Genomic DNA, 71,370 nt, shown 5'->3' on the forward strand with positions numbered 1-71,370 from the left:
AATCTCTGTGCATTGTTTTCACTCATCGTCATCGAGGTGTGTAGTGGAAACTCCAGCAGGATTAAATAACCCTCTTTATTACAGTCGTGTGTTTGTGTATACTCGTGCCTGTGTGTGAGGGAGAGGCTCCAGGGTTTGTGCTCTGGCTCTGTGGTATGCACGCAAACAGCGGGAGAGTGCAGGAAGTTTGTCCAGGATGGCAAGTCCCATAGTTTCTCAAGTCTGTGCAATGTCAGGAATGTTGGTTTCTCTTGTACTGGGGCAGAAGATGTGTAAAACAATTTCAAAATCCAACAAAACATGAAATGTTAATGTTTCTAAATGTGCAGTGCAGCTATTAGATCACAGATTCTTTTTTATGAGCTTTAGTTAATTTTGACATTCACATCTTACTTGATACATTCACGTCTTCCTTGGCCCCTGAGAGATGGCTATGAGATGTCTAATTCAAGCATTAACAGAGAACTAAAATAGTACTAGCCCTTAGAAAATGGGAAAATGGAATACCATCAAATTAAAATCAGCAAGCTCCATACTGTGCAGTCGTGCACTTGTCAACTAGAGCTCATAAAAAAGAATCTGTGATCTAATAGCTACGCTGCACATTTAGAAACATTAACATTTCATGTTTTGTTGGATTTGAATGTAACTAGAATTACATGTTTAGAAATTAGAATAAAGAAATGATATAAAGGTTAATAAAGAAGTAGTGCCACCCCTTATTAATCTTAAGGCCCTCGCGATAACAATGGAAGGCAACTTTTCATTTCTTTATGTGTCAGAGTTCAAAACAGCAATCTAAGTATTGCCCTATTGAAGGAGACAACAGTAGAAGTTACATAAGAAAGCGACTTTGTTTACACAGCTGGGCAAATTTGATTAATGTCCACAGTTCAAATTTGAAGTCATCAATACAATTGTTTTTATTCTTTTATTTAGCTCACATAGCAGCAGTGGCTGTAATTGATATGTAGTACAAGCAGTGCGTGTTGAGTTGTACAGGCAGACGTAAGCTGCTTAGCTATCTACCAAAATGGAGATTTCATTATGGATTTCTTTTTAAAATTCTTCTGATGGTAACTAGAACTAATTTAGGGCTTTCACCTCAAAAGGAGTGAATACTTATACAATCACAACTTTTACTTTTTTATTTGTAACTAATTTTGCAAACTATATTGACTTTTTGCTCACACTTCAATACTATGGGATATTCTGTGTAGATTTATGACATAAAATGACATGATCATGGGTACTGCTGTTAGGCAAGCTCTGTCTGTGTCTCAGTATGGATAAGGAACTGGACTGTGGTGCAGAACTTGAGGATGAGCGCCGTTGGGTCGTACAGTACCTCAATAAAATGTTTCAATATGCTGGACTAGTCAAAGACTCATATAAAGGGAGGCATCTCTTTTGCCTCCCTAGAACCCAATATATTGTGAAAAAGCATTCATGCATTGATGTTAAATAATAAGGTAATTTAGCTTATTATTTAACATCAGCTGGCTATATTTAAATATGTTTTCCTGTGTTCTTTGTTAATGCCAGGTTAGACTAGATTCCAATAGCTAACATAATTGGCTAGGCAGCAAATCTATCTTATAACTAATTCTAAAGTTTTATTACTTAAAGGACCATTTTCTTCTCATTCATTCATTATCAAATTATGTAGAGTTAGTCACACGTATTGCAGATGACAAGCTCAAATGCGACTTGGATTAGTCAGCAACAAACGTACAGAGATTGAATGATGTTTTGTCAAAACAGCGTAGTTGCTTTAAAATGACAATCATCTTCCAAGAGTTTAAAAAAATGAATAAAAGTTACAAGTCACATGAAAACATGACATTTACTTAATTTCGTCAGTTAAAAACAGTTGCTTTTTATGTTTTAATACTTGATTACATTTAAAAGTAGCAATTTCTTTACTGTCACTTGACTGTATTGTTGGCTGGATACTTCCACTTTCCCACTTTGTAATGATTAATGTTTCAAATGAAACATATTCATATGTATCCTAAGGAAATAATCTTTAAGATCTATGAAATAATTCCTAGAAATACGGAAATAATCTAATCTACTTTTAAAGATTAGGGTTGTTGCGCGATGTATCCCCCACTATCACAAGTATTACATGGCCTAAGGGGACCCTACAGAGTGAAACCCTTTTCAGAAGAATGCAAATTGTCCATGGGCTGAGGGAAAAGTGTCCACGGCACCATGCAAATAAGAGAGTACAAAACAGTATAATTTCTTCTAAGGATATTTGGAAACTGTTATAATATCTTATACAATAGCTTCCTGGTTCTTTGTGTATTCCGCAATTGATGTCATTCATTCATGAAGAATGTGCAGATTTTTGTGTTAGCCATTATATCACCTTTCTTACTACCTGTAACTCAATTTCCTTGTACCAGGCATGTAATCTTAACCAATTAATTATATCATTTCCTTTTCATTCCATACCAGCCCCAGTCCTAGCATTACAAGTTTCATTTCACATATTTCAAGATTGTCTTTTTTCTCAGTTGTTTTTTAATGTTCACACAGTGGGGTAGGGGCATCAGAATGCTGAAGCCAGACACCATAATAGACAAGAATTGTATAATTTTAGAAGAGGAGTTGATATTAATATTTCTTTTGGAAAGACTGCACATCATGGTGTCAATTTTGAGTCTTTTTTTGGAGAAAAATGAATGGACAAATCCCCAAAGCCATGGGGGGCTGGGACTAAATCCATAATAACAAGCACATATGGGTGTGATTTGTCAGGTGTCCACAAACTTTTATTACTATTATTATTATTATTATTATTGTTATTGTTATTATTGTTATACGGTTATTTTTAAATATATTCACCCATTTTGTAGTTTTTATCCTATCCATGCCTGATTATTCCACATTTATTTAAATGCACTGGGACATGACTGACATCTCTGTGTTAGAACTGATATGGTTTTTCTTTGTGTATTTCGTGCTGATACAACGTCATCTGAAATGTTTCTTGCAAATTTGTGATTTTATTCCATAAGATTGTGCATAATTACCTGTTTTACCCTGTCAGCATTTTAGTATTTTAATGATTAGAAGTAACTGAAAATCAATCACTGTGTAAATTTCAACATTTGGCTTTAAACATCAAAACAATACAAAATAAAATATAGTATATTACCAGCAAAACATAAGATACAGAGGTGTTGTTCAGGTGAACATGACAGAAATTTCCAAATCAGGGAAGTCACATGGTTCAGGCCATTAAAGTTCTTTTAACAGGGTGGAATATCAAGTTTACCTCTTCTCCTGTCAAAGTTGTACATTTGTATTGCTCACTGTGGGGATTTTCTGTGCGACTTTCATAATGATTTTTTTTGTTATTTATCAAAATATATAGAAGTGGAAAAAGTACTGAGAAATACTTAATTGTATGTATAGATGTGTTAAAATCTTACTCAGTTAAAAGTGGAAGTATCCAGCCAACAATACAGTCAAGTGACAGTAAAGAAATTGCTACTTTTAAATGTAATCAAGTATTAAAACATAAAAAGCCACTTTTTTTAACTGACGAAATTAAGTAAATGTCATGTTTTCATGTGACTTGTAACTTTTATTCATTTTTTTAAACTCTTGGAAGATGATTTTCATTTTAAAGCAACTACGCTGTTTTGACAAAACATCATTCAATCTCTGTACGTTTGTTGCTGACTAATCCAAGTCGCATTTGAGCTTGTCATCTGCAATACGTGTGACTAACTCTACATAATTTGATAATGAATGAATGAGAAGAAAATGGTCCTTTAAGTAATAAAACTTTAGAATTAGTTATAAGATAGATTTGCTGCCTAGCCAATTATGTTAGCTATTGGAATCTAGTCTAACCTGGCATTAACAAAGAACACAGGAAAACATATTTAAATATAGCCAGCTGATGTTAAATAATAAGCTAAATTACTTTATTATTTAACATCAATGCATGAATGCTTTTTCACAATATATTGGGTTCTAGGGAGGCAAAAGAGATGCCTCCCTTTATATGAGTCTTTGACTAGTCCAGCATATTGAAACATTTTATTGAGGTACTGTACGACCCAACGGCGCTCATCCTCAAGTTCTGCACCACAGTCCAGTTCCTTATCCATACTGAGACACAGACAGAGCTTGCCTAACAGCAGTACCCATGATCATGTCATTTTATGTCATAAATCTACACAGAATATCCCATAGTATTGAAGTGTGAGCAAAAAGTCAATATAGTTTGCAAAATTAGTTACAAATAAAAAAGTAAAAGTTGTGATTGTATAAGTATTCACTCCTTTTGAGGTGAAAGCCCTAAATTAGTTCTAGTTACCATCAGAAGAATCCTAAAAAAATCCATAATGAAATCTCCATTTTGGTAGATAGCTAAGCAGCTTACGTCTGCCTGTACAACTCAACACGCACTGCTTGTACTACATATCAATTACAGCCACTGCTGCTATGTGAGCTAAATAAAAGAATAAAAACAATTGTATTGATGACTTCAAATTTGAACTGTGGACATTAATCAAATTTGCCCAGCTGTGTAAACAAAGTCGCTTTCTTATGTAACTTCTACTGTTGGCTCCTTCAATAGGGCAATACTTAGATTGCTGTTTTGAACTCTGACATATAAAGAAATGAAATGATGAAAAAATTTAAACCTATAGTATTTTTCCTTTTTTGCAACTACTCACAATACCTTCCATTGTTATTGCGAGGGTCTTAAGATTAATAAGGGTTTGCACTACTTCTTTATTAACCTTTATACCATTTCTTTATTCTAATTTCTAAACATGTAATTCTAGAGACATTTTAAATGTTGACCTTTTAAATGTGGTTTATGACCTCCACCTATTTAGATGTTCTTTCTGAACATTTGCTTTTTATAGTATTGTATTGTATTGTTTTGAGGAAGTATTTTGCATTTGAGGAATGGATTTATACTACTCCTAATCACATTTTAACTAAAGCTTTACCAGAGTTACTCTAGTGGAAAAAATTTTCTTCTTCTACTTCCTTAAAACTGGGTGTTATTTTCCAGAACCAAAATGAACATTATAAAAGACTTCATTGTAGGTCTTTATTGGCTTCATGTCAATATTTGGTTATCATAAGGAACAAGGATCTGATGTGTTTTTAGAAAAAAATAGTATGTGATAAAAAGGTTTCTTTTGAGAAGACTGTGTAATGGGGCTTTTCCCCATATGGTGCTCATCCTCATGTTCTGCACCACAGTCCAGTTCCTTATCCATACTGACACACAGACAGAGCTTGCCTAACAGCAGTACCCATGATCATGTCATTTTATGTCATAAATCTACACAGAATATCCCATAGTATTGAAGTGTGAGCAAAAGGTCAATATAGTTTGCAAAATTAGTTACAAATAAAAATGTAAAAGTTGTGATTGTATAAGTATTCACTCCTTTTGATGTGAAAGCCCTAAATTAGTTCTAGTTACCATCAGAAGAATCCTAAAAAAATCCATAATGAAATCTCCATTTTGGTAGATAGCTAAGTAGCTTACGTCTGCCTGTACAACTCAACACGCACTGCTTGTACTACATATCAATTACAGCCACTGCTGCTATGTGAGCTAAATAAAAGAATAAAAACAATTGTATTGATGACTTCAAATTTGAACTGTGGACATTAATCAAATTTGCCCAGCTGTGTAAACAAAGTCGCTTTCTTATGTAACTTCTACTGTTGTCTCCTTCAATAGGGCAATACTTAGATTGCTGTTTTGAACTCTGATATATAAAGAAATGAAATGATGAAAAAATTTAAACCTATAGTATTTTTCCTTTTTTGCAACTACTCACAATATCTTCCATTGTTATTGCGAGGGTCTTAAGATTAATAAGGGTTTGCACTACTTCTTTATTAACCTTTATATCATTTCTTTATTCTAATTTCTAAACATGTAATTCTAGAGACATTTTAAATGTTGACCTTTTAAATGTGGTTTATGACCTCCACCTATTTAGATGTTCTTTCTGAACATTTGCTTTTTATTGTATTGTATTGTATTGTTTTGAGGAAGTATTTTGCATTTGAGGAATGGAAAAAAATTTCTACTTCAACGTCATTAAACCTGGGTGTTATTTTCCAGAACCAAAATGAACATTATAAAAGACTTCATTATAGGTCTTTATTGACTTCATGTCAATATTTGGGTTATCATAAGGAACAAGGATCTGATGTATTTTTAGTAAAAAATGATATGTGATAAAAAGGTGTCTTCTGAGAAGATTATAATGGGGCTTTTCCACAGAACTACTCACCCAAGCATTTCCTTGTAGCAAAAGTTCAGTGAGTTCAGCATGTGAGTAAATCATTTCATTTTCCTTTAGCAAACCTATCAGCTACCTTATCTCTAGATATAAGTTAAGTCAGAAATAAGATGTTACATAACATGTACCATTCTGACCACTTAAATAATAATTTAATAAATAAATTTAAAAATTTTAATAATAGTAATAATAATAATAATAATAATAATAATAATAATAATAATAAAACGGTGTGTGGTTTTGTTGGTTTAGTGTTTTTTGCTGTGACTGATTTGAGTGCAAATGGCTTTTCTAAGTAAAGTGTAGGATCTGAAGCAAACAGGCAAGGAAAGCAAAGACTGGTTGGGGGGACTCACCCAAGGACCTTTGTTCTCCCCAGAAACACAAAGGTGTTTCAGGTGGTTCACCACCCTTCACACATTCCATAGAACCCAGCTTTAACAGACTACATAAGGCTACTTTACATCTCTTGTAAGGACAATTACTTTTAAAATGATGCACCATAGTTTGAAAACTGGTTGCCTCTTTTAATGTCATTCTGTATATGTATCATGCTTATAGCCACCAGGTCACTATGATGCTTTTGATCATTTAACAGGTATCATAGTGTTTGTGAGTGTATCAATAACAGCAAGTATGTTGTGTTTGGTATGTGTTTGATCACTATTGAATTTCCTAAGGGTTGGTATAATGTGAAGTTGAGTACAATGTATAACATGCATGTTACCAAAATTCCTGGCTAAAGTTCTAACTTAACCTTGTTCAAAGTTTGCAAAGCACATAACTAAGAGACCAGAATGTTAATTAGTGTCAGAGGTGGAGAATACAGTTTACACCCTGCCCCAAGATCCTACTGATTGGAGTAAGCACTTTGGGGTCAGCCCAACTGGAAAGGGTTAAAACCCCCTGACACAAAGGAAACTCTGAATCTCATCCAACACATCTTTGCAAGAGTCTCATCCAACACATCTTCAGGGAGTCTCTACCAACATCTTCAAGGAGTTGTATTCAACTAACAGCTCATGTGAGTCTCCATCCACATCTGAAGGAAGTCTCATCAACCAAGAGCTTTAGAAGTTCATCATGAGGAGATCACGCTTGCTCTGAGACTTGTCCTTGCAAAGCCTCCAACTCTCGCCTTCACACTGCTGTGAACCATTCATCAAAGTTTTGCAACCCGCCTACGAGACTCCGCCGGGTTCGCGCCTCACTCTGTTTATCTTCCTCATTGGTCTTTTGAGATGCTACATAAGGCCAACCAGACCACCGACCAGTTGACATTGCTGGAAACTCCTTCTGACCAACAATGCAACGATGGAATCCTAAAGCCCTTATAAACGAACCGAATGTTAAATTAAACTGATAAGTTGATGGTTCGTACAGGTCATGGTCTGAGAACTGCTAGAAACTCAGAATTTCATTCTCTCTCTTTTCAAAGCCATTTTCACCCCCGTTTACATGTGTGTGTGTGTGTGCGTGCATGTGTGTGTGTTTGTGTTAGATTAGTTTCTGTGTTTTAGAATAGTAATAAAGTCTCGTCTGATTTTTAAAGGCACGTGTCTTGTGTCTCTGTGATTCTAATTTACTGCCTTAAACTGCCGATCTTGTTACTGTGCTCTTAATATAGTGTTTCATTATTGCCGGTGGCCATGGAGGTAATATCCCATACACAATTAATAAATACGGGCACACAAAGTTCACCACCTTTCACACATTCCACAGAACCCAGCTTTAACAGACTACATAAGGCTACTTTACATCTCCTGTAAGAACAATGACTTTTAAGATGATGCGCCATAGTTTGAAAACTTGTTGCCTCTTTTAATATCATTCCATATATGTATCATGCTTATAGCCACCAGGTCACTATGATGCTTTTGATCATTTACAAGGTATCATAGTGTTTGTGAGTGTATCAATAACAGCTGGTATGTCTGGATATCTTCCTCATTGGTCTTTCGAGATGCTACATAAGGCCAACCAGACCACCGACCAATCAACATCGCCGGAAACTCCTTCCAACCAACAACGCAACGACGGAATCCTGGCAACACAAACGCAAGTATAGTACCTCCAGATTCTCGCTGAACTGGTGCATTTAATACAAGTTTAAAGCCCTTCTAAACGAACCGAATGTTAAATTAAACTGATAAGTTGGTGGTTCGTTCAGGTCATGGTCTGAGAACTGCTAGAAACTCAGAATTTCATTCACTCTTTTTTCAAAGCCAATTTCACCCCTGTTTACATGTGTGTGTGTGTGTTTGTGTTAGATTAGTTTCTGTGTTTTAGAATAGTAATAAAGTCTCGTCTGATTTTTAAAGGCAAGTGTCTTGTGTCTCTGTGCTTCTAATTTACTGCCTTAAACTGCCGATCTTGTTACTGTGCTCTTAATATAGTGTTTCATTATATTTAGGATAAATGGTCTCAAGGCCTGCGGCCATGAAGGTAATATCCCATACACAATTAATAAATACACTCATTTCAACTTATCCCTGGACGAATAGTTGATCAGCTATTAAAATATTACGTTTATAAATTTCCCCTTCTGAGCTGATCTGCTAATCTCCTACATATTTTGGTGGAGAATACATCAGCTTAACCTAAACACCTAATTTCCTTACAAAGGAATAAAACACAATGAGACATACTGTTATAGAAAAACAATATATGACAGGATGGTGTGAAGTGGTCTGGCGTGAAGCAGAAAGCTGTTATCACCACAAAGTGGATTATTTTCCCACAATATCATGTGTCAAAGTGTTTGTTTCCTCTTATACCACAGCAATTTGCCAACAATTACCATTTAATTTTTTTTAGTTAACAACTCATCATTCTTTTTACCATTTATAATTACTTTCAATGTTATGGAACATGTGTGAGACAAGTTAGTATCTGCTATCATTTATATTACAGCAGTTATAAATGATTGTTCCCTTACCAGTTTTTTTTAGTGTTGAAGTTAATAAAAAAAAATGCAACTTGTCTTGCTACTGAGAAACTGGAAACTGTCCTGACAACTCTCCAGTGGCTGAAAACTTTTACACACAGATTTCCGTAAATATTAAATAAATGTATTCGAACAGAAAACCTAATCATATCAATATCTTTTTTTTAAAATAACATTTTTTTAATCCGTTTATCATTAACCTTAGAAGAGCTGTTGTCATGATGAGATATTACTTTAGAAAAAATAATGCATTAGAACCAGTGCATTGATATAAACTGAATTAAAGCCAGCACTATTGTCTGAGCTGCGCTGTTTCAGAAAATTAATCAACACCTTCTGACCAATCAGATTTGAGAATACAACAATGCTATGGTATAAATAATTATTATGAACACCAAGGCATATGCTGTACTGAATGTGTAGTTAATTATTATGGTCTTTCAGCCTGAAAGGATTAAGAGCAACTCAAAAAAATTGTGCTAAAGTCATTTTACTATTGCGCAAAAACTAGTTTTTGTCTTTTTTCTAGCCTGATTTCAAACAGATTTACACAATAGTATTTGTGTTTTATCAGATTTTAAGAGAAGGAAGTTCCTATTCATTTTATTTTGCTTATCTGTATTACTGAATCTCACCAAGCTGGCATGTATGTATAATACTGAAGATTTTCTACAATTTAACTGGGTTTTGATAACTGTAATCACTGTTTGGCATAATCACTCTTGTGTTCTCTTCACGTCTTAGCAATACATAATGACCATCCTTAAATACATCTATGTTTTGTACATGTAGATAATAAGATAACGAGAGAATTGTTAATCGTTTATTTTTGCAAAAAGCAGTTGACGTCAAATGATATTTTACCACTTTTGTAATTGGTTTTATTCTCATGTCAAAATGACACAAACATAGCCTTTGTAACAGGCAAATGTTAGGTACATTTCAATGACAAGAAACTTTGTTTGAAAATGAATAAATCATTGTATTCAATCTGTATTCATAAATCAATCTGTATTCATACTGACTTAATATTTCACTGTGGTTTTGTTTAAAAAATAATTAGATGATAACAGTAATGTGCACTGAAAGAAACTGACTCACTAAAGGCAAAAGTATGAGGAAACATTCCGCTCGGAAAAAGGGTTAAGCTATAAGGACATGTTTGTTTTTGGCGTAAGACATAGATAGTATTGTTCTTTGTGTGAGCAAGCTTGGATGGTATGTTCTTTCCCTTGTACTGCTATGATTTTTCATTCAGATAGCATTTACTGTATATGTGGCTTATATTTGCGACAGCATTTTCCAAAAAGTCTGGGGTTTCTATTTCATTCTGTTTTGTGCCTAGTTTAGAAACCATGGTATCTGTGTACTTTGGTTTAAAAAAAATTAAGACATAAAGACCCAAAGAAATGACCCAAAAGTAAAACCAGGCCTAGACCCACTTAAAACCTGGCCTATATGCTGCATAGAGGCTTGTGGCATTACACTGGCTACTGTTAATCTGGGTCACAGACACTGGTTAATTTTATTATCACTATCTCCTTATTTCACACACAAATAGACATAGTCATCAGAATACAGAGGAAAGTCTACCAGATCCAGGTCCTTACATCCTTGCTTTAGCTTGTCTTGACCAGTTTATATTGGTCCATATCCTGACAATATCAGATTTGTTTGTTTTTTAAAAATAACTATATATACCACTTCTAAAATTTGCATCTGCAGTTTCTGATCACAAAAGTGAAAAAATATTGTTTCTCATGTGTTTAGAAATAAAATCAAATGATCATTAATTTTTTATTTGTATATTTGTTTACATACTTTTAGCCAAGTAGAATCTAAGATGTAGTCAGAGGACAAATTAATTGTTTGCTGCCATTATAGTCTCCTTATGATTAGAGGTGTGTTATGATAATAGAACTTTATTGTGTTTATTAGTTGACTAACTTGGCTGGTATAACCTGGTTTTAAATGTGTGCAGTACAGAAAAACACCAAACACACACCTTCAGCTGATGCATCCCTAGCTGCCTATGATTAGCAAGCTAGCTAAAACAAGGTGGCAGTAAAGACACAAAACAGTGAATGAAACACACAGTAAAGGCACATAGTAGCCTTGACTGCCTCACTCTCACCCAACATTATTTGTTGAAGTGCATAAAGTACAGAAAAACACATGAAAAAACAAACAAACAAACAAACAAAAAAAAAAACAGAGAATAAAAAGACACACGTCAGCAGGTAAAATTCACAAACCAAGTACAAGTAGAAGTCTCTGACAATTTGCTATCACTCAAAATCACATTTTAATTGCAACAAGTACAGGAAAACACCTTGCAGCTTAAAGCAAAAAAGCTTCCCTATAAAGTTTTTTTTTTTTTTTTATTTTTTTTTATTAAACAATCTGGGAACTTCTGACAAAGTTAACATAGATTTGATCCATTGGCTGCAGTCCGAGAAGGGACTAGTTAAAGAATGAGACTTATGAAATCTCGGTCAAAAGCTTATGCCGAAGAGTGTTCATTTGATTACAATTTGATGACAACTAGTTTGGAACTGCACATGAGGTTAAAAAAGTTTAATGTACCTTTAATATTCAACTGGAAATTGGAAATAAAATCAATATTTTAGTGATATTCTCTAACTGTATTGTGTATCATTTGCAGGAAGATTGGATCATTGCAGTTTCAATATAATCTGAAAATAATATTTAATTAGTTTGAAAAAAATAAACACATCTAACATTTTTCCACCTACCTAGACAAATGTTCAACAGAAAACCATAAGCATAAAATGTCCAAATATTATGGCTAATAATACATGCACACCACCTCTGTTGATTCAGCTGTTAAAACATTGAGAGGCTTGATGGGTAGGGAATGGTATTTGTGTGTGTGTGTGTCTGTGTGTGTGTGTGTGTGTGTGTGTGTCTGTGGGGATGTTTTTATATCTTAGTGGGGACGATATTTCCACACAAGGATAGGAATATTTGACAGTTTTGACCTTTTGAGGACATTTGGCTGGTACCAAATGAAGGAAACTGCTTTATTTATTTATTTATTTATTTATTTATTTATTTATTAACGGTAGCTTTTATTTAAAAAACTAAACTTATGCTTGGGATTGGGTTTCGGTTGTAGCACATTGTTAATTAGTTGCATTAATAATTATGTCAGTGGAACATCCTCAGAAGGAAAGTAAGACAAACGTGTGTGTGTGCGTGTGTGTGTGTGTGTGTGTGCATTTGTGTATATGTCAAGAGGGTGTCACCTCTCTTCATTTCCACAAACTCTCCCTCAGACACCACAGGACAGAACATTACGGAAGGAACGAGGAATGTTTTGATATTTGTGTTTCCTTTCCAAAACACAGCTCCTCTTCCCATGCCCTCAGTAGTGCCACATGTCTCTATTGACTTCCTGAAGCTGTTGAGGTAAATCAGTGACACAGATTGACCATCACAGAACATTTCCTTCTCTCGTCTTTGCTCACTGCTCTAACCTTGTATTCTGTGGGAAAATATATGTAGTGTCTTAAAAAACAAATATGGCTTTAGAAACCAAATCTTTAACACATAGGGTTAGTACTATGCCATATAAAATATTTATTATACTGCATAGACATCATCGTAGTCTGAGTATACCATGTTAATATATTATATAATATACAATATGTTACTATATGAATAGATTCAGATAAAATGTGGCTAAGTTAATTGCACATTATGTGATAGAATGTTTGTGTCTGTTGTTGTGATGTCATTGCGGGAGAACAGATAAGATTTTATAAGAATTTCATTGCATTATTGTACTGTGTACTTGTGCACATGACAGAAACTAGGAATTCAATTTTGTAAAATGTTATATATGTTTTTTTTCTTTCTTCAATCCATTATAAAGTTTTTACTAGGGGCTTTTATGGGGCATAAAATAATATTGTTTTTTTTAATGTTTATGTTTATATTTTTAATGATATATTCACAATAAAATATTTTACTATATATAATTTTTTTATCATATAAAACTAATTATCACATAGCTCAGTAATGGAATGTAATGAACAACAGAGATGGATTTAAATATTTTGTTTTATTTGTATGTATTGTTGTCATATTGCAAACAAATAAAATAATATGACAAGAAATGTATACAAGGGATAAAGAGAGAGAGAGCTCCCAAACAGAGTTGTATGTATTACAGTTTACAAATATAGTTATCTACAATTTATTTCCCTTCCCAGTAAATTACAGTACTGTATGTCTCAGGGGTACTGTTTTTCAGTTTCAGAGAAACAGCTGCAGTCAGCTACACTGTCATTGTCTAGTATAGTACTTTTCATAGACAACAAGTTAAAAGAGAAAACAAATAAGTTCTGCAAATAAACCTTATTTAGACAAATAAGGTACAAATTGTCATACATTTTCCTTCTAAATAAGTGTCCTTCATTAGAAAATACAGTAATTGCTTGAAGTTAACACAAATAAGCTGTTTACTGCAGCTGAGCTAGCAGTGGGTTGCAGTCAGACAGAAACTCCAACCTCTCCACAGCTTCTATGATGCCATCTACCCTCTCAGGTTGCAGCACTACACTGGCATTGTTGCGGAACTTGTTGCGCAAGCTCTCATCACTCAGTGGCTTCCTCCAGTGGCCATAGAAGGTGTCACAATGGCCTTGTAGCACAATACCACTCACCAAAGTGACCTGCACCTCACCATACATGCAGTTAAAGTTGGCTGGATTGTCCTGGGGGTGCTCTACTCGGACACGGGAGAGCAGGGCATGAAGCTCTGGCCTCAGTAGTGCTTCAGGCTGGAAGGAGTGCACTGTTACCTGGCCATCCAGCAGGGCGGTGCAAGCATTGAACTGGAAGGAATGACGTGCCTGGTGCTCTGACTCTGGAAAGGGCCGATCAATATACTTAGAGCGTGGCACCCGTAGCAGGATTTCCTGCACTGAGCTTGGGGAGATGATTCCTCCAGAAAGACTCAGCAAAGCCTTGTGGACATGGGCAGCAGCATCAGCCACCCAGTGCATGCCCAAGTGGGCTGGGAACCGCTTGAAGGCAATGTCTTGCGTCTCCAGAAGAAATGTGTGTTCTGCCTCTTGAGGGGACACCATTGGATTTGGGGTGTAGTCTTCATAAAAAGCACTGAAGCCAGCTACCCCAGGCACTGCATCCAGGACCAGGGGACTTGCCTCCAGCCCACGAGAGGCCAGCAGGGCGGCTTCAAGGCCCAGACGAGAGGCATTGCCAATGTGCAGAGGCTTGGACTGAGTGGCAGCATTAGCCATTGGGGCCCCTGCTAAAGAGGCAGCGATGGCCAAAGCATGGCTGCTCTGAGAATGGTTGAGGGAAAGGAGCCGGGCACAGGCAGCAGCACTGCCCAGTGTTCCTACGACACTAGGGGGGTGGAACCTTGGAAAGGAAGTCAAAAAGGATATCAAATTCATGCTTTTAGATGCATTTATTTTTCAAAAATATCCTGAAAAGTGGGGGACAAATACAAAATTCTAGACCACATTTATGGCTAAAAATCAAAGACCAACATTGGCTCATTTTTGCATACTCATATGAATTCACACAACTCAAAATGTATAAAATGTTACATTTAAGGGCAAGGTTAGCGTTCATTTTCTTAAAGAAATTCACCCACATCTTCCTCGTTCATTTGAATCAATACAAATTTCTTATGAGATTAGGTTGGTAAAATTTTTTTTACCAACCTAATCTCATAAGGATAATCTGTAGCCATTTTGAAAACAAAGACCGTACTTTTTTTAAATTAATTTTTATGATGCTAGCATTTTATGTAATAACAGTCTTATGAGCTATTAACCACAGGTGTCCATAAACATCATTGAAAAGGCACAAGTGTTTCTGTTTAAAGAACATTTAAGGGAAATAACAAATTATTCGTCATTTCATTCCATTCTGGGAATAAAAACATAAGTAACAGGGCAATACAGACACCATAAACAGAAGTGGTTTGTATGAACACCTGTCTGAATGAGTTCATCGTAACCTCCTCTGACTGTAAATCCAGTTGGTGCAACCTCTCCCTTCTCTGTAAAGGCTTGGAGAATACTCACGTTGTTTACCACAGTGGCAGTTCTGTTGAAGCTGCCCTCAAAATATTACTGCATTTAGTACTACTATTACTCATTTTGGGACTATATTAGAACACTGAGGTATCCTGTTATGATGGTTGCTCACCCTTGTTTTATGGTGTTTTATAGAGAACTGTGTGTGCTATAGAAGCAATGCTCACCTCTTGGGAATATTGTGAGCCTCATTGGAGAATTTCATCAGGCGACCTTGGACCTCAATGCCAATGTTGAAGGCCGTCAGGAGGTCCAGACCACTTGGCTTGCTGTTTTTGGGCAACATGTCACAAATGGCAAGGAGAGCAGGAAGCACTGCACCAGAGGGATGAGTTGCAGGGTGCCAGGTATCATCAAAGTCCATGGAATGAACCTGAGGAAGAGCAGCTAATCAACAATGGCTGGTGCATTGCTTTAATTAAATGGTGCCTAGTGGGTACATTTTGTTTTATCCTTGGCAATGCAAGCTGTGTGTTAGACAGGTCAAGATGTAGCTCTTAGCTGTCTACCCTAGTCTAACAATAACACATCAGTGGATTAACACTTGACCACAGGAAAATATGAGTAAGGCTTAATAACAATTCCATGGCCTATCTGGCTTTGAAATGGCAAATGCAAAACCCAGATGGGTGCCTCTAATATCCTGATGTAATCTAGTAGTGATGTTATTGAGTAGAGAGTCTTCACTTTTATTCTTTACTGTCTGAGTGTGGTAATAGTGAAAATGAAAGCGACATAAAACACTGTGATTCATTGTTTCTCATATTCTGGAGTTCATCATCACAAATCATTTATTTCTGATAAAAGGAAACTACTCCATTGGAAATGACAGTCATTGTTTGTAAGATGTAATTTATGACACACAGTATGAATAGGAATACTTACTGCTACTCCATTGGCTAAGGCAGCCAGAGTTGGAGAAAGTTTGGTCCCACTGCGCCCGTAGACAAAGCTGATGTCATCGGGAGCATACATGTGCTTTGGGAGAAAAGGGAAAAGACGGATCACTTGACTGCTTGCTGCTACACACATTGGACTGGGCCAAAATAGTCTGTGGACAGACTTTGTGTAAGCATTGAATACAGCACTGCTTCTGTACAAATGGTGGCTTGGGGCTAAGCAAAAGCTTAAGAGTCTAGACAAAGCACATACATATTAAAGCCAAATGGGGTGGAGGGAGTAAAATAGAGTATAAAGTTCAGGCCATCGTTAAAGGGTCAGCATTTGGTGATAACTCTGTGCTGATTGGTGATGGTTAAAATTGTTCTGTTCGAAAATGTTCTACATTCTCCTTATACTGAGAAGTGTACCAGACCATTTCTTTAAACCTACTTTTGCGATAGTGCATACTAGTGCGATAGTGTGATGTTTCGCTGTTTCAATCTAGCATATGCTATGCCAGACAAATAAAGTATATATTTATACTAATTTTTACTCATTTATACATTTATACTCAACATGCTGCTGTTTTTTGTGCCATTACCTGGCAATGCTGGAGTACCAGTTCAAACACTTCAGTGGTGCTACCCAGCAGCCCTACACCAATGCTGTCCAGCACCATGCGTTTGCTTCTCTGGAGTACAACTGGTGACAGATGCCTTGGTTGCACACTCTGGATGAATCGGCCAAAGCTACTGGTTACAGACTCCTCAGGGGCAGGCCGTTCCATGACTGAAAACACAGGTGGAAGAATGGAATGGATGAGACAAGTCTGCTCTCATTGCTGTTTTACCAACCAAGTGATCTGATAAATATGTTTTGGTACAACCAGTTACTTTAAATCGTAGTGCAACCTGACCAATATAAAAATGTATGCAATGACTAGTAGAGCTGGCTCACCATTTAGTGCAGATTTATGGAGTCTTCTGACTGCAGACAGGGTGGACACTGGTCTGATCGATCTCTAGATAATGCAAGAAATCAGTGACATAGAACATAGGTGTATTAACATTAACACAAGGCATGTGCCATGTTCTTTTCTCCATTAAGCATAACTGGTTCAGTAAAGCTGACTCACCTCAAAGTCATTTGCTCATTCTAAATAGTCCAGCTAATGAAGTTTTATTAGATTATTTTTAATCTAATTCGATTACTAGATAGTCAAAAAATCATCTAATAATGCATACCTTTTATTCTCCAATAAAATATATATATTTGTTTGGCAAGAGATGATGAAAGTGTTATTATATAAATCATGAGTAAATGATGTTGTTGACTATACAAGTTGTCACATAAAAATGAAAGCAAAAAAAAGCAGAAATTAGTGTACTACAGAATATTTTTGGCAATGAGACCAATTGATATACATGTGTATATATCTATATATACATACATATATATATATATATATATATATATATATATATATATATATATATATATATATATATATATAAAACAGGCACTTTTGCACCGCAACTTTGTTATCCATTAACACTGACATCCTGAAAAAGCACAAAGTCAAATTACCTGTATTTTGAGAAGCATATTGTGTCTCTGTGTGGTTGAAATTATTTCTGGGGACGTCTGAAGTAGATCTTCCTCTGTCTCTGCGCAGGACGTAAGGTAGTCTTGGTAGGTGATGCCCAGGTGAGTCTTCCTGTTCTCTTTATATAGCATGATACTCTCAAGGAAAACATGAGCGGAACTTCCAAAACCTTTTTTTGGCAACATGGGTGGGATTTCTCATGATCTGAGCAGGAACCTTATTGTCTTGGCATTTGACCAATGATGTAATCCTTCAAGATGAGGCAAGAGATTGGTTCAGAGCCTTGAAACTCCTCCTACTCCACACAAAGATGTTTCTTATAAACAAAAAGCATCCTTCCACTGCCATCTAATAGTGCCGATACTACAGGCCTTCAGCAGGTAAGTGAAGTTTTGGTCTGCTTTGTATGATTTCATAATGTATCTCATTAGACATCAGTGTAGTAGAGCATGTCTTGATCAATTATCTTCAATATTATCTCTTAACTTTTAAGAAAATTAAAAGAAAAACTTTTAAGTCTTACCAAGAGGCCCACTTGGGTCTGCATTGATCTCCATCATGCACTGGTACTGAGCCAACCTGGGTGAATTTGTGGAGCTTGAGCTCTTCATCAGACCTGTAAGAGTGTCAGTCTGTAGAGAAGAAATCAAAGTTAGAAAAGAAGCAGTGTTATCCTCTGCCTCTATGTGGAGCTCCAGGGTCAGTATCAGTATCACTATCTCTGCTCTGCCTGAGAGCTGCCACTGGTTTCTCGCGACTGGCTCCTGAACAGAGCACCAGAGTAAGCTTAGAGCAGAGGCGGGATATGAAATGAAATAGATCTGTAGATAGCCTATGACTGACTGTCTGTTTTACATGCTCCGGGTGGAGCACGGGTGCGGAGAGTTAGAGACAGAAAGGGTTAGGGTTATGCATTTTGGAGGAAAGAAAACCTATCCTGGCCAAATGGTTTAGTTATATTTCACTAACCTTATGGACTCACATTGTTAATTACAATATGTGTATGTGATCAATAATAAATCTACCACATATAGGCATATGGCATATAGCCACAGACATATAGTCACATATAAAAGTATATGATATGTGATTTAACCATTTGATTATGTGCAGAACCTGTATATTACATTTGCTTACTATACATTGATGTATAGAATACTTCAATAATTTAATAATAGATTTGATAAATAAATAACCAGTTGATATAAATGTTAAATTACCTAATATTACCTGAATCAAAATAAATGAGTATTGATAGGGATATGCAATGTCTTACTGAAATACTTGAAATCTGACCCTATCCTTATCATCTAAAGTTAACAGATCTAATGGCATCAGCGAGCGGGTTTCCTGCCAGCTTCTACAGTGAGCCTGGTGTTCTTGGCTTTTTGGCCAATGGCATAAGCGCATTCTTAGTACTTCTGCAGAACTTCCATGGGGCCAGAACTGGCATTCCTGCATTTGGAGTGGAGAACATCCTTGCAGGTCTTGTTGTTTTCAATTCCAGCCATTCAGTAGTTTTATGACTTAAACACTGTCATCCTAACATAATAGTTTAATGATTTGAAATGGCTTACTAAATGAAATGATTACTAAATGAAATTGTAAACGTCTAAACGTCATGTAAAAAATATGTAAATAAAATACACATTAATTATGCTAATTATGGTATCATTCAAATTTATCTATTGTGCTATGAGAAATATAAATAGTAGGTGTCACATGTCTACAACAACTTCATAATAAAAAATGATCACAAAAACCTTTCCATACACCTAAAATAGCTGATATCCCTCTGTTTTCATTTTGCACATCTGTTTAGGTGTTCATCTGATTCTAATTGGTGGAGTGTGCCAAATGATTGCTGGTTTGTTGTCCTTCCGTAAATATGATCATCTTAGTGGCACTTCTTTCATTGGCTATGCAGCACTTTGGGGAAGTTATGGTGCAACAAGAATATTTCTAGGAGCAAATCAGCACAATATAAACAGCACCATGATAAACAGTACACTGGGGAACCTGTACTTAAATGCTTCTTCTCTCAATGAGACCTTAATTCCTACATACCTCAGTGAGTCGGCCATAGCTGGGCTGGTGCCCTACTGCTTGCTCTCCTTACTGTTGGCATTCTGCTCAGCCACAGTTAACTACATTATGCCCTTTGTGTTTGGGTCCATCACTCTCACACTGGTTTTTGAAGCTGTGGGACTAGTGGCAGGCTGGGCTCTTGTGGTATCAGGAGTGCTAGAGCTTCTCATCTTGCTCTTCGCAATATATGGCTCAGCAGCACTGCTCATCAAAGGAGTGGCCCAACGCTATGTACTGAAGGGTTTTGGTAACCCTCTCTTTAATGTGCTGCTTCTTGGGACAACCAGTGCCAGCAACTCCAAGAGTTTAGGCCAGGAGAAAAAGAAGAACACCAAATATGCTGAACCCATGGCCTTAGGCTTCTTCTCTGATACAGTATCACCATTCATATTTGCCTTCTATGCCTTTGGGTACTTCCCATCAATCACATTATCTGCAATCTGGATATCCATCAACTCTGCTGCCCAGCTCCTCTCCAGTTATTATGCTTATTTGCGCCAAGATTGCTACCATGCCACCAAATTTGGTCTGCACTGCACCTTCTGGCTTGTGAAGACCTGGGAAGAGTATGTGATATCTGTGTTGACTGGAAGGAGTGAAGCAGCTACTGCAAGGCAAGCTATGGTGGGTAACTGGTTTTTCCTAGCAGCAGCTCTGGTCCTCTGTGTCACCAGTCTGAACATGGACATGCTGGAGTTGGTCCACAATGGTGTCTTCTTCCTGCTGACTATCTCAACAATCTCCCAGATTCCTCTTGATGGGTACTACATCTTTTATGGAGTGGCTTGCTCCATCTTCACGGCTGTCTCATTATATGGCACCTTTGCACGTCTCATTAACACCATTGCTGAGAAGTCACTAATTCCAGTTGGACCCCAGCCTGTCTCAACTGACAGACTGCAGAGTGGCCTTGGTTGTCTAAGGAAGTCTCAAAAGGAGCAGCATCAAGGAAAGGGTACCCAACTGCCTGATGCTCTGTTTTACCTCACCAATGGAGTGGCAGCTCTCTCAGCCATTCAGAATGGCCAGCCCCGTCTGAGTTTTCTGGACATGACAGTACCCTGGGTGCTCATCCCAGGGGCCATCATCCAGGGTTATGTCAGCAGATTACAAGTTCAAGGAGGACAAAGGTTTGGATCTGTTATCCCATCCTTCTATTTGGCTATTTGGGCCACCTGGACCTGGTTCAGACTTGCAGGTATGTTAATGTTATATTGTAAATGTTGAACTCTTTTTAGAATCAGAATACAGAAAAAAAGGATCACATTTGTGATAACATTTGATAAGATTTACATATAATGTTAAATAAAATTGAATAGTCTAATAATCGTAATGATATAATATTGGATTGTTTCCCTACAGGACATCAGCTGCAGTTTTCAACAGCATCAGCAAATGGATTTGCAGCAGGAGCAATAGCATTCTTGGTGATTAATGCTTTCCTTATACTAGTTGGTGAGTATTAGTACTGATTTTAATTTGGGGCATTCTTAATGAGTAATTTGGCCATTCCTAATGGGTATTTACACAAGCTACTTTTGATTTCATCCCATTTTTTTGTCATTTGCAGCTGCTTATGGCAATCTTGTTTTGCTGGCATTAACTATTATCATGGAGGTCATTGTGGTGTGCCTTCTTCTGTCCACTCTTGATAGTCTGCCATACCAATTGGAAGGTAAAGTTTCTTTCAAATCATACAAACTATCTCTGAGATCCATCAACTTTCAAATATGACTAAATATCCCATTATTATTTTTAAATATTCTTTTTCAGTTGCTATGCTTTCAATATTTGCCATAATTTGCTTATATGGGACTCTGGCATCACTTGTTAACTGCATATTCTCCAAGACCCTAATACCAGTTGGACCTGCACTCATAAAGGTATTTTTAACTTTCAACAGTATAGAACATAGAAGTTATTACAAGTATTTAAATGGATTATTTAATCTTGTTCTTTCTTCCTAGAATAATAATAAGAAGAAAAAAGATGCTGCTAAAGCTCCATGTCCAATTCCATCCTCTCGTGGTACCAGTGGGCTCCTACAGATTGCCAAATTGCTGGAAAACAATGGAGTATGTGGTATTCCGACAGATACCGTCTATGCTCTGGCTGCTTCTTGCAAGAATCCAAGTGCAATAGAAAAAATCTACAATATCAAAGTGAGTACTGATGGATTCTTAATTTATATGATGTGCTGAAATATTTGAGAAAAATGAATATTGCACTTCATTGCCTTAAACTACATTCCACAGGATCGTCCTGCAGAGAAGCCCATCTGTATCTGCATCTCTAGTTTGGAGCAGCTTGTTGCAACCAAACCACCATTTAGTCCTTTGCTCTGGGAGTTCATGAGAAATGTCTATCCAGGAGGCATCAGCTGTATTGTACCAAAAGGAGACTGGCTCCTCAAACTTGGTAAGAGAGCAGCATTGGAATATGTTATCAAATTTTTTTGTTTTTATCTTGGGTAATTTGTGGGAAATTATTGTTCCTCAAGGTGTGGGGGCTGCGTATGATCGTGTGGGGACCAAGGAAAACATAATGATCCGTGTCCCTGACCACACAGTCACTGCACACCTGTGTGACATCACTGGGCCTTTGGCTATCACATCCGCAAACCCTAGTGGTGAACCCGACAGCACACATCATGACATGGTTATTAAGTAAGATGCATTTTCATGACTGTTTTTTTAAGCAATAAAATTGCAATATACACAAAGGTTTGTTTAAATATCAATCATCAAATTCACATTAACCCTGTTTGTACCCAAATCTGATACCTCTTGCTTGTTGATTCATTCATTTAATACATAGTGTGGAGCCTCTAATAGATGGTTTCCTTGCTAACTTTGTTATTATTTGGAAATTGGAGTTCACTTATATAACACAGTGACACTGAAGTGACCCTTACTGTTTCCTGTAAAAAGGAAACCATTGTGAAAGCAAATGTTTTTGGCAGTAACTGATGGAATTGATATCAAGGCATAACACAGCACTTTTAATTGTCTGACAGCCGCCTTGGACACAAGATCCAAGGAGTACTTTGTGATGGGCATTCCAATGAGCTTGTAGGGTCAACAGTGGTCAGCTGCATGAAAATTGATGAAGGTAATCTGAAGCTGAATTTACCATTTGCCAAAGATATTTGTGTTTTCCTTTTCAGTGTGCTTACTAGTACAATTTGGTTTTCAGGTACCATAACTTTTCTGCGTGAAGGTTGTGTCCCTGCAGCAAAGGTGCAACAGATTTTTGAGAAGGTGAAGAACAGCATGTTATAAGAAATGAAGCTACAGCATCAAAACATACAAAAAAATTAATTAAACGACATTGTAAAAAAATTGGAAAAAGGCAAAAAATAAAGCCTTTTTTGTTTTTTACATTGTGAGATAAACATGCCCAAGAATTCTGGTTGAACTGTATATGTATCTATATATCTATTACTGATTGCTTTATTTTATTTAAAAAATTTTTTTTTTAATGTGAAAATGTAAATATGTTATAACAGTATTGTTTTTCTGCTATATATAGCATCATTGTATATAAATATAAATGAAGGACCATTGATATCATTTATAAACATTGACAATAAATTATATGCTGGCATGTATTTAAATATATCTTCATTGTGTTTTTGTGACCTGGAGTGTGAGAAATATAAATAAAGAATTATTATTATAATTATTATTATTATTGTTATTATTATTATTAGTAGTAGTAGCAGTAGTAGTATTAGTAGTAGTAGTACTGTATTTTATTAAAACCATGGAATACAAAAGAGCATTTAAGGTATAATTCATACACAAAGCAAAAAAAAAAAAAAAAAAAAAAAAAAAAGCAAAAAAAAAAAAAGGAAAAATGAAAAATAATTAAAAACAAATAATAATTAACAAAAAAGCTTACATACACTGTCTTATCAAGCAATAACAACACCTAGCTTTCTAATATTCCTGACTAATTGCCAGTCACACTGCCACTAGCCAAAGTACACTATATGGCCAAATGTATGTGGATACCTAACCATCACACCCATATGTGCTTGCTGAACTTCCATTTCAAAACCATGAACAGTAATATAGAGTTTGGGGAAGGAACACATATGGGTGTGATGCTCAGGTGTCCACAACCTTTTGGCCATATAGTGTATATTAAAAAAAGCAAATGTGCATACTAAGTGTGATTTAATTCATAAACCACTGAACAGGTTGGTGTTTTTGTTATTTAGTTTACCCTCTGTGGCTCTCTTGTAAAAGGTAGAGTCAGTCTGTAGGTGAAAATACTGAGATATTCAATAATCATGTGCAGTGACAGCTGGTTGTGGTATTAGATGGGAGTAGATTGACAATTAAAATATTTGCGTGGATCATTATATCACAAGGTCTTGATGGCATAAAAAGAATGATGTGGGACAAACTATTACACACCCACACCCACCCACCCACCCACACACACAGGTAGGTCAAGGTAATTAAGATAATGAACATAATTGAAAAAATTAAGTATGAACTATTAGTTCCCCAGAAACATAAATCAGCTATACAATCACAATAGAGTGTTAATAGAGCCATTTTGTAAATTATCGGAAAGTATGATGAAGAAAATATGCTTCTGTTACCTTTCGGTTAGTAAGAAGGCCATTCTTAGTCTTATCTTGTATATTTGTATATTCCACTCTCACGATACTTAAGCTATTGAAAATATTATTTCCAGTGTTACCCCTAAAAGATTGCAGACTGTATCTATTATTATACAACAGCTTGGAGTTTCCAGCTGCGTGAAACTCATTGCATAGACACACCCTGCAAAGTGCACTGTAGTCTCTGAAAAGCAAAGACCTGAATTCCACAAAAATATGACTGAAAACACGCTGTAGATCCTATTACCTAAAAAGGAAATTTAATTCTCCATGTGGGCAAGTCTTTTGCAATTATTTCAAAGGCAGCAGCTAATCATAACAATCACACTGTGGAATACTGGTTTCACAATGCTGTCTTTCCAACAATATCTAGTGAATAGCATCTTTACAGGAAGTCTGTGACACTGTAGCACACACAGCCACTGAGACCCGAATGTGAACAAGGAAGTATTGGCAGCTATGAGAGACATCAGCACACAGTCTGAGAATTCAAATGACTGGCTAAAGCTGGATGGGCAGAGGAATGAGCTTTCTTCTTTCCATCAACTGCACTGTGGCTAGGTGACAAGGGTGGATATGCAATTCTGAGAAGCTGCATTTCCTTTTCCTTTAATCTCAATTGGCTATCTAGGTACTATAAAAAGTACTATGCGGTCTGTGACTCAGTGTTTAAAACTTGACTGCGCTTCCTTTTCACCCATGAGTTGGTGTTAATGTCCAATCCCTCTGGATAAGGAAACAAAACACTAATGTAACTAAGGAAACGAAACAAAAAATAATTGTTAAACTTGACTCACCATTACTTTTTATAGACAATGAGTTCATTTAAGTGTCTATTGCAGTACCTAAGGAAACATTCTTAGCTAATTAATAACTACAAATAGATGATGTTAAATCACCCATAACATTATAAAATGCCAATAGTAGTACCTTATCACTGTGGGCTCTCAGGGGACATTCCTGAAACTGAAAACTGTTACTTATTATTATATAATCATTAAGTCTATTGACATTGGTCACTGGTCTTGAAAATGACATGGGGGAAAAAGGAAATAAAATGGCAAATGGTATGGCTCAGTGTTACAATACAAATCACAATAGAAAACAATACTAAACTTCATTTAAGACAATCATTTGTAACCTGCAAAACGTATTCAAGTATGTGTCAGCCATTAAGATTTATGTAATAGGTCTGTGATTTCATTTGCATACAATAATCTTTTGTTACGTTAGTTACCTTAGGGGAATGGAGCTAGATTATCTGGTTTACTGCAGGTTGATGGTAAATGTAGATAGGTGAGACAGATAGACAGTTACTGGTAGAAAGATAGATGACAAATTGAGTGATACAAGTACAAAGTCAGATGGAGTGAGAGAGTGACATAAGTAAATATATAGAGAGCAAGTGTTATTAGTAGAAAGACAGAAGGAGGGTGAGAGTGATATAGGTAGATCGATAGAAAGAATTATGGAGAGAGAATGTGTTTGTGCTACTGGTAGAGTGATAGAGAGATAGATGAAGTGAGAGTCTCTGTTACAGGTACATTGACAAAATGAGAGGGAGAGAAGGGGGCTTCAGGCCCTGCACACACAGGTGTGTGTGAGTTTTGACAGAAGGAGTTTGAAATCTTGAACATTCTGAGCCAGGCTCTGAACATTCCGTCAATGTAAGTGTATGGGAGTTTTTGGGATTTTTGACTGACCACTACGGGAAAACTGTAAGTCCATGTAGCTTCAAAGGTTTAGGAGTTATAACAGTCCAAATTTTTCAGTGGAAGTCATTGGGAATTTTGGCCAATTTGAGCTTCCGTAATGGGAAAACCATAATTCCGATCAATTAGAAAAGTCATAGACACTATGACTCCGCCAGGATAAGGCCAGATTTGTGACGAGTTTGATGCATGTTGCTTGAACGGTCTGGGAGGAGTAGAATTTAGAATAATCAGAATAATAATAAGCTTAAAGAGCAGAAGAGAATGCTGGCTTTGTCAATCCAGCATAATTATGACGAGTGACTCTACAAGTGTCTCAAGTCTTGTGTCACCTTGGTATTTTTCATTTGGGGCAATTTCTGGGGAACGTGAGGTTCATAGGCGTAGGCCTATGACTGACAGTGGAGGAAGTGATACTAAAATTTAAGACAATACCTACTCTAGGTATGTATCTTAGAAATGTGAGCCAGAAGCCAAAGTGCTGCATTAAAATCTGTACCTCAGTAAATGTCAAAAGAAAATGTGAAAACAACAGAAACTTAGAATAAACAACGATCTTTGTTCACTATGTATCTTAATATGTTCCAAACATATTACACACATAATACATAAATCATTTAATAAAATTTAATTAGTCTTTACATTGTCAGAGAATATTGAAAGAACAGTTTTCACTTGCCAATGCAGTTCTACATACCTAATAAGCTAAAAAATCACTATAATAATAAACTCCCTGTGAGTGTTGGTTGGAGCTGGGTTAATAATCCACTTTTAATTGTGCAGGTAAAACTTGACGACCATGCTTTAATTAATTTATTATAATTAAATAAAAATAATTTTAAAGAATAAATAAATAATAATTCCCTTAATTACATAATTGTCTTATTATTCATAGATTTAATTGATTTTTTTGTTGTCATTTGAGAACTACTGATGTTTCTACAACTTTTATTCGTAATTGTAGCTGATTCACACTCTGTTTTAACTGAGTAGCTTGGATGAATATAAGACTTAATTAAGAAATCCAATAAATAGGATTTGGCTATCAAGATGAATTATTCAAAGAGCCTTGCTTAGATATGGCATAAAATTATATTTGATGGCTGCTTTAGTAAACATATCTAACATATGGACAGAAATGAGAATTTTGGGGAATTTTATGTTATAATTAGAGATGAGAGTTCATAGTGTCATCCCACACTACCACACCTTGGCTTTTAATCAACTGATGTCACTAGTTTCGTATGTTTCATGTTTACTGATAGCAAGGAGAGGTGATTACGCAGAAGGAAAGTCCAGCATTATGAATGTCACTCATACTCACTTGTAATATATTTCCAGCATGGGTTCCAGCATCAGTGAGAGGAGTGTTCTTTCATGGAACATGTGACCTTTCATGGAGAATTATTATTATTATTATTATTATTATTATTATTATTATTATTATTATTATTATTTTACCATTAATTAAACATCAGTTATTCATGTACACATAGCTGATATAAAGCAGTTTGTCAGTGTTATCAATGTAATGTTAATTCGATTTAATTTTATTATATAGTGCTTTAACAATAGCTATTGTCACAAATCCACTTTACAGAAATCCAGATGTAGATTTTGATCCCTAATGACCACCCCATAGGTTACAGTGGCAAGGAAAAACTCCCTGAGATGACATGAGGAAGAAAAGGAATGAGCAAAGAGAAACCCAAATCAAAAGGGAATCCTGGTTTACACTGAATAATGGAATTATAAATCATTCCAGAATACAGAAGTAAAGGCAAAAGGTCCATGTTCAAAGGATGTCCAGTATGAGCTTATTGTGAACAAGCATGCTGGGATAAGCGCAGGACACTCTTTATGATTACAGCAGCAGTTTTTAGGTGGTATAGTATCCAGGGGAGATTATCCACTAAAGCAGGGTCTAACTTGTGTAGAAACAGCTTTTCTGAAGTGCAGATCTTTAGAGTATCCATGTAGGACCATCCACAGCAGCAAAAAGTGAGTCACAAGTACAGAAAGCCTCAAGCAGTTTTACAGCATCATGATGAACTACATGATAGTGTTTTGGGAGACTCCATATTTTACCTTTACCAAATATCTTTTTCAAGATCTTTTGTTATGGATATGTCCATGTGAACTATACACACCTTCACATACTGTAAAAATAATATTGTGTCCTTAGTATTACAGTATATGGTTCCGTCTGGTATAATATTACCGACCTGAGCTAGCTACATGCAATGCGCTTAATAAACTGAAGTTTCCCGTGTAACTGGGACTGAAGATCAGCTAGCAGACTTGTTTGTGCGGTTTCACAGAAACATGTATTGTATGTCCTAATATATTTTAATATTGTTAAATGTGTGACAATGAAATTTCTAGGTACACTATAAAGCCTGATGAGTTAACTTTACTCAAATCAGTTAAGGAAACTGATTGTCTTAAACCATTTAAGTTTAAAAATTGATTGCTTTGAGTACAGCTAATTTACAAACATTTGAATTTACTTAACCTATTCTTACATACAAAACTTATGAAACTTATTTTTACTTAAACAATGTGGCCAAAAGTATGTGGACACCTGCCCATCATACACATATGTAGGCCTTCCCCAAACTGTTGCCACAAAGTTGTAAGCATAAAATTATCCTCCGAGTTGTCTTTATGTCTTTATGGATGCTTTGTGTACAAACACCTTTGAGATGAATTGAAACACCAACTGTGCACCAGGCCTTTGCACCCAACATCAGTGCCTGACTTCACTAATGTTCTTATAACAGCAAAGGGGGAACCAACTCCTTATTAATGCCCATGGTTTTGGAATGGGTGCATATGGGTGTGATGGTCATGTGTCATACTTTGGGCCATATAATGTACTTAAACTTACTAAAATGCACTAAGTTAAGTTTAAAGAACTAATTAAATACATTTTTAAATGTTCTTTTGTTTATAAAGCTATGTTAAAAATAATACAGCTCACTCACTCACAGTAATTGCTTTATCTTTATCAGGGATGTGGTAGATCCAGAGTCTCTCCAGGGAACAGTGGTTGTGATATAGGAATACATGCTGAATGAGATGCCAGTCCATTACAGGGCACCATGTATACATTCCTTTATACACTAATTCATACCTAGGGGCAATTTAGCCAGTCCACCTGGGATGAAACCGGAGAACCCAGAGGAAACCCACATACACATGGGAAGAACATGCAAAAATCCACACAGACACTAGAATCAAACCTCGGATCCTGGTAAGTGGCAACACTACCCACCACCAAATCAGAAATCTGTTGTAAAATCATTTCATTTAGTGATTTTCAATGTTTAAAGTGTAGAATATCTTTTAGGAAGAACTTTATATTTCACACATGGAAATATCTTTTATTGTAAATTAGAAAATACAGTGAGATAAAATAAAATAAAGCATTTATGATCATAATTTGGCCTTAATAGGCTCGAAATGTCTTACTCTACTGAGTTTTTACCATTTATTAGTAATTTTATGAGATTAAGAGATTGCTTAATAAGAAACAGTCAGAAATTTATAAAACCAAACAGTAACTGAGCTTACAGAATAATAATAAACATTCTATTTGCTTTGGCTAATATGCAAAAATCCACTTTCTAAAAGTCTTAATATTTGCATAATGTTAAGTTATCTTAAAGTGTAAACTTTTTTGACCCGTAAATATAAATTTCAGGATTTATATAGTTTATTGTTATAGTTTTGCTAGCTGGAATGTCAAAACTTTCCCATCCCAAAAAAAAAATGTCCCATACCTCAAAACAGCACTTTACCCAGAATCTTCACCCAGATAGAACCTTATAATACCGTAATATATAGGAATAAAGTACTAATGTAATAGCACTAATGTAATAGTAGTAATGTTACACACAATGAAACAGTGACATTATCTATCTACATAGATAATACATTTACTACAAATGCATTTGCATTTTATCAGTAGCATACATAAATAAAAAATATCTCATTTATATTTTATAAGTACAATCTGCAATACAGATAAATTAAAAAACAGATAAATCATACTGAAGCCAGGAATAAATTAAATATTGAAAATATAGTCCTTCATGAATATATGGCTACTTTGTCTTATAAAATCACTCAAGGTTGTGCATAAAACTACAGAATCATTCAGAGTTGTGATTGTTGTTTGGGAGTTGTGTTTGGTGACTAATGTGCAATGTCTATATGCAAAAAGACGTTTTGTACTGTTGCATGACCCATTTACATTTCTGTGACGTAATCTTCTATATAACCATACAACATATTAGCCTATATTACTGTTAATATTGTATCATTTCAGTGGGTGGTTTTTTTTATTGTCATTTTGTTACCTTTTGCTATAATTGTACAATATGGAATGTGATATTTACAGGTTTATTGTTTACATATTGAAAGCTGTCAATACACAGAGTCCAGCTCTATGATTCATCTTCATCATCCATGTTGCCGTGTTGGCTGAGGTCTAGTGAACTCAACGAGTCTGCGGGGGTTGGCTGACTTAAACCCGAATCTATTTCAGAACCTGTTTGAGTTGTTGGTTCTGTGCTGTCACTTTGAGTATCAGTGATGTCAGCCTCAAAGCCAACATTCAAGTGGCCATTCTGATGTCTTTTCTGAATTTCCTCGAATAGCTGCAGGACCTAGAAAAGATCACAGAATTTTAATTTGTCTTACCACTGAAAGTAGTATATATTAAAATATCTGTCCAGGAATGAATAAAATGTTACCTTAGACTTAGGAATAAGGCCGACTCTGAAAAAGCCAATTTGACCACTGTCGATCTTGGTGCAGTCCACGACAGTGGAGGCAATATTCTCTGGTGAAGGCCCATCACATAACACACCATCAACCTATCCACAGAAACAGTATTCCTCATTTGTATACTGTATATATGACATTCAGTGTATTAAAATGTATGAACACTCATTCATATCTATAAGACTAGAGTACCTTGTCACCCAGCTTAGCGTACACCTGGTTATGATGGGTTGTGTCTGCTTCACCTGTCGGATTTGCTGAAGTAACAGCAATAGGGCCCACCTACAGGAGAAATGGGAAACGATTATTATATTTATTTAAGACATCAAGTAAACTAGTCTCATTATTAAACTAATCTCCTTATTGAATATTTAAAATAGTCAAGCACAAATGATTGCATTGTTCAGGCACTGAATTTCCATAGTATAAGAGAGGTTATATACAGCATAGAGGCAAATGTAGTTAATTATAACAAAATAGCTAAAAGAACATAAAATAATGACAAAATAAAATAACCTACCAAGCTAATTAGGTGGTTTACAACAGTGCAATCTGGGTTTCTGATGGCTATGCTTTGCGGTGTGCCAATATATTTTGATGAATCATGTAAACCAAAGTATTCCATCCAAGGGGCTAAGGAAGAGGGAAACATTGCATGTTGTGTTAGAGTGTGTTGACAACTGTATGTATAGCATGGATGGATATAAAGGAACCAACCTCTAGGAATGACCAGGCTAATTGATGATGGCCAAGCCACCTCCATGAAGTCCCAGAGAAGTGGATTGATCTGTTGTTTGACTGGTTCTAACTGTTTCAAGGAAGAGAGCCATAATGACATTGGACGCTCTTGTGCCTGTTTCTTCACCCTACATATACAAATGAATAAGCGTAAATGTTAGAGAAATTTTCATAAAGCTGTTTCTTCCCTTATTTGTTCAATCATTATTACAGATTAATATAATTCATATTAACATTATTTGTATAATGTAAATAAGGAATAAAACACTATGCAGTGTTTTGTTGTAGGAAAATCATTACAAATGGTTTGGTGTGATGTGGCCTGTAGTGTACTGGCATTATTGTTACCACCCTGAAACAGCAAGTCCTGATGTGTTTTATTCCTCTTATATCACAGCAAATTGACAATGATTACAATTTTAAATTTATTAATGAAAGTGCTTTTTGTGCTTATATATATATATATATATATATATATATATTTTTTTTTTTCAAGATTCAAAGAACTTTATTAATCCCTATGGTTAAAAAGCACATATATATAAATATATAATAATTATTATTTGCTAGATAAGTTCCTCTGAATGAGCTGTTAAATGATAACAGATTAGAACAAACTCATTAATATGAACATTTCACTGAATTACAGCTGGAGGATAACTGAACTGTTATAGAAAATTAATCAATACCTTCTTACCAATCAGATTAGGGAATTCAATAATGCTCTGGTATAAGCATTGCAATTATATATTAGGACCTTACTTATAAGCTTTCTCAACTGCATCCGGTCGATTGCAAGCTGCCACAAGCACATAGACCGTGTCGGTGGGCACTCCGCATATTCCTCCATTCTTCATAATGTCTAAAAATATATACAAAATGTCTTTACAGTGAACCATGTACCCTGATTTAATCTGAAGTCCTGGTTCAAAGATGAGCATCTCACCTGCAATCTGCTTCACTGATGAGACCTTCCTGGCAGGAAGGTGTGGACAGCTGTCCCTGCCTCCACCAAATCCTTTCCACTTGATCAGAGGACCACCAAAGGGAAGCTGCAGACTCTCAAAGGTGCAGTTCAGTATATTGGCCAAGAAAAAGTAGAAGCTAACCAGACCAAAGATAATGGTCACACCAATGTCATAACCATAGGGCAGCACTCCCAATGCATCTAACAGGAAACTAATGAGAATGAGCTCAAAGGTAACTGCATAGACAAACCATGCTATATTCAGGAACAGGGTTCCAACAGCCACAAGTATATTAAAAACCATGAAGCTGATAATTCCCACTGCTATGTTGAACCCACGGACATCACCATAGAGACCACCAAAACGTGTCAGGCCCCACACTGTCCACATGATGCCATAGAATATGAAGGTGGTGCTTTCTAGGGTCTTACCTCGAGCAAAAGCAACTGAGCCACAAAGCAACTGCAGGACACCACCTGAGACAACAGCCCATGGCAAAATCAGAACTGCCAAGGGGTCCTGATTAGCCACACTAGCAGTGATGGCAAAAGCTGCCAGCACACTACAACCATGGCCCAACACCTCAGCATCTGCATATTTGGAGTAACCTAAATAGGGATCATGCAGGTTTTTGTCCTGTGTCCGTAGTGTAAATTTATTGCTGCGAGCCAGAAGATTCTTGAGGACACTTTCACCTGTGGGAATCTTCTTTTGAGAAACTTGGTTATACAGAGTTACCAGAAGCATGAGGGCAGATGCGACAAATATAGCTGCTTGCACACCTTGTGTGCCCCCCTGGAAAAAGCCTCTGGGTTGTGCAGCGATTGCTATAGAGTAAGCCACGAAGAAGAGCAGGTACAGGCCGTCAACTAAACTTCTGGTGCAGCTAAACAAAGCCAGGACAAAAAAGAGCACTGCAAAAACAGTGGGGAAAGGTACTGGGGAATATGGCACTTGGTTTGTTAAGTCCATCACTAGCGCACTATACCCTTCAGAAAACTTTAATATAGCTGTGAAGCCATAGAAGGTTGCTGCCAAGGTGTCCATGGTTCTGTAGGAGAGGACAGTCACACCTAGCTGGAAGACACCAGCTGTCCAAAGCCATGGGACATGGCCAGAGAAAAGCTCAGGGACCACACCAAGCAGTGGACAAGCTAGCACACTAGCTGACAACAAGTTCATTACCAAACCCACAGCAATTACATTGTTTTGTTCTTGAGCCTGTGCTGACTGCTGACTGTTTTTATTCAGCAGACCTGTCCCTGGTAGATTAATCTTACCCTGTGAGATGTAGAAAAACAGACGCCCGCTGCCAAAGTAGGCACAGACAAAACAGACCAAGAGGTAACAGGCAGCAGTGGCTGACTGGCCAAAGTTTACTTTCACCAGACCAGCGATTTCATGTGCACATGCCAAACATATGGAGAGGGAAATAAAGCACAGGAAGAAGCTTTTATGTAGAACAGACACTAAACTAATGATAAGCAATGCCAAAGTAAAAGCAGCAAGCCCTGGTACCATGGCATTTCTCAGCCCATTTCCTTCACTGATTATACCTTCCCCTGCGAGTATATGAACAAGCCCTGAGCCACACCACAGAGCTGACACGGTCAGACAAAGTGTGGTATAGAGAACGTTGTGGGACAAACTCCGACACAATCCTAAAACACAAGACCGGAGAGAAGTGCTGTTTAGAACTCAGAAAGGCAGATAAGGTATAAAAGTGTATCTTTTACATGTTTATCATGATTATAGTTTATTAAGGCAAGACACTACAGGTGGAAACGACAATATTCAATATAGTCATGTCTATCATTTGTTGGAATTTTGGATGAACTATATGATAGATGCAGCATTAAATGTAGCAATAAAAACATCACAAACTCAACATAAAAACATTCATTTCACTGTTCAATTTCCTTTATATACCCCACTAACTACAGTGCAGACACATGAAATCACATTGCATTTTTTAAACTGTTTTCCCTGAAAATATAGATTTTTTCTATATTCGGAACCAAGAATCTGTTTCATGATAACCTGCTTTCATGAAATGTTTCCATATTCATTCATATCCCTAATTAGAAGGATATTACAGAGGAATTTCCCAAAATGTTTATTATTGTTGGAATTAGGTTAAAATTTATTTTGAAAAATTGCATAATTTTGATTATTGCATAATTATCTTCACAGATAATTGCATAATTATCTTCATTAAACAATAAAGAAATAAAACTTCTCTGTAAAAGTCTTTCTCTGAAAGGGTTTTCATAGTGAAATAAATACTTTAATTCGAACAATATCAAAAGAATAAATTTTTGCGCTTTATTAAATATGGTTTTATTAAGTTTTGCATATTTAATTAGATAAAACCTCATTTGCAGGAATAAATGTAATTTTTAAAAAGGTTCCAATGCAAAAAAAAAAAAAAAGTAATATTATCAGCAATCAACTGGCAAAGACTGATTGTGATATCTATTTTCTTAGTTACCCTATTAACCTGTAGTGCATTGCCTTAAATTTATTTCAAAACAAAAATATGTATTTAATGAATACATCTAAAAATAGATATTGCATTGCTTAATGAACAAGAATCTGTAGATTCACATTAATAGGAGTTATTATAATAGGTTAATATCATCCATCCATTCTCTATACTGCTTATCCTACACAGGGTCATGGGGGGATCCTGGAGCCTGTCCCAGGGGACTCAGGACACAAGGTGGGGACACTCTGGATGGGGTACCAGCCCATCGCAGAGCACAATCACACACTACGGCCAATTTGGAAATGCCAATCAGCCTACAATGCATGTCTTTGGACTCAGGGAGGAAACTGGAGTACCTGGAGGAAATCCCCGAGGCATGAGGAGAGCATGCAAACTCCACATACACAGGGTGGAGGTGGGATTTCAGCCCCCATCCCTGGGGGTGCGAGGCAACAGTGCTAACCACCATGCCCCCCCTGGTTAATATCATATTATAGTTTAATATCACAAACTTCATACACATACACATTCATGGCTTCATAAACCCACCTGCATAGGCCACCAGGGCAGCGATAACGAGCAGCACAACCCCCAGTGCTGTAGCAGGAATTAAGGCCTTTTCAGGAGTGCTGGCATAGTAGTCCACGAGAAGCAGCAAAGAGCCTTGATTAAAAAAATACAGTGGGTTATCAGATGTCTCCTTTTGAATTTTTTTGTATTACTTTATGCATTCAAGAATTATGTAAGAATTGGGAAGTTTTTGAAGACCATTGTACAAATCAACAATCAATGAAAGTTTTGAGAGAGAGAAGGAAACAAGCCAACATCTATTTGGATTTAAAAACTCCAGGTTATATATAACTATTATTATTTATTATTATTTTTTATTAATTGTGCCCTCTACTGGCAATATTTATTTAATCTAATGAAACGAGACAGCATCATTGCTATCTGAAGAGAACAGCAGGCATTTTTAATAAGTGACAAACATTTACAGTCACAAACCTATACCTCAGTCTTAAACAAATCTTAGCGCACACAAGTTTTCTTCGAGGTAAATTCTTACTAAAGGATATTTGTATTATTTCTCGTTTGGGGGAATAAACGAAAACTTCTGAGCCACTTATCAATGTAATCAATATAAAAAATTGCATTCATATTCAGCCAGTGCAAAACACTGCTTTTGAATTATTGAGGTGCATAAAAAAAATATGCGCAACATACCACCAGATATGCCCAAAATACCGATGGAGTAATGCAGTGACTCGGAGTCGGACGCAGACTCTGCCATCGTTGCAGGAGCTGCTCATCTCCGCGCGCGCTGCGTCTTATAGATGTTCTGAAGTGTGACGTCACACCTCTTACCTGCCCTCTCGGCTTACGTTATGTTTCCTGAAATTCCCTAAATGCGTTTTCTTCAAGTTAGACAGAAACTCCTGTATTTTAATTAAAATAATGTGAATAAATCTCATTTAGGGTGGTTCCCAGAGCTTCCAGGACAGGCTCGGGGACACTTACTTCCTGAAAATGAATGAATAAATGAATAAAGGAGTGACATAAACAAACCCTTTGCCTTATTTCAGTGACTTTCACTAACCACGCATAAACACTGTTTTCTCAAAAACACAATCATGTATAAACATGCTGCTCACATATTATTGTAGCCCAGTTTGTGCTGATTACAGTGTTATCAGACTTTAGCCATTAATATGTTCAAAAGCAACTGAAAAAAGCACAAATGTCAGGGCATGTCAAAATTTGTCCAAGGTCCCAAAACACCCTCAGACCCCAGAGGGTTAAACGTTTGTTCAAGCAAAAAAGATTAATCAGTGAAACAGGATGAAATATTACACTATTATAGCCTATTACAGTCAACAGCTAACAGATTAATGTTTATTTGACTTGTTATAAGTGTTCCATTAACTTTTAGCCTGGAGAAATTAGAACAAGGAAGAACAGGATTTAAACAAAGGTGTTTGGTTTACTTTATGCTCGAATGCGGTCTGCTTCGGTAAACACAACACTATACCAACACTGAAAGCATTGATGGGCATGACTCAGCATCATCTCGCTGCTTAGGCTATACGTGTTTTTCTTCCTTCTTGGCAGCTTCCCACCCCGAGCTCGCGCTCCAAAAGAGGCGTGGCATCACCGGCCTAGATCGTGCTGTGGGCGGGGCCCAAATCTGAGCCTATATAAAACAGTCGCGCGCGTCTAAGCGTGATCGTGGTAACTGAGACACCTGGGGCGGCAGTTCAAGCTTGTAATTCACCTCCTTTTCACAGGGTGAGTCATGTTTACAGTAAATATTACAATGCAAAAAATCTGGAGACTTTTATAGATTATGGAAACTGAACTATTAGTAATTTTGTAATTGTAAATTTGTAATTTACGCCTTGTATATTATTTTCTTATGTCCTTAATTTATGTCATAGGCTGCTGGAGGATTCATAGAGTAAGAATTTCATTGTATGGTGTAACAGACTATTTCCTGTATATATGACAATAAACTCTTGAATCTTTGAATCTTCAATCTTAAAACCTGCTAAGTCTTTATTCTAATGAGTGGTATGTATGAACTGTAGCTTTGTAATCCTGCACAGAGTTTCTGTACTTAACTCTAATGTTCTTTTCTCATATATATATTACCTACCTGGAAACCAAGGTGATTATACTTTACCTGGAAAAAGCTCCCCAACGGCTTCCAGGTCTTCCTGAATATTTAATATGGTGCGATGCTGTGTCATGGTTACCTGTTATTCTCCTTTATCACGCCCCTTATCGCTTTGTTTATTCTGTGGTTTATGCAGATAGTTTTGTTGTAGGACATAAGCAGCACATTTGCACCACATTACTATCATAAAGTAGCATATTTCATCCATTTTTGGGATGTTGCTTGCAACAGATGACCCCAATTTCCAACTTTTTTGTGTTTCTCAGGTACAATGGCAAAGCGTGTAGCAGTGATCCTTGCTGGCTGTGGAGTTTATGATGGCACTGAGATCCATGAGGCTTCTGCCATACTGGTACACCTTAGTCGGGCTGGTGCCAAGGTAAAGCAGGATACACACCCAAACACAAACCATGTTACGTATTGATTTCTAAATGTAGAGTATGACTTCCAATTCTTGGCCAGTTTCTTGACAAGGTACGGTGTAACTATGAGTTTTCTATCAGCCTAGAAATATAATACGTACATCAAATCCAAACTTAGCCAAAAGTGCAAGTTTTAAAATTCAAGCCATTCTGTTAGGATGTTAAATAAGTCTTTTTTTCTAGGTCCAGATATTTGCCCCTAATGCTGAGATGATGCACGTCGTGAACCACTGCGAAGGAAAACCTGTGGCAGAAAAGCGCAATGTGATGCAGGAAAGTGCCCGCATTGCTCGAGGAGACATCACTGACCTGGCCAAGCTAGATGTAGCTAATCACGATGCTGTCATCATTCCAGGTCAGTTCATCAGCCTGGAGAGAGTATAAAGTCAAAAAAACATTAAGCATTTTTGTAGTGTTACACTAACCTCTTTGTATGTGAATGGGGAGAATCTTCTTTCACAAAGCCATACCAGTCCTAAATATTCTTACAGTAATTAATGTGTGGAAACCCAATTTATAAAGGCTCTAAGTGAAAATCAGTTCATGGTTGTCTTTAACTGTTCTGTTTAGGAGGCTTTGGAGCAGCTAAGAATCTCAGTGACTGGGCCACCAAGGGCAAGGAGTTCTCAGTGAAGCCTCTGGTCGAGAAGGTCATCAAGAGCTTCCACCAGGCAGGAAAGCCTCTGGGAATGTGCTGCATTTCTCCAGTACTTGCAGCTAAGGCTATTCCAGGCTGTGAACTTACTTTTGGCCATGACACCGAGTGTGAGAAGTAAGCATGATATGCATTTCATAAGTGACCATTAGACAGACATAAAACTACAGTATCTGCAGTACTGATGTTCTCTCTTTCCATTACCTTTGCAGATGGCCATATGCTGGTACAGCTAAGACAATGGTGGAGCTGGGCTCTAAGCATGTTAATAAGAATGTGGGAGAAGTGCATGTGGATAAGAAGAATAAACTAGTGACTACTTGTGCTTTTATGTGCAATGCCCCTTTACATGAGGTTTATGATGGACTGGGGGTCATGGTAACAGAAGTTATTAAACTTGCCTGATTTGGTTATTCAAAAGTCTCTATTTCAACATCCATTTTTCACATTTAAGGATCCACTTTTCTTACTGTGAAGATGGTATTAATTTGGAGTGGTTTTATTTCACTTGAAAATGATTTCAAGCAATAAATACTGAATGCAGTGCTTACGTTTTGGTTATCTGCATGTAAAAGATTTTGTGATAAAACATATCAATAAAGTCTATGTTTGTGTGATATTAAATATCATTGTCTTTTCCACTTCTTATTACATATTATTTGTATTTGACCCCAATTTAATCATTTAGGAAGCCAAAAAAATGTATGATGATATAATAAAATTTTATTCAAACCATAGGTACTTTGTTATGAAAAAATAAAACACAATAGGGCATGATGTTCTAGGAAAATAATCAGGATGCTGAGATCCATTACTCTACATTACAGTGTTTTATTACGCTTATTCTTCAGAGATTTGCCAATGATTACTTTAAAAAATATATTAATGACACATTATACTTTTTAGCCATTTATAGTTACATTTAATGTGGTGGATCTTCCATTAGAAAAGTTAATTATATAGTTAGCTATAAGCAGTTGTTCCCTCACTACCCTCTCTTTTGCCTCTCATTAATTAAGGTAAGTTAGTAAGACAAAAGAAACAGGTCATGTGACTGAGAAACAGAAAACTATCCTGAAAACTGTCTCATGTAGGAAAATCTACTGATTACAAAGCACTGACACTAGAAACTCCTTCAATAAATGTTAAGTAAACCTCTACTTTCAGAAAGCATCACCATATGAATGATTACATTTTCTTTGTTCAAAATCAATGTCCATTATAAATCTCTGTGAATAAACTGTTACTGTAGAAATGATTAGTATTAGAATGAGTGCATTAATATAAACTTGTAATATGAATTACAGCTGGCACTACTGTCCGAGCTATCTTTATTCAATAATAAAGGAACTAAATTTATCAAAACCTTCTGACCAATGAGATTCAATAAATTAACAGCGCTATATTATAAAGTTAAATGAATCATCCTAAACAGACTGGCTTTGCCAAGTTGCAAACTAGACGCATTAGTACTAGTATCATTTTCAAAGTAAATCCACCCGTCGCCATATATTTTTCTGTACCTATGAACACTGATGTAGGGCCAAACTTAAATGAACACCTATTTAATCATTATCTTGTTTGCTGCTTGTACTGTATATTTCTTGCACAATAATTGTGTGTTTGTTCATGCTATGAATGATCAGGGGTTTATTTGCCTGGTTAACTGTATCTGTGTGTGCTAAGAGCAGTGTTTAGTTACACAGGGATCCAATAGAGCTTTGCTAAGTCTGCCAGCAATCTTGCTGCCATGGTAAAGCTCTGTTTGCTCTGAAAGAGGCCCATCACTTCTTACTCACAAATATATTTCCAATGTACTTATGCTACACTATATGGCCAAAAGTTTGTGGAAACCTGACCATTACACCCATAGTGAAGTGAAGTGAAGTGACTTGTGGCCAAGTATGGTGACCCATACTAGGAATTTGTGCTCTGCATTTAACCCTTCCAAGTGCACACACACACAGTAGTGAACACACACACTACGGTGCCTTGCTCAAGGGTCTCACCTCAGTCGTGGTATTGAGGGTGGGAGAGAGCGCTGGTCATTCACTCCCCCCACCTACAATCCCTGCTGGACCCGAGACTCGGACCCACAACCTTCAGGTTCACCTTTGGATTGCAAGTCAGACTCTCTATCCATTAGGCCACGACTGCCCCCAGGTAGGTGCTTGTTGCACATCCCATTCCATATTCCCCCTTTGCTGTTATAATAACCTCCAGCCTTCTGGGAAGGCTTTCCACTAGATTTTGGAGCATGGTTGTGGGGATTTGCCCATTCATCAACGAGAGCATTAGTGAGGTCAGGCACTGATGTTGGGCAAGAATGTCTGGGGTGCAGTCAATGTTTCAGTTCATCTCTAAGGTGTTTAGTGGCATTGAGGTCAGGGCTCTGTGCATGGACCTCTCTTTGTGCACAGGGACATTGTCATACTGGAACAGGTTTGGGCTCCTTAGTACCACTGAAGGTAAGTTGTAAAGCTACAGCATGCAAAGACATTCTATACAGTTGTCTGCTTCCAACTTTGTGGCAACAGTTTGGGGAAGAAACTGTGTGATAGTCAGGTTTTCACATATGGGTGTGATGGGCAGGTGTTCACAAACTTTTGTAGTGTACGTCCTTAGTATGATTCCTAATGCTGTGTATAAATAAACCCTCAATACACAATGAAACATTGCATACAAGTGACTGATACATGTTGAGGGACGAATAAAAGTAGCATGAGGTGCAAAATTCTGGTTTGAGATGGTCATTGACAGCATAGCTGTGACACTGTGTTTTAAGGTTAAAATCTAATTGTAGTGCCTTGCAATGTTAATTAAAAAGGATAAATGTCTTGTACTTAGAAATGCTTCATTTAATAGTAGGTCAGTATATGTAATATTACTATTATATAACTATATATGTAAGTGAAAACATTAGTATTAGTGAACCTCAACATTTCAGCACCAATTGTTATTTTTAAATAATTTATTATCTAATTTCGGACTAAAATAAAACAGACAGACAGTAATTTGCCGTGAAAGCATATAGTACAATATTTATTTATTTTCTTTCATACTAAACAAACTTTTTTCACATTTCTTAAAGCAGTGAACTGAATTCTTAAGAATTAAGAATTTCAAGTAATACAAAGGAAGAAACTACAGTGGACTACTATCATTCTATATCAAATCAAACAGTACATTAATTACCAAATCTTCTGTAATTCTGTGATATTATCAGTAAAATAAGGAGAAGGTAGAGAGTTTTAAATTAACATGTATTTTCAGATATTTCAGATATACAGTACAGACAGTTGCATACTACCCCTGATCAAAGCATTTCAGTTAAATCATAGTTCAGGTTTTTGACTTGAGAAGTGGTTATACTTGTCTTGTCCACTAACCACTACTGTTGCAAGGAAACGCCTCGGCCGTTCAGGATCCTGTCAAGAGTCCAAATGGAATAATTACTTATTTTGTTATTTAATTCGATTGAAGAAAGTATTACCAATGTGTTCTGAACATTAGCTTGCTGGGATTCTCACCTGAATTGGATAAGCTGCAGTAGGAACATAGCGGATCACAAAGCCACAACGCCTCTTTCCTGATGTGTTGGGATCACTAGCATGCACCAGGAGTCCATCATGGATCTATACATGACAATATCAGAGAAACATCTTGATATCTTGAAATTCAACCTTGATATACATATTGAATTGAATCAGTATAAGGTATTATCCTTCCACTTATCCTTATTATTCAACTCTTGTTAAGACTGTGCCTATAGTTGAAGTCATACCTTTTATATTGCTCTCTATTATCTCAGTCATAATATAAAAGGAATACAGCAGAATCCATGCAAGTGTATACATACAGACATTTGCCCTGCGAGAAGGGGGCAGAGCAAGGCCTTCTCTTTCTCAACCAGCTCATCTGGGATTTCTTGATTAACACTCAGCATGTTGCCTACACGCTTTGCTTGGCGATGGGGCAAAAGGCCAGAGAAGTGACTTCCTGTTATGAACAAATGAACAAAACCTAGAATTCATACCTATTCTCTATTGGTATTTATCTGGCAACTTGTTCTTCAAGATTATGTTTGGCCAGACTGAAAGGAGCCTTTATTTTTAAGGCATACAGAAGGTACAAAAACATAATTAAAAGTACATTTCTGTCTTGACTTAGTTAGACCTCAAGGTTGCTGAAGTGGTAGACCTTGCACTCAGTATATTCAGAACGCGTAGTGAGATTAAAAAAGGAACAGATGTGTGTATTAATGTCTTTGGGGGGCACTAATGTACCTGGAATGACCTGGAGGGCACCATTTTCTTCCTGGGAGTCATCCAATGCAAGCCAGACCGAGACAACTGGCCCTCCATCAAGTCCCCAATACCTATGACCATGTACATAAGACATGTAAATAGAATATGGCCCCAACCTTTATTTTATAGCATCTAATTCTACTCTAGCATGTGAAATCACCTACTTCATATCCTGATGCCAGGCCACGTATGGAAGCCTGTCCTCACTTTCTTGATCAGACTCGTTCTTCTGGCCCTCATTCTCTTGGTTGTGTGGAATGATGTCATTGCTCCCTTGAATTTTGCTTTGTTTTGAGACTGGGTATTTGCAGATGAAGCGTGAGTCCAGCAGGAGAACATCAGGACCCAGGACTGCAGTGATCACCTCAAGAACTCTAGGGTGTTTGGTTAGTGCCTTTACCCAGTCGTACTTCATATGCACATTGTGCAGGCTGTAGGAAGTGTAATCCTCACCTGGAATGATAGGTTGAGCATATATTTTGTTAAAAACTAATTAAATATGTAGCTATAGTGTGTAACAATGGAAACAATGTAGAGACAAGACTTTCAAAGTCTTTGTGAAACCCAGTGTTCTCATTGGAATTTGAGCAAAAAACTCAGTGTCCTTGTACATGGACATGGGTTTTTTCCACAAATTAGTTCCTGCTTAAAGACACTGCTTAGTTTGCATAGTTAACGGGTGCTATTAGATACAGAAAACAAGTAGAAATAGGCAGACAACAGGATAACTAATTTAGCTAAATTAAAAGTCATTATTATTATTATCATTATTGTTTATCCACTAAAGTACAATTATGGACTCACCAAATGTTCTCTCCAGCTCAGCAAAGGCATCTCTGGCCTCCTGGAGCTCTTCAGGGCTGAGGATAGGAATGCTGGTCACATAGCCCTGTTTCTCGTACAGAGTCTTTACTTCTGTTCTCTCGAATCCCATGACTGTAGATGATGGAGAAGTTCTTCTGTTGTTCAGGGGTTGACAAGTGTCTTGCTTTCTTTCTGCTCCTCAAGGGCCTGAAGACTGCAGTAGATATGTCTGTGTCAATGACAAAAAAGTCTGCTTTTATTCAGTGTAGGCCTCTCGAGAGAGATAAAGAGTGTGAGAGAAAGCATAAGGAGAGAGTGAGTGAGAGAGAGAGAGACAGAGAGAGAGAGAGGGGGGGGGGGGGCGGGGGTCTCTTAACAGGCCCTGACCAAGACATTTCCTTCACTGAACCCACCCTGCAACAACCAACACTCTTTCAGAGCAAATTTATTCTTGGCTGTATACGGAGCGGAACAGAAGTCCATGGTAGCCAAAATCTGTGCCTTCTGAGCAGCCTAATGGGAAAAATACCTTAATATTGCACAAATAGGTGGAAAACTCTTAAACACTGGGACAATCCATGAAACTGTGTTGCTTGAGAGAAAAAATAATTTCCCAAAATACCGCTATACTAGTTTAATGGGAGCCATCTCACGCTAGTGAATGAATACATAACACTAAATGACTGTCTCTCAAAGTTATATTTTAGAACCAAAGTTAGCTGACAAAGATTAATTTTGATCATAAAAAGAAAGACAAAAAAGAAAATAAATTAAAGTTTATCTCCACAGCAATGCAGTGGAGATAAACACAATAAACAGTAAACATATTCAGTTCTATCACCATAGATGTAAGATTCAGAAAGCAAAGCTCTTACTACCTGGTCAGTGTAAGTCTGGCTGATGTCTCAGCTGAAACTTGCTGTCAACTGCCTAAATCCTCACTCTTATATACATTGCGAGTAAATCGGGAACTTCCTGAATTAAGTCATCATAGTAGTTTAAACTCCATGCCGTAAATTGCTGTCTATTTTTAGCCATGTTTAGAACTGGGGTGTATGTCATATGAACTCATTTAACTAATTATTTCTGAGGTGGAGTCCATGGGGTGGAAAATCTAAGGGAAGCGAGAAACTGTAAAGACTTTCATGGGCATTTCCCACTGTGAAGTAAGAAATACAATAGAAAGGACAGTTAAGTTCAGGTTCTGTGGTGCCATCTACAGACTGTTGGGTAAATGTTATCGACTTACATTGATACAGAGTTCTTCAAATGCAAATCCAAAAAAGATTACAGACTAAAATACAGACTTTAGTAAGATTTTCAAATTAATTGATAATTTAAACCTCTGGGTGAACAACAACAACACTACTACTATTCATAATAATAATAATAGTAATAATAATAATAATTTGTGATTGTCTGAGGCATGAAAATAGATAATCATTTTTTTTCTTTTATTTATTTATGTTTTATTTTAAGCACCTTATTCCATTGAGGTTCTTGGCTGTTCATTAAACATGCTAATGTGGGTAGTCCTGCCAGGTTTGGAACTTCTCAGTTCCCCATCATATGTCATGTGGCTGTCAACCTTTTGTTAAACTGAAACTAAGAAGAGTGTTGAATTACTTCTGACCTCTTTACACCTACAGCATGTCACTATTCTTATGACACATAACTCATTGGACATATGAGTGAATAAGATAACAATAGCAGTGTTGTTCATAAGAGTTATGAAATTATAGCAACAGCACAGAACTGATGAATGTTTTCTTCCTGTTTGACGTATGATTATGGTATGTGCACCGTCAAGATCATTACCGTCTCACAATCCTACACAAAGTTCTAATGGACTTTTAATTGTGATAAAAACTTTAGTAGTTAATAAATTACATAGTGTCTTTTCTGAAATACCATTTTATTTGAAATTTTAAGAAATAAATAATATATAAGAAATATATATTAAGAAATAAGTAATATATAAAAGTGTTACTAATTCTGCTTTTGCTATGGTTAAATGTTTTATATATAGATGGTTTAAAACTCCATTTACCCATAACTTAAGTTACCATACCACACCTCACCAAGTATCTTATAAGGCTGGTCTTCAAAATAATCATATTAAACCATTAAAATCAATTCTTTTTAATAAAATGTATCCAAGTCATTGCTGATACTATTATTACTAAGGGAAAAATGGTATTAATATGTAATAATAGTTTGCAGTGTATCAGTGTTCACTTGATAGATAAATAAAGGTATAATGATATAAAGCAAAATCCCTGGTTTTGAAATAATTGTATTGATGAATGACTGTTCTTTCGACACTATAGTTATGACTTCAACACCTTTCTGTACACAGTTTCTTTTGGAAAGAAATGATGCAATGTGTGAATACAATTTATATTGCACAAGGAAGCAGGTTTTTGAGAAAAGAGCACGTGGTGTTAGTCAGAAACAAAGTTGGAAAACAGGGAAGTTTATTCTATAGGTTCTTCTTTTCAGTAACAGTGCAATGACCTAACATGTGAGTTATGTTTAAAAAAAGTTAACTTGCTTCCTCTTGTGTTGACACTTCATGTCAGCAGACTTTTTGTCTAAGCATTCACAGATCATTCACAGATTGTTCACAGATTGTTCACAGATTGTACACAGGTTTTGTTTGCCAATTCAATGAAAGATTATGAGATGTGTTTGCCTTCAGTAGTTAAGACATTTCCTGACCAAGATATTTCCTTCCCTGAACCTATACCTCCTTATAAGTACCTTATAAAGGCTGTTCTTCAAAATATCATATTAAACCATTAAAGCAATGCTTTTTTAAAAAAAATATTCCCAAGTCATTGCTGATACTATATTACTAAGGGAAAAAAATTTGTATTAATATGTAATAATAGTTTGTGGCATATCAGTGTTCACTTGATAGATAAATAAAGGTATAATGATATAAAGCAAAATCTTATAATCTTATTAGCTTATAACATAAGAGCAATCTGACAGAATAATTATGCTAATACTGCCTGTATCTGTGCCCTTGCAAAAATATTGATGATGGCAATCTATTTCAGTCTTTAATATAAGTATTTAATATGAGTTCATATGTAGTTTGTATTTTAAACATAAAGTAACTGTTATATTTTTAAAGAACACTATACTGCAATTCACAGCCAAAATTATATCATTCTATAGTCACATTTCTAATGAAGATAACACAGTGGTATTTAATATTTATCAAATTAGTATTTATAGACTTAGACTTAAGATTATTTATAGACTTGAAGTGAAGTGAAGTGAAGTGAAGTGACGTGTGGCCAAGTATGGTGACCCATACTCGGAATTTGTGCTCTGCATTTAACCCATCCAAGTGCACACACACAGTAGTGAACACACACACACACCGTGAACACACACCCGGAGCAGTGGGCAGCCTTTTTTTGCTGCGGCGCCCGGGGAGCAGTTGGGGGTTCGGTGCCTTGCTCAAGGGTCTCACCTCAGTCGTGGTATTGAGGGTGGGAGAGAGCACCGGTCATTCACTCCCCCCACCCACAATCCCTGCCGGACCCGAGACTCGAACCCACAACCTTCAGGTTCACCTTCGGGCTGCAAGTCCGACTCTCTATCCATTAGGCCACGACTGCCCCCGTAACTTAATGGACTTAATCATCTCCATAATGAAAATTATAAAGTATTGTTATACTGGTGATATAAAATATGAACATATAAAAATATAAATGAAGTCTAGTATGTTTGTTCAAAAAAGAAGTTCTTATTTTGAAAAGCATGTAGCATGTATAGCAACAAATGCACCACATTTAAAGCAGTATAAAATAAAATGGTGTAATCATGTAATCACAGGTTTTCTCATAATGGTACATACTGCAGCACTTGTATGTTGCAACACCCCTATTAGTATATTGTTATAAGCAGGATTGCATTATATGGCAAGTAAAAAAATAATACAATTACACTCTTGAATATCTATCTATCTATCTATCTATCTATCTATCTATCTATCTATAAAAACTGGCATTTATTCAATAGCATTTCTCTTATGAGAAAGAAAAAGGAGAAATTGAAAATGTAAGCTTTTAAGAAAAAGTCTTAATTTTAAGAAAAGTCAAAATTTTAGGAAAGGTCATTCAAAACTAAATATAAAGCTTCATAAATAAATTTCTAACTCTAAATATCATTTCTCAAAATGTTATTATAAGTGTGTACTGTAACTTTAGATACAATCACAATACTTCTCTGCTGAACCTGTGAATATATGTGCATGAGTATGTGTGTGAGTTTATGCCCAATAAAAAAGCTAAAGACTCTGATAAATACATAATACCAATTATAAAAATAGTAACAGTTTTAGCATGCAGCCTTAGATACAATCACATTTAGAGCTGGACCAGTGTGTATCTCAGGGGTACTCCAGGTGCCCACGGTTCTCACAGTGTTTTGGACACATGAAAGCTGCTCTGTTCTCCTCTCTTATTCTTCTCCTCTCTCCTCTTGGTCTCTCCTGGTCATTATTACAGCGGTGGATTAGTGCTGGCTCCTGCCCCACTGGAGCTTTCTTCATCAGAAGCCGCTGCAGTAGCTGCTTATCCGAGCGCTCCTTCTGGAAGTCATCCTCATACACCTTCAGCTGGATAGAAGCATAACACAAGGATCTTATTTAGATCATTATTTATGATACATTTGGACACAATGCAGAATGCACAATGCAGCATAAGGGTGATTCAATGATTGGGGTGCCATTTGTGTCCAAGTGAAATTCTGTTTACAAATATATGCATAAATAAAGGTAAAAGACACTTTAAATATCACTTTAAATATCACTTTAATTACTATAAAGGTAACATGTCCTTCACAAAAAACTATCAGATAACTACTTAGATAAATAATTTAAAACAAAACATCTCTACAGCACTTAGAAAACCTGTCCCAGCCCACCATAACTACATTTTACCTTGAAATTAAAATACAGTGATTAAAATGCTTTAAAAATATTATATTTTTGCATTTAATTAGTTTATTTAACAACTCTTCCTTTTGGAAAAATGCACATTTTAGTTCCCACAGAATTCACTCAAACCTGTTACCTGAACATATTAACATACTGGAATATTATTAAGTTCAACAGGATTTTGTATGGCCAAAATTTCCTGAAGATCATGGGAAGAAGAAAAGTAAGTTTGCTTTTTTCATTTTTTTTCTTTATTTTCAATGATATTGACTGATGAGATCACTTTGACAGTACAACTCTGTCACCCAACATATAAATAAATTACTTTAAAAATCATTAGAAAATAATTATAATGTATTTAATGTCCTTCTACTGTTATCATGGGTACTAGTTAACCACATTTTGTGTATTTGCTAATTCCCTGACAAAAAATGTAACCCTGTCACTTTCAACCCTGGTACTCAACAAAATAAAACCACTGGCAATGGATATTATTACATGAAATGGGGGAACACATTTCTGAGTGGAAAACTACATGATTTCTTTCATTTAAATTTGAAAAATGATTTTCAAATAGATTAATTTTTAGAGTTACAAGGGTTCAGTGGCACCACACTCATGAATTCACCCATATAATCCTGTTCCAAACCCCAAAGATGATATAAACTATAGTAGGGGCTAAAAGTCTTATCATCACTTATCTAAAACTAATATTAAATTTATAGTTAATAATTTTTTTTAATTAGTAATTACTATTTAGTACATTAATGTTCATTAAATAACTACATAATAATTACTAATTAACAAATTATATATATGAATTATATGTTAACATTACTATTTCTCTCAGTAAATATTAACACACCATTTGATTAGCTGAGAAGTACACAAAAAGAAGTCAACAAAAATGTATCAGTTTTTCATATGTGATGACGAATTAATTCCTGGTAGTGGAATCATGAGTCATTTTGATTTTTATGACAGGACTTTTAAAGTTATTGTCATGCTCTGGGTAGATTGAACAATTGAACAATTGAACAATGGCCTAAACTTGAATGACTTTTTGATCATAGGCTGAAAGTTGATCATTCACACCCAGGTGGTGGATTGGGGGTTTAGATTTCATGACTGGCAATAAGAATGAGCCTTCCCTTGGGGGAAGTAAAGACACATTGAAGTGCGTATCACTTTACCTCTAACTAAGCCTTCCCTTTTATTTTCACCTGTGGCGAAATTCCAATATCTAATAGAATTTCTTTATTTAATCATAGAGGTTGTGTGCAAAACTTTTCTACTACACGTAATAGTATGTTAAAGTTGTATACACATACCACAGAACTGCAGTGTACTTCAGTAACAAATATATATATATATATATATATATATATATATATATATATATATATTTATATATATATATATATATATAGAGAGAGAGAGAGAGAGAGAGACAAGTTTATAACCAGGTTATTACGTACACTTGCACTCAGCCGCCATATAGATGCACTTTTTAGGTATTCAATTACAGACTGTAGCCCATCTACTGTTCAGTGGGAACCCCTTCAATGCCGTTGCTCCCTCATACCAGTGTAGCACACTATCATAGCGCTATCATGTCACTAACACTGCTGTGCTCAGACTATTCCACTACTCATAGTAACATCTGGTCAGTGGTGGTACTATGGTTGCTCGTTTCCATTGCTTACAGTTAGTAATTGTACACCTATAGAGTACTATATGGTATGTTTACTTTATGTCCACCGAGTGTATATTTTGACATGCTGTTTAGCTGTTTAGATTTAGTATGTCGATTTGGATGGAAGAAAATGCTGCAGTACCCTCTACTGTCAGAACACTGTTAGTGGAACAGCTTTCTTTCTTTCTTAGATTTATCTGGAGGAAGTCCTCTGAAGTTCAAAATGCAGTGCTTTATAGACTTCTGAGTGATACAAGTCTACTGAGTCTCCTGGTTGAAGAACCACAGTTGGAGAGTACAGTGATTTTTAAGAACAAGCCAGAATTAGGTTCCTAAAATGTCGCATTGTGCTGTTGGGTGTCAGAATCAGAAGAGTGGACAAATTCATTATTACCACATACTATCAGATTGGACACCTTTCCAAGACAACAGAAGATAGTTGTGGTTACAGGCAATTAGGAGGAATGATTGGTCTGATGATCTCTGTCTTTCATCTAGCTAAGTAGCTAACTATCATATCAGTGATGTTGACTAAGATTAAGAATTAGAAACTAAGAGTTTAACAACGTTAGCTTGCTAGTTAGCTAACATGCCTAATTTATATTGCTTTAACAAACCTACCTAGCTTGCCAAAAATCTACATTAAGAAATGAGCGAGCTAATGCTATATAGCCAATTCACATTCTTACTGAAGCGTTGCCTTCAATTTCTCTCTAACATAAACATTCTGAGTTTTTATGAGATATGTACATATATCCAGCCATTGTAAACTAGGCCAGTTTAAAAAAACTGGTTCATCGTTGTAAAAAGTGTAATATGATATACAGATTTATTATTTTGAACACTGCTTTATTTATTTTCGTGGTTCTCAAATAGCCTAAAAGCATTGAAGCTGGAAATGTAATTTGTTGCTTGTACATGACTGTTAATTGAAGTGTGGCATGATCCATTTTTTTTTTATTTTAATTTTTTTTAACATTTATTTATTTATTTATTTTCTTTATTTATGCATTTTCCTGAACTAATAAAATATCCATGAATCAGATTTTGCATTAACTGTGGAAAAAACAACTAGACAACTTTTTTGAATGCTTGAATAGTAAAAATGAATAGTCATGGAACTCTTAGTAAACAATGGCTGCAGAGCATCTGATTGCCTTGAGAAAATGCATTACAAGCCAAAACACAGAAACTCTCTAAAGACACAATTAAGTAGCTGTGCCCCAACTCACCTGTTCTTGCAACAGCGCCATCTGCTGCCGCATCTCTCCCTCACGACGCCGGAGCCTCTTGTTCTCTTGGAGCATGCGTTCATGGTCCTTGTGCTCTATTTTATAGTCTGCTTCATAGATTTTAGTCTAAAAAAACCAGAAAAAACCCATTTAGTGAGCCCTGCAACAAAATGTGCTTCAGGTAAATCAGGAATATAGCAGGAATGTAGCTCTCCATGTGCAGATATATAAATACATTACATATAAACTACAAAACACAACAGCGAGAGCTGTGTACACTTAATAGAGATGGTCGCCCTTACAGCTTCATTAAAATACTCCCACAATACCTTTTTAAAGCATGTTGTCATTAAATATATCAAAGACATGATTGCATGGATTGTTGGAATTAAGCAACCCCTAAGTTTTAGTAGCTTTAGGACTTGCATTTAATGATAAAATGCTTTGAATTACTCTCAGTGGAAAAAAACTCCTAGGAGAATAGAATAGGAGAAAAGGAGAATTTTAAGAAGAAACCAATTTAGAAGAAAATGGCCATGTTAATCTTAAAATTAAGACTGCTTTTTTGTACTTCACAAGGGAGCACTAAAAGCAGGTCCTAGATTCTGTGAATACAGACCCTGACGATCAAATCCACTGGGTGGTGCTGTCTATCCACTCAAATTAGAGCTGAGTCTTTACAGGGTGGAGTGCAGTTTAATTTGGGAGCATATACAGGCTTCCATCTGATCTTTCAGACACTTATCCTTCACACAACCCCATCTGTCCACAAATTTATTTCCAAATTGCAATCTGGTGAAAGATAGTCACTCACCTGGCACCTCAAGGCTTCCAGCTGCTCTTTAAGGTCCTGAACTTCCTTAATGGCATCATTCTGCTTCTCATGGCTCTCAGAATGTGCTCGGCTGGACCTAGTCCTGTGCTGGAGCTCCAAAGATGGAGCAGTGGAAGTGGAGGATTTGGGACTTCGCTCCAGGATATGTGCCTCTGGTGGGCTGATAACAGCTGTCATGTTCTAGAAAGGAAGAAAATAACAAAGATGTGAAAACGATGAGTCATACTATGTATAGTCAGAACACAAAAATAAGCATGTGTGATTACACAAACAACAGCAAAAGGTCACCTGGGTCCCTAAAGCCCAGTCTTTCAGGGTATCAGTGTGGTGAAGACGGCTCTCCAGGAGGCGGATGTACTCTTGAAGATGTTGATTTTTCTTTAGCTCTTGCATCAGTGTGTGTTCATAATACTCACTTTTATTCTGCACACAAACACAGGTTTTAATCACAGTGAACACATGCAACAGTAGATTGTCTAATAGTGCAAGACGATATGTAATTTGACGATATGCAAAAGCAGGGGCATTTATTTTTCCTGAGCATCTGGTGATTTCCGTTTCGTTATATAAACAAGTCAGAAGCTGCAGCACCTACATCATGTAATGTTTACTGCAGGTGCTCAGTCTTGCAAGCAATATCTACAAGTATTTGTTTCAAATCCTTTATAGCACATGATTTCACTAATGCCTCCACTCCACAATGCAAAGAGGAAACCTAATTAGTGAAACCAAGCGTTGCTGTGCCTGACTGGAATGGAAACCTGTACACGCTCCAGTCACTGAAGGACTGAGTGCAATACCCCTGATCAGCTGACTGCACTTCACAAGCCCTGACACTCTGCCAAAACCCATAATACTTGGCACTTATATTTATAACAATTCACATTTTATCGCTCAAGGAAATTTAAGATGCTAGAATGGCGGTTCAACAACCTTTGAAATACAACAAATCTTTACAGTCACCCAAGACACCCGCTAACACAAGTATCCAAATGCAGAGAAGTGATGGCTGTGTATCCTTACTTGCATTCTGATACAATCTGGACATGCTCAATGCTAAAGCATTAAAACCATTTCTTATATAAACAAAACTGTCCAATATCTGATAATTTAGCATCATAATGTATTATGAAATTTAATACAAACTCTACCCATTTGTTCCTACTTAGGTACACATTACAGACTAGGCAAAACATAAAGAAATCCAAATTGTCCTATTTGCATATCATTTGATTTTTAAAATATCTTTCAGTTTTAGGGTTAGGTTTACTAACCCAATTATTGGTGGTGGTGGTGGTGTTGGGGAGTGGGAGGGGGAATTTTTAGGGAGGGGCCCACAGAGCATTGAACATTGTGATATCTACTATGGTCAAGAGTTTCCCTATCTGTACATAGCAATGATATCAGTGGCCTCTGACCAGAGGTATTGTATTGTATTGTATACTTTAAAAACAATGAGCCTAATATTTGAACAGTTAGATTAGGGAACAGCTGTCACATACAGTGTCTGGCAATCAAGAAACTATAAAGCTTAATTTAAAAAATGTCTGCTGATATTGCTGATTTAGCCAAATATAAAGACATAATTCCTTAATATTCCTTATATTCCTTAAATTTGAAGACTAGTCAATAAAAATTAGTCAATAATTTTATGCTACCCATTTATTTCTTAGCAAAATTACTCTAATTTACTGTAAACCAGTAATCAGGATACAGTTGACACTGGACACTGTGAGTGTGTACCTGTTCATGTTCAACTTTGATCAAGAGTCTGCTGTTGAGTTGCTTGAGGGCCGAAATTTCTTGCTCCAGAGCCGCCACCCGTTGCTGCAGGCCTGCACTTGTGCTGCGGTAGATGTGGTCCCAGTCCTCATTTAGCTTCATAAGCTGTGACAGACACACACACACACACACACACACACACGCACACACAATAGAGAATCAGTGTAATCCAGCAGGGTGAGCATCACAATCTCATTCAGACCTCCTGTTAAACTGTTCTCTATATCTCCTCAGGCTTATTTTATTCTTTTGTGGTGCCACAAAATGGAAGAAGGATTGGAGGCAGACAACACAATATAAAAAAGGAATAATTTTACAGCGAAACCCTCCTGCAGCATACATACATACTCACAGCTGCATATATGCATGAGGCAAGCATTTCAGCTTTGCGTGATACCTCAATAAATCAGAGAATGCTTTCAAAATTGAAATGAAGAAAAGCTGTCCTTTTCGCAGTACTGTCCATTTTTTAGACTAACGCTTAAAATTCCCTTTCCTTTGGTACTCCCTGTTTACTCTGAGTGTAGTCTCAGGCAGCAGCCAGTTTTGTAATGCATTTTGCTTATTGAAATTATTAATGTTAATCTATTGTACATGTGTTGATTAAGAGAACTGCACAAATTAAGGCTTGTCAGTAGTGGTAAACAAAAATGGAATGCAATGTATGTGTTTTGTTGTGGTGTTGATTTAGTCTACCTCTTTGTTGAGCCTGCGAAGCTCTGTGTTCTTGTTAAGGAGCTGAAGTTTCTCCTGGTCTGCAGACGTGATGGACATGCTTTCTGTGATTAATGTTAACTGCTCCTCTCCAGAGATGAGTCTGTCTGTTTGGGTCAAATCCTCCACTTGTCTACAAACAAGCATATCAACCCTAAGCATCATACCACAGCAATGTTGAATTCTTGATTCTGAATGGTCAGAAGGTGCACAATGTGCTCCATCTAACACATTATCGTTACTATAGTAACAACTTACACAGCAACATGTATAGCAGGCACTGCACATATATATGTTTAATTGTCGATAGTTTAATTGGTGAAGTTATTTGCAAGGACATGTTTATTTAACATATTTGGAAGGAGTCTCAAGTGTAAGTGCTTTGTAACATTCAGCAGTAAAACTGTATGTAACTTTAAGTTTTCTGATACAGGAAATACTTCAGGTCAGAGGGCTTTGCAGTTCCTGTTACATGATAATTTTTTTTGTCTTATTATCTTCAACAGGGAGAGTGATTGTTTATAACTGCCATAATGTAACCCATAACAGGAAGTAACTTGTTCCATGGATGTTTACCATTGTTAAATATAACGAATAAATGAATGAAAAATACAATGAGTCATTCTTTAAAAAACGCAAAATTGTTAGCGATGACAAATTGCTGTTTTATAAGAGGAATAAAAAATGGGATATGTCATTACAGAAAATAATCAACTTCATGCATATGCGCATTTTCTCAGTGTATTTTTAATTTGTCTATTTTCTAAAATGCATTTTAGAAAGTACATAAATGTAAAATACACAGAGAAATTATACTTCAGCTTATGCTGTCATTGGAAAATAATCAACATTCAATGTGCATTTTCTAAGTGATGTAATTACTGTAGTTTTTCTGTTTCTGTAATTTTCAGTTATGTATTTTCTAAAACGCATTGTAGTATATGTTATAAATCTTGTCCTTCAATGGATATTAAATTGCCTTGGTTACCACAACATCTCAGCTTTGCTTTTGCTGTTGATGTTAAATAAATGTAGCATCATGTAATCTGTATGCTGTTTTAGGTCTATATATAATATTTTGTCATTTGACCTTTCAAATTTTCATTGTAAATGCCTGAATATATTACTAAGAGCAATATTTAAGTTATTAATGGCAAAAAATATTATACTACTTAATTGACCATTAAGATAAAACCAAGTGGAAGCAGGAATGTGTCGTAATGGGATATTATGATTACAAATATGATTATTGAAGTGGCCTGATCCCTGGAGATCCTTGGAGTCCAGATCCTTGAAAAAAAATTAAGTACAGTAATGACGTACTGATGAGCTTCATAATCTATGACTAAATTCCATATTTATGTCCATTTATGTCATTTCATGTGAAGTAACCAGCATTACTTCAAGTATTTGTGCTCTCTGAGGTAAATGACACCTTCCTTTGAACACAACCACTGAACTGTGTCATACCAGGTTATGCAGAAATCTGACTTGCAGAAGGTTAAAAAACATTGAACATGAAAAGGCATTAAGTCCAGTGCCTTGGTCTACAGGCATCACCACAAAATAAGAACACCTATCCTCCACTGACTACTTCAGCCTGAGCACTGCACATATCACATTGTTGCAGAAGGTTTTGCTTCTCTCAGAGAGATCAGCAACTCCAGTGCTACCAGAACAAAACACATATACATGCCACAAATTCTGGCCTATAAAATTTTCACTTTAATAAGCTCTTCATGATTTTCTGACATTTTACTACTGGTGATGGTGTCAAAATAGTGTGCTTTTCAGCAAAATTCCATGCAGTACATAATAGTCATACCAGGCAATGTGAGTTAAAGTTCATAATGAATGATTTCATTACTCTGCTCTAATGTGGAGGCATACAAGTTACAGTAATGCATAATATTGTGCTGTACAGAGACACCTAACTCCCACAACACACTAATTTAACAGTTAGCAGTAGAGGGGATTTCAGATTTAGGTGGGTGCTGGAGCCCACAGTCCTTGATTGCTGCGGACTAAAGCTCTTCTCCTATCAGTGATTTCGTCCTCTCATATATATATATATATATATATATATATATATATATATATATATATATATATATATGTGTGTGTGTGTGTGTGTGTGTGTGTGTGTGTGTGTGTGTGTGTGTGTATATATATATATATATATATATATATATATATATATATATATATATATATATATATATATATATATATATACACATAAATGTCTGCAACTAAGATTGGAATTTGGCCAAAATTGCATTTTTTTTTGGATATAACTTTATAACTTTGACCTGTCAACTTTAAGAAATCTTAAATCACTTCAGCAAAATGGTGTGGAAAGGTTTTAATATATTTTCTAAAATTGCCTAGGCTATCTTCCTGCAAACTTCAAGTTTGGGAAGAGAGCTTGTTTAACATACATAGTTGGAAAAAACAGCAAGTATGTCTAATATCCTTGTACATAAATTACACTTGCCGTATCATAAGTGTAATAATTGAAATTGAAGCAAAAAGAAAGTGAAATAATGATAAAGGTAGATGGTAAAATACATTTAATTAATAACATATATAAAATACGATTATGGAATTAAAAAAAAAAAACATACTGCAAAGCAAAATCTTGACCTACCCTGAGCAGAGCGACGTTCTTTCTTCCTTGGTCTCTTTAGGAAGAGAATGCTGTTTTGAAGATTCCTCCTCTGAAAGTGATGATAATGAGCTTCCATCCATGATACAATGTTTTATTCTGATAATTAAAACTTATGTCAATACAGAAACAACCAAACAGAAATATATATATATATTTCTGAAACCACTCGGCACTTAAGCAGGAAGTCTAAATATAAAGCCCCTACACTTAAATGCAAAACATTACAAAAAGGAAGTACAACTACTAAATGTTGTGTTCCAGACCTTGATAATAAAAAGTTTGATGAGAAAATATCCTAACTATGATTATATTTCTATAGATCTATTACTAATATGCGGTGATGGTCTAACACCCTGAAATGAAAAGACACTGTTTTGTTGATATGGTTATTAAAGTGAGACGAGAATAAGGAAGTGTGACGCCATGCACTGGGGAATTTCCTCACTAGCATGTGCTTTCAGAGGACTTTCTGTCTGCAAACCCTAACCTTATAATAAAACCACAGACTTCTCAATCTTACTACAATACTTGGTATGTGTCACTATTTAACCCCGAAATGCATGGAAATGGAAGGCTTTTAGATACAATCTTTGACCCATGCAGAGCAGAAGCTAGCAAATACAATAAAGAAATCAGGGGAAAGAGGATAATATTTTGGTGCCTTGGTGTTTGGATCCTTTTAAAAATGGTTTTGTGACAAGGGAGATATAGCTGTGAAGCAGCTTGTAACTCTAACAAGACAGATGATCAGATTCGAGATTAACCCCCTTGATGTCAATAGTGTTTAATCATACATGAATCTTAATTACACTGGTTGAGGTGCAATGATTAAATGGATGGTGGAATTTTTCGGTCTTTCAAAAAAATCCCAGATTACACCAGTTGTGTCAATACATGTTTAAGTGTATTAGTACATAAAACATTTTTGCAATAATATCCTACAGAGCAATGATTTTTTTTATCAACATGTCATCTGTAGCTAGTTCTGTATTTTAGTAAGATTTTTCTGATATATAAGGAATGAAACGAGTGATGCCCCAGAGTTGATTATTTTCTAATAATAGCATAGCCTGAAGTGTTTTATTTCTCTTATATAACAACAATTTTCCAATGATAATGATTATATTATTTATTTATTTGTATGACATACATATCTGTTTATAGTGTTGTTATAACATTGTGGAACATCCACGAAACAATTTAGTTCCTATTACCAATTATAACAACAGGCATTGCTTCACCAGCCTCCCATTTTTTCTCTCTGTTGAGGTTAATATGACAAAGAAAATGTAGCTTGTCATGTTAAGGAGAACCCTTGTAGCCCTCTGCCCTGAATTCACTGGACCATGAACTTTCCCATCTGGGAAAAGTTACAGCTTTAAATTTGATTGTTATAAAGTCCTAGAGACAGAAAATTTCACCATATAAATAATAGTTTTTTTTTTTTTTTAAATCCTTTTATGTGGAGCATCCACCAAACAAGTGCTTGTTTAAGTTACTATAGAAACAATAAAACATTAAAATGAGGGCATTAATATAAACCCATGATTTGCCCTGCAGTCAGCACTAAATTAAATTTAATTAACAAATGAATCAACTCCTTCTAACCAATCAGATTAAAGAATTCAACGACGCTGCAGTATGAAACTGGGCAAGATTTGCCAATAACATTATACTTTGCTAGCCCACTGGGCCTAAGGTTAATAGAAGCAAGGCAATGTGCTCGTCCCCTAATCGCTTAAAGTAGAGAGGGCAGTGGTAGCTCAGTGGTTAAGATGTTGGACTACTGATGGGAAGGCCATGAATTCAAATCCCAGCATTGCCAAGTTGCTGGCCTATGAGCAAGGCCCTTAACCCTCAACTGCTCAGTTGTATAAATGTAAATCACTCTGGATAAGGGTGTCTCCGAAATGTTGTAAATGTACATATGAATTACACCATACAATACCAACATAAAAATCATTTCTTGCTTAATAACTGTTCGTAAATTGCTGTTCTTAATACATAGGAATAATATATCATTTCTAAAATGAAGATTAAATTATGTATTTTAAAACTACATTAAAAAGGTGTTTAATTACAACATGTTCAGCCATACTCACAACCATTAAAATGCACTATAGTTTTCTACGATTTTTAGAAGGACATACTATGGTTTTACTATAGTATTTTATGCTGATTGCAGTTATCAAACTTCTCAGATACTATTATGATTTTACTGTGAGATTTTCTGTAACTATGGTGAATGCATGTTAAACAATAATACTGCTATGGTTTTATTATGGTGCTTTATTGTAAGCAAGTTTATTACTGTTTTAACTATGATACTGACATTTTTATTATAGTACCTAATTACAACAATGGCTGTTAAACTCTTGACTATATAACCACGACTCTATTGAAGGGTTTGCTATTGTATAAGGTTAATTACAAGGATAATTTAATGAACATAGTTATTAACATAGTAATACTATGTCAATATTATTAAAGGTAGGAGTAGAAATAATTGAGTAATTGTACTTTGTTATTATACAGCTATAATTCTATCTAATCTGCTAATTGTTATCTGCAGTGACCATCTCATACTACACAATGTAGTTAGTACTGATAGCCAGATATTGCTCGTCTTAATGGACTAGAAGGGCTAAGGTTCCCGTGTCTTTCAAAGATTAAAATAATTTCAATATAAGGTTTCATTTTTGCCATTTTGGCATTTCTTTTTTCCCCATATCGTCTAATTTGTGGTTAACAAATGTTTTAAAGAGAATTATTTTGAATTTGTTTTAAAACCAAGTGCAACAGCACCACATGCGTTCATAAGAAAAACATACAGAATGACATGAAAGGCTAAGTCTATTGAGCTAGATAAACACTGTCCTGCCTCATTTTGAGTCAGTAGCCATGATTCCGCTATGCATTATACCAGATCACCAGTCAGTGTTTTGCTGTGTCTAGCATTAGCCAACTAAGCCTGAGAGAGGCGTGGAGGTTCAATGACTTTATTGACCCAAGCCTGTCAATGCCAGGGACAAATTACACACCATTACTCTGTGGATTGATTTCTCTCTGCCCCAAACACCAAATAGCTAGAGTGAGAAAAGTCTAGATGGATGAAAAGGAAGTGATGTTTACTGGTTAGCCATGGTCCAGTGAGCGTTGTCTTTTAACTTATTACCACCTGAGTCAATAATACAGGATTTGGGTAAAGACACATATAGAATCCTGTCTTTGTAGCTGTTATAGCACTGATACAGTAACAGAAGCATTCTTGTAAGCTCTGATAGCATTCAGGTTCTTCGTGTTTGAATATGACAGAGGGCTTAACATTGTTTTGTGTTGGTTTAATGAATCGACACCTTCACAGATAGAAGGTTTTTGCTGATTAATTGAGACTTTGTTGAACTCAGCTCCTATTGGCTTGCTGTTTAGAACTGCACTGTACTATGGCTACATCTGATGATTAAACCACATAGAATAATTCTGTTAATGGTAGTAAACTGGAGTAAACACAATTCCATCTGTCTTCGCAGTCTCAGCCCACGCTTAGTGAATCATATGGATTACAGTGCTCACACAGACATTAGGGTGTTCATCTGTGCTTCCAGTCCTCTTCAAATGTGCCCTCTCTTCCCACACAAACCTGTACCAATCCGATCATGTTTCTCTGTTATCTGTTTCTACATTACTTGACACTGACCCTACTATAACAGAGTTCCAGTAAATGTTTTCAGCACTAAGCAAATGTACGACCATTATTAAATCCACTGTATAGGGGACATATCAATCCTCAAAAGCCGCACAGACAGTAAAATGTTTCATTTTTTGCAATTGGTAAGCCTAGAGAAATTGGCGTCTAACTACAATTTACAGACTACAGTGCCGACTACAAACATGGCCACCGAGGACTACAACATTCCTCCCCCATACACTCTCTCACGTTCAGATTCACCTGATTACTGATCACACACACACCTGGACTCAATCACACACTCACAGTATATAAGGACTCGCATTTAACTCACCTACTGTGAAGTATATGCTCTGTGTTTTTGTAACAGTTGAGTCTAAGCCATTATTTATTGATGGTTTTTCTGTTTTTTTTTTTCATCTTGCTTTTGCCTGCCCTAGTTCATGTTGTTTGTTCATCACCTGACCCTTGCCTGAATCTTGACTTTGTGTCTGGATTATGTCTCTGTTTTGTTTGCTATTTTTAATAAAGCATTGAACACCTGCACTTGTGTCTGTACCTGCATCGTGACCTACGTATGTGTGTCCCTACGTATGTGTGAAATTGCACATTTCCAGTTTGTTATTTCATCTTACTGAAAATGTATTTAGTTATGAGAGTGACGAGTCTAGAGATTACAGAGTTAACCTAGTATCTTAGCATTAGCATTTTAACCCTTGTTTGGCCTTGTTTATCATTTTTAATAGAAGAAAAAACAGAACAAATCTTTTTTCCATCCGAAAATCTGTGGCCCTGGCTTATTTTCTGTGAGGAACATGTACAAGAAAAATAACATTGTTGAACACACATCCTACACCCCTCTACACCCTTGTAAGGTCCTTGGGTCAATTTAACCCAAGAGTAAAAAAAAATGGTTTAAAATTGTACTTGAAAACAGGCAGGTCATGGTAAATATGAAACTAAAAGACACAAAGAAAGGCACTTGTGACCCCTTCATATCCAGAGAACAGGACAAGTCCCAGGGTCCTGAGCATCTGCAGTCATGGTGAGAGGGATTTGGTAGGTGGCTCCTGTTACCCCAAGACAACCACCACTTCCAGTGCCTAAAGTAAATGTGATTTTTTAGTTATCATGATGTGGTGTGTGTGTGTGTGTGTGTGTGTGTGTGTGTGTGTGTGTGTGTGTGCAGCTGGTGGCAAAAAGAGGAAGCTTTGCCAGAAGTGCATGCCAACAAAGGACACTAAAACACCTACATATTTTTGTGTAAGCATAAATGAAATGGGAAAAAAAACAATACAAGTTTGATTTTGTCCGTTTTCTATTTGTTCTTTATAGCTGGCATTTGTTTTGTCATAACCACTACTACTTTGAATGTAACGAGATAGAGATAAAAGAATTTAGAGTAGCAATTAAACACAATAGTTAGCAATAGTCATGAAAACCTTAAGATTTACAAGAAAAACATGATTTATGCTACAAATGTATTGATGGTGATTCATTGCTTATATCACAAAAATGAATGATGCTTTCACTGGTACAAATGATCTAGCAGAGGTAAATTTGAAATATTAAACAGATTTGTTATCAATATTATTTATAAGGCAGTTATAAACCATATACACCTTGGAATTATGTAAATTCTTTCATGTCTGTGGAGTTTTAAAGCAATTTGACCCTGCAAAGACCCTCACTGGGAGCAAAAAGTGAGGGCTGCACAAGGGTTAAAGAGCATTTAGCTGGTATTATACTTTATACTTTTATGGGTCCTTTCAGTAAGTGCACCATTAGTTGAATTTACTATAAGCAAGTCATTTTCTCAGACTCAAGGCAAATGATAGCTGCACTATGATGCAATTACAAGTAAATGCAGTCATGATGCACTTCAAGGAAAACCTGTTTACTTGAAATGCATTTAATGCAAGTTCATCATCAATAAAAAAATCAATAAAACACTATATAACATGAAAACTTCACCTGTTACACTTTAATAATAACACTCTAACAGTAAAGATGAGACAGACATGAGAGAATGTCTTACCAAACCTATTCTTATGCTTTTTTTTTTAAATATATCATTCAAACCCTCAAACAATACAGTTAAAATAAATCTGATCACTTATGTTTTAAATTGTTCCCTCTGAAAGAAATAGTCCCATCTGAAAGGAGGAATTATTCATATCTGCTGCTTTTAATATAATTCATGAAAAAGAACTGTCCTTAGATTTCCATTATAAGTAATTTTTTATTATAAGTAAGTGAATTTTAGTAAATAGATTTTCTGTTCTTTTCTCAGCCCAGGGAAACATGTTGAAATCCATATTGATATTAATCACCCATACACTACACAAGCCATGGGTAGAAATTAGGTTTTATCATACTGTATATTCTTTTAGCTACATTATCTCATGTAGAGTTCAGGCCCTACAGCTATGCATTGCAGTTACAAACACTGGCACTATAAACCTCAACAAAAAAAGAGTCACTTTACAATTTACTGTCTATATTTGTTCATTTCCCCACTAACTGAACTTTTAGTGCATTAAACCACTATTTTATGTTGGCCAACTTTAACAATAGAACAATTTCAAAAATCAGGACAAGCAAGGTTATGTAGATGACTGCATGCCAATTCTAACCTTTAATCCACAGCAACAAGGCCCTTAGTGCATAAAGCTAGTGAATCATTCAAAGCCCATTGCTCCAAGTAACTGCAAATGTCTTCTTTTTCAGCTTGAATCAGAATCACCTGGGGGTTTAGTAAAGGTCAAAATGATTATTATTTGCTTAAATCTATGCTATGTACTGAGCCTAATCTAGCTGCCTGCTCAGTTTTACAAGTGACTAAGGCAAAAAACTTTCAGCTGGCTGTCATGTGATTTTAGTCTTGAAGTCAAACTGTGACATCAAGAGCATTTAACCTCAGTTGGTGTCATGTGGTATTTTTCAGCATGCAGGTGTGGAAGGTCTTGCTTGTTCATTTGCATGCATTTGGAGGAAGTACGCTGGAAGCTGGTGAATAAATCGTTGTGCCTGCACTAGATGATGAATGAGTTATCATGCAAAACACTCCACTGAAGGCCTTTTTAAATACACACAATGTCAGAACTAAAATCGCTTTTTAATTAAGAGCTTGACGTGTGTCCAAAAACCCATCTAGGTGAGGGAGGCATATAGGGCCAGGACTGTGACAGGCTTGTGACTTATGAACACCATCCAGCTCATTAATAATGAGGAAGATAAAAAGGAGACGTTGCTGTGTTGTGGTTATTTATTGATATGAGAACTCTGGACAAAGCCACCTTAATTTATCCCTTATATTTGACAGCAAAAAAAATTTCTGAGATATTGCAATGTCATGGTAGAAACTAATTTGTCCTTATGTCATTGAATGCAGGAAAATCCATTTCTAATCCTGGAGTAGTTCTTCAACACAGATTATGATCATCTCCCATTGCTCTTAGGCCTTGGCATTCAGACTGACTAACAGAGGCAAATTGGTAAGTGGCAAATTCATAATTTAATTTCTCAACCCTTTACATCTCAAAAGGCTATGCATCACACTCATGAACATGTAGCTACGTACTTCTGCATATTTACACATGTATAACAGTGTGTTTTCATACCCAGAAATGCTGATCTATGGCTTTAAGTATGTGTGATATTCAAGAACACACACACACACACTCACAAACACACAAGTGTCTTATTATCATTCTGAGGACCTTCCACTGGCAATTATTAATGCAGCTAATTAATGCTGTGCCTACACCTAAATCTAACCATAAGCTTAACCTCGGTAACCAAAAGCCAAGTGTCCACACATGGCCAAAACTGTCAGAAATTCCTATCCTTCTGAGGACATGTGGTCCCCATAAAGATATAAAAAGATGCCAACACACTTAAGAACAGATAGAAAAAAATACAATGCGAGAGACAAAGAAGAGGCAATTATGGAGGTCTTACCATTAGTGCTTAACATATAAAAGCTCAACAGCTGAAGACAGTTAAAGGATGAAAACGACCTTCATCTGTTAATTTAGAGGAGAGATATGAGCAACTGAGTCCTTCATGGCTGGAATTAGGAAAACCAATCAGATTGTTAGATGAGGGTGTAAAACCAGGTGGACTGTGACATGATGAAAAGACTCATTGAGGAACAGAGCTGTAATCTGAATGCTCATAAAATACTTGTTTAATGCCTCTGACTTACCCAGGTTGGAGGTAAATTTTACATAATTTTGTCCTAGATTTAACTATAATTGCATTACAGTAAATGGCAAATTTACTTGTCGCAGATACTGACAGCCATGCCTTTTTCTAACGATTTAAATCAAACATTCCTCACTGCTATGCAAAGATTTTGTTAAGCATACACTAAAACTAATGGATATGAAACTAATACATATGCACATATCCATTGCATGTATGCACACACTGGTAGCAACCCATAAAATACAGCCAGCCAAACTAGTAACTGGATTGTTGTGCAGCAAGTGGACAGTAATCATTCAGTAGTGCTCGCTTTCTTCTCTGTAAATCTGCAAGGTCCAAGGCTAGCGGTCATCTGTGTGCAGCATCTTAATGGGGCTAGTTATAATGCAACCCTGTTTCTCTATTTATTCTGGAAATATATTGTAAAGTGCTCACAACTGAGCATTAATTTGCCTTCTTATTGTCTCCTTATATCAAGATGAATAAAAGACTATTAAGAAACATGAATAAAAGAGTGTTAGGAAAACTGTTGTGCACTTATTAGTAGTTTGTGACTGCAGTGTATTGAATATATTATATATTTAAAAGCATTTTTAATAAATAAAACAACATAATTTGCAGTTCTGAGGAAAAGAAAACTTGGGATCTTTTTAGATTTATATTTTTTGTAGTTTTTTGTTTTCCACAATTGCAGACACATTGTTAATCCAAACTCATGAATGATTCTTAAAATAGGATTCAGGTTTTTTTGTCTTTTGTCTTAGCAGTTTGCATACAATTTCCCTTGAGTTTACTCTAATTTATGGGTTTTATTCAGAGGTGGCTTATGCTTGTGTAGTGAGGATTTAAGACTGAAATTGCCCACATTGATATTCAGACCTCAGACATAACTATGGACTTAAGAGATACTGGGGCTGATTTGCATGCGAGGTGGAGTATGCTGAAAACAGAGGCATGTCTCAGTTACATGCAATTCCAATTCTACTGTCTGACAGTTTGATGTAAGCACAATGCGTCATACACTCAAATGAAATTTGAGGACAAAATTTTAATTACATAAATATGGCACTATTCATTAATTAATGGCATTATCACTTTCAATTCCACGAAAAGGCACAGAGAACATCTGAAGAGACAGAACTTTAATCAGAGTCACTCTTCAAGGAGTGAAGTGTTTATGAGAAAAAATTATGAACAACACTGAATACAGCACTACATAGTCAATTTAATGATTAATTCCCATGGCCTATTCTGGGAGCATTATAAACACTATAATTCAAAAGCACACAGACAGAGCCAAAACCCAGTAAAGTATAATGCATTTATGTATTGTTTTTTTTATGTAGATGAGACACACAATAATTTATTAAGAAAACAAATTGCCAGCCAATAAGCTTCCAAACAGGCCTGATTGAACAGCAATACACATGAATTAAAAATTTCTGACAGTTACTTACTTTGGAATAGAATGGAAAAGGAAGAAGAAAGAAAGAACATAGTATAGAGACTGAGCTAAAGGTGGTTTGATTTGTGTCAGTGTTTCATTTTCAGCAACGGCTCATTTGGTGATTTGGTGATTTGGCTGATTTTGGTGTGGCAGGAGGACATTAATAACAACATAGCCTCAAACAAAATTAAGTTGGTTAGGTTATCACACTTGACTTAGTCTACAGGCTAAGTTCAACAAACCAATTGCCCAACTTCTAGAAAGGAGGGCAAATAAATGGAACATCGACTTAAATCTGTCAAATATTTTTTTAACATTTTTTTAAATTGTTGGTCTCTGAAAAGAGGTAAGTAGTATTTGAATATACTCCTGGGCAAAAAAATGGGCCAAGCCCAAAATGGCAAAATATTAAGCTTTTAACGGTCTTAACAACAAATCATTGGTCAGGAAATTAGCAAGAATTAAACAAATACTGTAGATATCTCCCTGCTCTATCAATCCTGGTTCCATTTATGAGCTTGTTATCAGGCCCTTGATCAGGCTGCATCAGGTGTGGCAGATAACCAAATAATCCCTAATCTTTTAAGAAAAAAAAAAAAACCATCCCACGAGATATTTTTTGAAAATTTTGTACATGCAGACATGTGTTAGTTTGAATTTTACATCAAACATTTTAAACATTATCATGATTTTACCTTTGCATACAAGAAGACTATATAAGTGAGTTTCCCTTTTTCTAGCTTTTCCCCAAACAGTTCACTACAGCAAAAGTAAACGAGCAAATGGTGGCACAGGAGGTCTCAGGAGTGCATTTGTTTAATTCTTGCCAATTTTCTGACCAAGGATTTGTTGTTAAGACCATTAAATGCTTAATATTTTGCCAATTTGGGCTTTTTTTTTCATAAATGTAGCTAAGTTATTAGTCATGCACTGTTTTTCTCCATAATAGAAAAAAACTATGTAAATACATGCATGAATAAATAAATTATTACATATTTCTATTTATTGAATTTATACAATAAAGATTAGCATAGACATTTTATATTTGTTGTTGTTTTAACAAGAGGCAGGTGTTTTAGTCAGTGTATAAAAATAACAATAGATGTGTGTGTGTATGTGTGTGTGTGTGTGTGTGTGTTGTATGCATTTTTAAAAAACAGGATATTTTACTTTAAATAATCAAGATTATTGACAGAAACAGTAAATGAACATCTATGATAATGATTTTAAAAAAGATTGTAATTTGTATCTATTTGAAAAATCTATTTTAAATTTCACACATCATTGGTTACCACAAAAGTAATTACAGAAAACTGTATCTCTGCTTTTTAAATTGTTACGAAATGATTTTATAAGACCTATTTCATTGCACAGTCAAGTAATGTTTGGGGGAATGGAAGAAAGACAGCAGTGATAAATAGATAAATAGGATGACATCTAATGTTCTGAAAATATTAAATTTGAAATACAGTGGATGGCAGGTTTTTGTGAAGTAAAAGAACGAAACTAAGATAAATCATATCAGATCTTTTCCTACCTTTAATGTGAAATTACAAAGTACTGTATATAAATAAAGTTTAAAACAATCAGAAACCTTTTTAGGAAAAAAAATGAAAGATAAAAAAACTTACAATAACCTAGTTGCCTAAGTGTGCACACCCCTAAACTAATACTTTGTGGAAGCACCTTTTGATTTTATTACATCACTCAGTCTTTTTGAATAAGAGTCTATCAGTATAGCACATCTTGACTTGACAATATTTTCCCACTCTTTCTTCCAAAAACATTCTAAATCCATCAAACTGTGAGGGCATCTCCTGTGCACAGCCTGCTTCAGGTCACCCCACAGAATTTTAGTTGGATTCAGGTCTGGGCTCTGGCAAGGCCATTCAAAAACCCTGATCTTATTTTGGTGAAGCCATTCCTTTGCTGATTTGGATGTATGCTTTGGGTCATTGTTGTGTTAAAAGGTGAAATTCCTTTTCATCTTCAGCTTACTGGCAGACATCTGAATGTTTTGCATTAAAATCAACCGGTATTTGTAGCTATTCATGATTCCCTCCACCTTGATAAAAGCCCCAGTTCTGGCTGAAGAAACGCAGCTCTAATGCATGATGCTGCCCCCACTGTGCTTCACCGTGGGTATGGTGCTCTTTTGGTGATGTGCTTTTTTTGTGATAAACATACCTTTTGGAATAATTATACCTTTTGCAATTAGACTCATCAAATCCTAACACATTTTGCCACATGGTTTTGGGTGGTTTTTTGTGAGGAAGGGCTTCCGCTGGACCACCCTACCCCATAGCCCAGACATGTGAAGAATACAAGAGATTTTTGTCACATGCAGAGAGTAATCAGTACTTGTCAGATATTCCTGCACCTCCTTTAATGTAGCCGTTGGTCTCTTGGCAGCCTCCCTCATACATTTTTGTCTTGTCCTTTTGTAAATTTTGGAGGGACATCTTGTTCTTGGTAATGTCACTGTGGTGCTCCATTTTCTCCACTTCTTGATAATGGCCTTCACAGTGTTCCATGGTACATCTAATGTTTTGGAAATTATTTTATACCCTTCTCCTGATTGATATCTTTTGACAAGTGAGATACCGTAGATGCTTTGAAAGCTGTTTGCAGACCATGGCTTCAGCAGTCAGATAAAACCAAGAAGAAGTCAAGAAAATCCTACTGAAACAGCTGGTCTTTATTTGTGGCTAATCAGAATAATTTCATTGATGACAGCTGAATGGTAATTACTTTTGAACATGAGATTGAATGTGATTAGTTCATTCTGAACACAGCCACATTCCCAATTAAAAAAGTGTGTACACAACTTATGCAACCAAGTTATTGTAACTTTTTTTATTTTTCCTAATATTTCCGTAAAATGTTTCCGATTGTTTTTCACTTAATTTTTATACATTGTAATTGCACATTGAGGGTGGAAAAAATTCCTTCATGATTTATCTTGGTTTCATTTTTTTCATCATAAAAACTATTTTAACAGGGGTATGTAAACTTTTTATATCCATTGTCTGTCTGTGTTTAATAGTTTACAATATGGAAAACACTTAAGGAGAAATGTTGAAATGGTGACTATGGAGAAAACCATCTGCTTATTGCTGAGAGATGATCTGAATGTTCTGAATGCATCACTACCGGAACAATATTCTGTGGACAAATGAGAGAAAAGGTCAGCTTTTTGGTATATGTATAGCATAATGCTTTGGGAACACAAGTGGCAGAGTGTCTACAGAGTGTCCTTTCCAAAAATTCCAAATAAAATCAACAAAAAATTATCCATAGTAACTGCTGAATTGGTTATTCCCAATAAAACAGGTCCCACTAGTTAATAAATATGAATTCACTTACTTTTTCCTTCCATAACTTTGATTTGTTCTGACACAAGTTATGACACTGCAAAATGTTGTGCCATTTATTTAATAAGATTAATAGTAAGTTTATTCATGCAGAACTGTTTGTGCAGAAATCCAGATAATTCCAAGGGGTTCACAAACTTTTTCCACATAACTATAATAGAACTTTGAATGTCATTGTATGTGACATTTACTTCAGTATAAAGTGGTTGAATGCTTTCTGCTGGTGCCCACAGGCCCCTTTTTTGGTTTATTATTTATTCGTTTCATAAAAAATGTAATGAACGCTGAAAGAAAAAATTAAAAAGACGGAGGAGGAAAGGTTTGATTTCAAGCCTGGACCATTTCATAGAGCAGAGGAATAGAAGCAAATGTGAATTGCAATTACAGCAGCTGCTCCAGGCTACAGACAGATTATTTATCAAGCCTCTCAGACAAGACGCTCCACAGATTTCATTTGCAGGATTTATATGGAAAAGCGGTCCAGCTCCTTCAGGGTAGGGAAATCCAGCTGTAGGGAGGTTCTGTCGTCACTCATCTCAATTTCATTTTGAGAGAGCAGTTTTTTTCCACTGAATGTTTGTAATCCAAAATTAGACCATGAATGGGCCTCAGTAACTATGTTTACATCCTAAACA

At 36.0% G+C, this 71,370-nt stretch overlaps 6 protein-coding genes across 7 annotated transcripts; 2 read left to right on the forward strand and 4 right to left on the reverse strand.

Annotated features, from left to right (window-relative positions):
• Positions 1 to 13,323: 13,323 nt before the first annotated feature.
• Positions 13,324 to 18,108, reverse strand: irg1l (immunoresponsive gene 1, like). Its single transcript, XM_053235217.1, has 6 exons — positions 17,826 to 18,108; positions 17,196 to 17,259; positions 16,840 to 17,027; positions 16,242 to 16,334; positions 15,524 to 15,729; positions 13,324 to 14,670 (listed from the first exon to the last, which is right to left on the reverse strand). Exons 1-6 carry the CDS (start codon positions 18,027 to 18,029, stop codon positions 13,743 to 13,745), a joined length of 1,683 nt encoding a protein of 560 aa, XP_053091192.1. The 5' UTR covers positions 18,030 to 18,108; the 3' UTR covers positions 13,324 to 13,742.
• Positions 18,109 to 18,206: 98 nt separating this feature from the next.
• Positions 18,207 to 23,586, forward strand: si:ch211-153b23.3 (uncharacterized). Its single transcript, XM_026940356.3, has 11 exons — positions 18,207 to 18,224; positions 19,161 to 19,329; positions 19,667 to 21,130; positions 21,295 to 21,387; positions 21,503 to 21,607; positions 21,706 to 21,815; positions 21,900 to 22,094; positions 22,188 to 22,350; positions 22,433 to 22,598; positions 22,949 to 23,043; positions 23,128 to 23,586. Exons 2-11 carry the CDS (start codon positions 19,173 to 19,175, stop codon positions 23,211 to 23,213), a joined length of 2,634 nt encoding a protein of 877 aa, XP_026796157.1. The 5' UTR covers positions 18,207 to 18,224; positions 19,161 to 19,172; the 3' UTR covers positions 23,214 to 23,586.
• A 7,011-nt stretch (positions 23,587 to 30,597) lies between these two features.
• On the reverse strand, positions 30,598 to 36,640 carry si:ch211-153b23.4 (uncharacterized protein LOC335392 homolog). Its single transcript, XM_026940386.3, has 9 exons — positions 36,490 to 36,640; positions 35,815 to 35,928; positions 32,756 to 34,438; positions 32,572 to 32,671; positions 31,789 to 31,937; positions 31,592 to 31,704; positions 31,264 to 31,353; positions 31,041 to 31,163; positions 30,598 to 30,953 (listed from the first exon to the last, which is right to left on the reverse strand). The coding sequence occupies exons 1-9, from the start codon at positions 36,554 to 36,556 to the stop codon at positions 30,732 to 30,734; spliced, it is 2,661 nt and encodes an 886-aa protein (XP_026796187.1). The 5' UTR covers positions 36,557 to 36,640; the 3' UTR covers positions 30,598 to 30,731.
• Positions 36,641 to 37,419: 779 nt separating this feature from the next.
• Positions 37,420 to 39,640, forward strand: si:ch211-153b23.5 (uncharacterized protein LOC321177 homolog). Its single transcript, XM_026940395.3, has 5 exons — positions 37,420 to 37,551; positions 38,206 to 38,318; positions 38,545 to 38,716; positions 38,932 to 39,133; positions 39,229 to 39,640. Exons 2-5 carry the CDS (start codon positions 38,211 to 38,213, stop codon positions 39,419 to 39,421), a joined length of 675 nt encoding a protein of 224 aa, XP_026796196.1. The 5' UTR covers positions 37,420 to 37,551; positions 38,206 to 38,210; the 3' UTR covers positions 39,422 to 39,640.
• A 2,396-nt stretch (positions 39,641 to 42,036) lies between these two features.
• On the reverse strand, positions 42,037 to 45,178 carry zgc:174917 (uncharacterized protein LOC565650 homolog). Of its 2 annotated transcripts, none has more exons than XM_026940633.3 (7): positions 45,006 to 45,178; positions 44,128 to 44,377; positions 43,488 to 43,776; positions 43,303 to 43,394; positions 42,876 to 43,015; positions 42,547 to 42,651; positions 42,037 to 42,444 (listed from the first exon to the last, which is right to left on the reverse strand). In XM_026940633.3, the coding sequence occupies exons 2-7, from the start codon at positions 44,255 to 44,257 to the stop codon at positions 42,352 to 42,354; spliced, it is 849 nt and encodes a 282-aa protein (XP_026796434.1). In that variant the 5' UTR covers positions 44,258 to 44,377; positions 45,006 to 45,178; the 3' UTR covers positions 42,037 to 42,351. The 2 variants fall into 2 exon arrangements, with proteins under 2 accessions (XP_026796434.1, XP_026796433.1); XM_026940632.3 differs by having other exon boundaries at positions 44,128 to 44,356; positions 45,006 to 45,176.
• Positions 45,179 to 47,868: 2,690 nt separating this feature from the next.
• On the reverse strand, positions 47,869 to 58,392 carry si:ch211-153b23.7 (TNFAIP3-interacting protein 3). The gene is made up of 7 exons (XM_026940387.3): positions 57,994 to 58,392; positions 55,326 to 55,476; positions 54,591 to 54,734; positions 53,136 to 53,270; positions 52,827 to 53,027; positions 52,013 to 52,138; positions 47,869 to 48,763 (listed from the first exon to the last, which is right to left on the reverse strand). Exons 1-7 carry the CDS (start codon positions 58,092 to 58,094, stop codon positions 48,536 to 48,538), a joined length of 1,086 nt encoding a protein of 361 aa, XP_026796188.1. The 5' UTR covers positions 58,095 to 58,392; the 3' UTR covers positions 47,869 to 48,535.
• Positions 58,393 to 71,370: the final 12,978 nt, after the last annotated feature.

This window comes from Pangasianodon hypophthalmus, chromosome 7 (genome assembly GCF_027358585.1).
Source record: "Pangasianodon hypophthalmus isolate fPanHyp1 chromosome 7, fPanHyp1.pri, whole genome shotgun sequence".
NCBI lineage: Eukaryota > Metazoa > Chordata > Actinopteri > Siluriformes > Pangasiidae > Pangasianodon > Pangasianodon hypophthalmus.

Bases quoted from the DNA above. Each gene is read 5' to 3' on its own strand.
- si:ch211-153b23.4 (XM_026940386.3), bottom strand. From the start codon at position 36,556: ATGGCAGAGTCTGCGTCCGACTCCGAGTCACTGCATTACTCCATCGGT. The intron at 35,929-36,489 runs GTATGTTGCGCA...TTTTTAATCAAG, and splicing joins TATTTTGGGCATATCTGGTG to GCTCTTTGCTGCTTCTCGTG. The intron at 31,705-31,788 runs GTTGGTTCCTTT...CCTCTTCCTTAG, and splicing joins TAGCCTGGTCATTCCTAGAG to CCCCTTGGATGGAATACTTT.
- si:ch211-153b23.3 (XM_026940356.3), top strand. From the start codon at position 19,173: ATGGCATCAGCGAGCGGGTTTCCTGCCAGCTTCTACAGTGAGCCTGGT. The intron at 22,351-22,432 runs GTAAGAGAGCAG...TTGTTCCTCAAG, and splicing joins AGACTGGCTCCTCAAACTTG to GTGTGGGGGCTGCGTATGAT. The intron at 23,044-23,127 runs GTAATCTGAAGC...TTTGGTTTTCAG, and splicing joins CTGCATGAAAATTGATGAAG to GTACCATAACTTTTCTGCGT.
- si:ch211-153b23.7 (XM_026940387.3), bottom strand. From the start codon at position 58,094: ATGGATGGAAGCTCATTATCATCACTTTCAGAGGAGGAATCTTCAAAA. The intron at 52,139-52,826 runs GTGAGTGACTAT...TGGTTTTTTTAG, and splicing joins TGGAAGCCTTGAGGTGCCAG to ACTAAAATCTATGAAGCAGA. The intron at 48,764-52,012 runs GTGAGTTGGGGC...GCTTCTATCCAG, and splicing joins TGGCGCTGTTGCAAGAACAG to CTGAAGGTGTATGAGGATGA.
- si:ch211-153b23.5 (XM_026940395.3), top strand. From the start codon at position 38,211: ATGGCAAAGCGTGTAGCAGTGATCCTTGCTGGCTGTGGAGTTTATGAT. The intron at 38,319-38,544 runs GTAAAGCAGGAT...CTTTTTTTCTAG, and splicing joins TTAGTCGGGCTGGTGCCAAG to GTCCAGATATTTGCCCCTAA. The intron at 38,717-38,931 runs GTCAGTTCATCA...TGTTCTGTTTAG, and splicing joins CGATGCTGTCATCATTCCAG to GAGGCTTTGGAGCAGCTAAG.
- irg1l (XM_053235217.1), bottom strand. From the start codon at position 18,029: ATGTTGCCAAAAAAAGGTTTTGGAAGTTCCGCTCATGTTTTCCTTGAG. The intron at 16,335-16,839 runs GTAATGGCACAA...TTTCTCCCAAAG, and splicing joins TGGTACTCCAGCATTGCCAG to CACATGTATGCTCCCGATGA. The intron at 14,671-15,523 runs GTGAGCATTGCT...TTCCTTTCCAAG, and splicing joins GCTCACAATATTCCCAAGAG to GTTCCACCCCCCTAGTGTCG.
- zgc:174917 (XM_026940633.3), bottom strand. From the start codon at position 44,257: ATGGGATTCGAGAGAACAGAAGTAAAGACTCTGTACGAGAAACAGGGC. The intron at 43,016-43,302 runs GTACATTAGTGC...TGTTCATAACAG, and splicing joins TGCCCTCCAGGTCATTCCAG to GAAGTCACTTCTCTGGCCTT. The intron at 42,652-42,875 runs GTATGTATACAC...TGTCATGTATAG, and splicing joins TTCTCGCAGGGCAAATGTCT to ATCCATGATGGACTCCTGGT.